Source organism: Patiria miniata, unplaced genomic scaffold, assembly GCF_015706575.1.
Source record: "Patiria miniata isolate m_02_andy unplaced genomic scaffold, ASM1570657v1 HiC_scaffold_28, whole genome shotgun sequence".
Lineage (NCBI taxonomy): Eukaryota > Metazoa > Echinodermata > Asteroidea > Valvatida > Asterinidae > Patiria > Patiria miniata.
In genome coordinates, this window is record NW_024037067.1 from 1919031 (window position 1) to 1991119 (window position 72089).

The 72089-nt window shown below is 40.5% G+C and overlaps 2 protein-coding genes across 6 annotated transcripts; both read right to left on the reverse strand.

The window, feature by feature from the left end:
• Window positions 1-1228: 1228 nt before the first annotated feature.
• LOC119734669 (protein unc-13 homolog D-like) lies at window positions 1229-43327 on the reverse strand. Of its 5 annotated transcripts, none has more exons than XM_038208190.1 (32): window positions 43129-43327; window positions 36778-36991; window positions 34164-34260; window positions 32739-32822; window positions 31968-32072; window positions 31412-31477; window positions 29911-29977; window positions 28864-29068; window positions 27970-28017; window positions 27765-27842; window positions 23897-23981; window positions 23316-23423; window positions 22683-22876; window positions 22288-22405; window positions 21801-21925; window positions 21226-21316; window positions 19416-19619; window positions 17853-18010; window positions 16830-16953; window positions 15716-15784; window positions 15269-15343; window positions 15032-15133; window positions 14582-14866; window positions 13690-13752; window positions 10594-10673; window positions 9360-9426; window positions 8581-8631; window positions 7213-7368; window positions 6290-6422; window positions 5318-5441; window positions 4710-4912; window positions 1229-4140 (listed from the first exon to the last, which is right to left on the reverse strand). In XM_038208190.1, exons 1-32 carry the CDS (start codon window positions 43157-43159, stop codon window positions 4028-4030), a joined length of 3723 nt encoding a protein of 1240 aa, XP_038064118.1. In that variant the 5' UTR covers window positions 43160-43327; the 3' UTR covers window positions 1229-4027. The 5 variants fall into 5 exon arrangements, with proteins under 5 accessions (XP_038064118.1, XP_038064120.1, XP_038064117.1 ...); XM_038208192.1 differs by having other exon boundaries at window positions 36778-36975; window positions 43129-43326; XM_038208189.1 differs by lacking the exon at window positions 43129-43327 and adding an exon at window positions 41813-41918 and having other exon boundaries at window positions 36778-36975.
• Window positions 43328-51655: 8328 nt separating this feature from the next.
• Window positions 51656-53618, reverse strand: LOC119734857 (GTP-binding protein Di-Ras2-like). The gene is made up of 2 exons (XM_038208454.1): window positions 53523-53618; window positions 51656-53247 (listed from the first exon to the last, which is right to left on the reverse strand). Exon 2 carries the CDS (start codon window positions 52971-52973, stop codon window positions 52260-52262), a length of 714 nt encoding a protein of 237 aa, XP_038064382.1. The 5' UTR covers window positions 52974-53247; window positions 53523-53618; the 3' UTR covers window positions 51656-52259.
• Window positions 53619-72089: the final 18471 nt, after the last annotated feature.

A 72089-nucleotide genomic window follows, 5' to 3' on the forward strand; every position in this document is an offset into this window, starting at 1 on the left:
ATAAAACCGTTATTATTTGAAGAACAACACGATCTCTCCAGTCAGAATTCTTGTCTAGTCTCTAGTCGTTTAGTACTTGAACTAGTAATTTCACGCCCGTTACAATATCATAAAATATCCAACTTAATGTAAGTAATAATAGGATCAAGTATCCTGTGAAATCATTGCGCCTGATGTGCTGACATTTTCGAGAGGAATTGTCCATCATTTCCTCGCGATGGTTAGAGCCAAATCTGGAGAACCCCCCCCCCCCCAATACTGCCCGAAATTGACCAAATTAAGTTCAGGCAATGGGTTACTTAGGCCTATCCGTGAATAAACGTATTCTCTAGAGTGACAAACTGGGGTTGAACCAAGAGGATGGAACGTTATGCAAAATTGCCGATTGAAGGAATTTATAATATAGGTTTTCCCGGCTATTTTAAAACATTTTCCATTCCGATTCACCAACTCTAACATTCAATTTCGTCCGAAAAAAAATCACATGCTTTTAACAAAACCAATTTAGTAATTTACCTTTCAATTTCAAAGTTTGGTCACCCTTTTTAGTCACCGGGTCGAGAATATTCGTCATTACAGATCAAATTCGTCTAAGCTGTTGCCGAAAGGCAGCATTCAGAGATCAATTTCGTCTAATATAAATCAATTAGACGAATTTGATTTCTGAATAACACGATTCGGCGTAGACGAGACGAAATCAAAATCACCGGGTCGAAAACGTGTGCTCATTGTTTGAACTAAATTTAATATCATCTGACAAAAGACGAAATTAAACATTGAAAATGCACTAAATCGGTGTTGCTGGACGAAATTGAATATAAGAATCGGTGAATTCGAAGGGAAAATGTTTTAAAATAGCCGGGAAAACCTATAAATCTGAAGCAGGTTATTAAAAAAGTAACCTGTCGCACTTTCAGCTCATACATTCGAATCTAATGTATGAGCTGAAAGTGCGACAGGTTACTTTTTTAATAACCTGCTTCAGATTTATTATAAATTCCTTCATTCGGCAATTTTGTTTTGCAAATGGTGTTCATTACCATATCTGGCTAATGTGAGGGCACTCAATGGACGTTCTTTATTATGGGGAGAACATTTTCAACAAGTCTTTTGAAACGTATGAAAGCGCTGTCAATATTGCCCTTTATTCACAAACACTAATTTTTTTGTAAAAGGGGATCTGACATTTCGTTCATTGAACGTAAGGAATGGACAGACTGAAAAACAATGAATTACAAACAATCAATGCTTTTATTGCTCCCAATCCACATTCAGTTAAATACAGTTTATTTGATAAAGAAAATGTATCCTTCTGATTAACTCTTGGCTTTGAGCATTTTACAGTCCTAAATAATCATATATACAGTCGTATAAATTGTTTCCCTTGGCTCATTTTATCCATTCTAATCAACGAAATGCACCAACACATTCGCTGTCCGTAAATACTTAACACTTTCTGAAGTGAATCCTCCAAACTTTTCTGGGAAGGTTCCAAATTCAGAAATTGCAGAAGGGTAACCCCACATCATTTGAACAAAATCAGGCAAACTGATAACGATTTTGTTTTATGTAGGACCCTGCCCACCAAATATTTAGAGGCCATACCTTTTGTTATAGGTATAAATCCTCCACAGTGCATCTTTACTAGTTTAACAAGAAAAATATATTAACGTTATGAATGGCTAGCCCAGAAATGCGGTAACCATTATTCCCGAAGTACTTTTGAAAATGCTGGAATATTGAAAGAAATAAAGGCTTTGTCTTTCCATTGTTATTACCGTCTGCTAAATTTTCCCTTCTTTAAACTAGACCACCATACCTTTACACTATACAGTGTTATCAATGTTAGGCTAGCTGAAATGGTGATCCGTTTTCAAACATCAGATCTCAAACAAGATGAAACTATACCAACTTAAAATCTTATCGTTAAATGACACACTCCACAGGGTACTACCAATTAAATATACCAGCTTCAGAAGTTTTGGGGAAATATACAAATTAGTTATAAATCCTTCTCTGTATGGAAACCTGTTTGCTCAAAGTATATGCTACATTAACTTTGCCGTAAATAGCTGCTTATATGATTATATACATTGGAAAATTCATACACTGTGAATTTGAAATGCTTCCATTAAAAATCTCGTTTTCTGCTTCACTTCGAAATTATGTGGTACAAATAAGAAAACAATATATGAAGTACAAGGTATGATTAAATAAAGGAAATATATTGGCCAGATACCATTCTGCTCACGTATCAGTTTAAACCCTGTCAGAAAGATAGTAGATAGGTACATTTGACCTCTTAAACAATACCTCTCCTTGGGAATCGGTGTACAAGCACTTCTCAATGGTTACGAAGAGAAAGTCAAGTGTAGTCTTCAATGCATCGCTGCCGTACACCTTGCGTTCAGGCGAGAATAACATAGGGTTGTGCATGTTCAGAATAAAATATAAGTGTGTACTTTGAGCCCTAGCCAGGAGAATCCGTGTGAGCGCAGTGGCTTCTGCTCATACATACCAAGGCCAGGCACCTGTTAATGCGTGGAGTCAATCATATGCCTAAACACCAAGATTGGACCATTCTAAACACTCCTCCATGTTCATGTAAAATAATTAAGTAGCAACAAAATTAAAGAAATCTTTCTTCTTAAATAACGGCGAAAAGTTTGAACGGCACAATGATATACTGTAATTTTGATGCTCCATTTTATGTGCAAATAAATAGCCATTTTCTTTTTTTTTTACTGCATAAAGAACTGCATACATGTATTCCGTTACCAAAATACCCCCTCCCCCCACCCCCACCCCAGTCTTGTGGACATTAAATCTACTGTGTTCATCCCAATGTGTAAACTGTCAAAGCTTGCAGTAGGAATGCCTAACTTGGCTATTTCTTTTTAAAAATTCTCTGACCTCCACCGCAGACAGGTTCATGTGTGATTTACCATAATGTCAATACTCGATTGGGCCTTTGGTCCAGAAGGCACTTGGTGTGTGCATGCATACTGCAGCCTTGGTTCAGTTTATTGCCACCTAAACTGTTTGAATTCATTGTGTGTATAACTTTGTATCAAAATGTAAATATAAACAGAGATGTGTGAAGTCAAACTGATTATGAAACTGATTATAGCATGAGGCTTCTGCCCCAGTAACAAAATGAGCACTGTAAATCCACATAAATGCAAGTTATATCACTATTTTGTACAAATTTAATGAATAGTTTTGTTATATTAATGGGCTGGTGGTTTGAGAACCCAAGCCCATGTTCTCTGAGGTTCATATTTGCAAGGACGCTGCCTTGCAATAGCAATGCACCTTGCAATAGCAATGCACCTTGCAATAGTAACAGGAAATGCCATCCCACCTTTCCAATGATATCAATGATCAGCTCAAAAGGTATAGAAGCTCTTACACTTATTTAGAGCAATTTATTATTTATTTTTCATTTGACCACAGAAGCCAACTTCATTCTCAAAGAACTGTTTTCCATTGGCACTCTGGAGTGCTTTTTTTATTTTTTATTTTTCTCTTAGAGTGTCTTAAATTAATTAAGAAGTATTCCGAAAGTGATTGATATTGTTTAAGCTCTGTTAGCTCCACATCTTAAGTCTTGACCAACACAATAGTTAAATAACTAATTCTGCAGGCACCTCTTTAACAAATCCCACGGCAATATCAGGGAATCATTTAAAAATATGGCAACTCTGAAAAGGCATGAACATAACAGCACACATCAATCTAGAGACTTTGTCCATAGCTCACAGGTTGGCGACTTTGAACACATAGAAGGATTGCTGACCCTCATGAATACCGTAGGTAGTCACGTCATAATAGCAAACAACATAATGTCATTGCTCTGTGGTCAGATGTAGACAGGGAGACTAAACTGTCAACCTGTCTTACATGTTGACTACAATAAGGACATATGGCAGGAGTAAACCAACAGCCACAGCTTGTCAATGTGACTACCAATGGACAGGTGGTCATTGCTTCCAATGTCCAAGCTGCAGATCTAGATGTGTCTACATCAAGGAGCTACCTTGGCTCTCTTGAGGAGCTGTGCTCGCTTCTTGGCAAATTCCTGGGCTACCCGGTCTGTTGGGCGCTGCTTCAATGTGCTCAGGAGGAATGGAGTGTTGTCTGTGGGGGGAAAATGCGACAGTAATGGAGATTTAGATAATCAATCTGAATCTGGAAACAATGGGTTCAAACAACTGAGCTACCTAGATGTATCTCTCTACATCAAAGGTTTCACAAAAGGGTTGATTCAATGATACATTTAAACTTAATTTCTTGTTTCTAAATTAGTCTTTTGCAATATTCACAAAATATTTTAAGATTAAACTTGTGTGAAACAGTTTTGCGTGTATACCTCTTGAATTCCACAAGGGATTATTTAGTGATACAACAACCTTTACCAAGTGACTTCTCTAACTCAATAATTGGCAAACTTCTAGGATGCTATTATTTTTGTAACCAATTCTTGCTGAGTGGCAACATTAATAATGCTGCAAACTCAGTCAATTTTCTTTAATCAACTGACAATTAAAATCACAAAAGTTCAGCATGTTTGGGGGGCTGACGATTAAAACCTTGCAGACTTCTGTAAAAGGCAAGATAGATATAAAATTTGATTTTTGACATACAAAACAAATCAAGTGTAACTTATTGCTAAAATAAAAACTTGGAAAACTGACTGTTGAACTTACTGTTCTTTTCTGGTAGCCTTAGTGGTAGTGGTACAGCTTTCACAGCAGCATAACTGCTTTCAAATGCCTGCTTGACTCCTGGAATGTCCTGCAGGGATAGAAATGTCTCTCCCTCCAAGTCATCTGAACCGATGACGTCATGGTCATACATGATCAAATGGAGGCAGGCACCTCGGTTCTTACACTGGTCTTTGGTGACAGGGCTGCGGATAATAAAGATTGAGACAATGCTCCAGATCATCATGAAAATGACACACACAAAAAGTGTATACAAATTGTGACTATTGGGTCTGTTGTTTTGATCCTTCATGTAGCAAAATGCTTTGATCCTAGCAAGACCTTTCTGAAGTCTTTCTAACAAGCCCATGCCATGGACCCATGCGTATGGCAGTTTTACACAAAGGATCATCCGTTGTTGAGCACAAAGTCAACACAAAATCCATAGGTGTTTCTACAAGGTCTATCAAGGCACAAATCAATCTGGCATCAAAAACTGTCCCATTTCAATTTCACAAATTTTGGCTTAGATTTCTTGAACACTGTATCACATTTTAGAATTTTCATAAAAAAGGGGAAAGAAAGATGTTAACATTAAACATTCAACTTACAATTCAAATGTTTCATCAAAGAGAGGATGGACTGTTTCCTTGACAATTTTGCTCTTTCTTGGTGAGCTTTTGGGGAACACAAATGATGGTTGCAGCTCTAGGATGACATATGGGTCACTCATGCCTGGAAAATGGAAGAAAAAAAAAATAGAAAACATAACTGAGGATTCATAATAAAAAGACATTAATTACCCAGAGACATTACATTTTACTGAGGTGTTTTTGTGATTTTACTTGGAAAAAAAAATTGAGTACAGTTTGAGCACTCTTGGCTGTGTTTGAGTATATCGCTCTAGACACCGCTAAGTGTTGGAAAATGTTGCATGTACATGAATGTTATGTTCATGACGCAACAGGCCTAGGTATGTGTACATGAAGTTGAAAATAGTCATGTGTGTTCAATGCCATATGCAAGTGAAACAGTGTCTACACATGGTAAATCTTGCACACTAGATCTCCTGTGCTTGGTCAGATAGAACTTCATGGCCGAATATTCTGCACAAAGAATTTCAACTTGTGCACATGGGTACATTCCGTACCTAAGGATTCTCTGCCAGCTGGCTCTGTCTATAAATGTTTGGGTCCACATTTTTCCCTTTCCCTGTTACATGTGACATCTATGATTTTATAATTCTGATGCACTCCTTCATGCATCCATCCTCCAAGAGATATTTTGAACAGCAAACTGCCTACCTAACAAATAAAACATCATTTGAAGTCATTCTTGATGATACTTGAATGGCAAATTACAAAGTACCAAGGTAACAGCGACAGGAAAAATGTTATGCTTTGGATCCTAAATTTATTGCATGACCCACTTGGCCAGCGTAGAATTTCTTTCAAATTCTGCAAGCACAGAATGATGATTGTAAACACAGCATTGTGTTAGCAGAGCCATGACAACGCCCTAGCTGCTCTGTTAATAGACAACACAGCTGTCCATGCACAGATCTCATATTGATGAGTTTGTACCTGATCTATCCTTAGGCGTGATATTCTTAGCATTGACTAGCATGATGCACAGATGGTTTGTGACATCGTTGTAGTAGCATTTAACGGTCAGTGTACCAAGTAGACTCTCTTTGTTACTCTCAATTATCTCTTCCTGCAGTGAAAACAAGGAAAGTGATCATGACAGACATTTCGATGCAATGACACTGTGCACCAACATGAAGATGGAAGGGGTTTGTGCACAGTCACATGAAAACAAGTAATATGTGGTTTGTAAACTACACTAACAAATAGGTGCATGTACACACGTGTCCCACATACTGCAGCTGTCAAAAATAGACCACACATGTACAGTACATCTACTGACAAAAAGGCCACAACTGTGAAGATGCTCTTGATTTTCATATATATTTTGGAGCTTTGAATGTTGGGCCTCTATCCTTTATGGGTAGTGTGACCTGGCCTAGTGCATGTAGTGCTGGGATTTGTGACTCATGGTCAGAGTTACAGGGGTTCACACCCAGCCACTGGATGTCTGTTCTCTCCTTTGGCAAGTCACTTCTCTACACTTACCCCTTTTCCACCCCATAAATGGGTACGGGTATTAGCTGGGGAGTAACCTGTGATGCACTGGCATCCCATTCAGGGACACTATACATATTCTCTGTCATTACACAACAAGCAAACTAACGCTAAACGCCAGCTTGATGAGCCAGATCAGACAGACGAATCTGTGATATATTTTTGGTCTACCTAAATAACATGTCACCATTCAATATAAATGTAAATGAATTTCTTATGCTAACATCACATTTGAGTGGCCTATTGGCATTTGGATGGGCAGAGTTCATATGAAAAGGTAATGGGTATTGGGAAGAGTTTAACAAAAAGCAAAAAAAGAGTACAAGTACTGCAAAGCTGACTATACAAACACAGCGACTCACAACTTCTTGAAGTTTCTGGCCGTAAAATGCCTCAATGAGCTCATGCGTGTCAGCCATATTGCTTTCTGTGTAACTCTTCATCTCCATGTACGTAGCATTGTGTAGTGTTGGCAGAGCTAAACCCTTCGTGTCAGCATAGAAGAAGTCACTCAAGATCTGGAGGGGAAAAAAGATAACAAAATGGCTGAATGTTGTTTTGTTTGCTATGCATTCATGCATGGACATAATATGAGGCAGTTTGGAATGTGAGCTTGTTGAGCAGACAGCAGGGTTTGCTTGTCAAACATGAGTTGCCAATCCAAACACCATGCAGGATTTACTGCATGTTTTTAATACTAGTATTAGTGTGACATCTTACATTGTAATTTGCTTTAGCAATCTAGACATCTTTAGGCCTTTTCATACTAGAGCATCAACCCCCGGGTGAACTCACTCCAGGACCACCCTGGGGTAGCTTTGGATTTTTTCAACCTTGAGTTCAACCTCACATTATTTCATACTTTTTTTCACACATACATTATTTATCTCGTTTAGCTTGTATGCAATGTACAAACAAACTGAGCTATAATTGCGAAATGCAGATTAATTTGAAAATATCAAACTCGCCTCAATATTTTTGCTTAAACAATATAAATGTGATTAAAACCCTTAGCATTGGACAAGTTATGTTTTTATATTTTAGCTTTATTGCAGTGTACTGCTTCAACTGATTAACCCTCACCACGTTGAAGCATATTCTCCCTACTTCTGGAAAGCATATCAATACATGTGCATTTTTTTTTTATCATAGGCATGGATTCTCCAATGCAGAGAAAAGGGGAATGAGGCAAGAGATATTTTACTATTATGGGTCCAAATAAAGAGAAAGTAGTAAAACCCTCCATACATTTTAAGATAATATAGGGACGACTGTTATGTTGGCTTAGATTTGCATCAGTCAAAAAGTCAGAAATAAAGGGCACATAGTGCACAATATACCACTTTTCATATTAATTGTTGCCATAATGACATCAAACTTCAGGCCTGGATGTATTTCAACACTCGGATGATGGACCCAGGGCAAGCTTGTTTCCTACTATATAACGTCCACCCCAGGACGAGTGTATCACCCAGGGGTTGAGAATCTCAACCTTAGTCCTGAGCAGGGTTGACCTCGCCCCGGGGAGAGGGCAATCTCTGGGGTTTCTTGGTGGTGAAGCGGGGATGATATTTCAAGTGTGAAATGTAACTTGTTTCACCCTGATATTCTGTCTAGTGGGAAAAGGCATTTCCTATGGCAGTCTCCTTGGTTCCAAATCAAAGTAAAAACAAAGAACAACAACTATTCCCAAAAATAAAACCAAAAGTACTTGTTGTCCCTATACTTACATCAAGGGTGTCATTTAATCTACAGAACAGAAGTGGTTTCCCGTGCAAAGCCTGCAAGAACAAGAATAATTCACTGATCAGAGATATCAGAATACTAATAGATAAACTGACTGCCTAAACGTACTCTACCAATAGACCTTGTGAGTTGACAATCACTGCTTGAATGCACCATTTACATCAGCAATTGACAGTCCAGTGAGCTGAGATTTGGGGGTCTGTGCAGATGTAATTCAGAAATCATTTGCCAAAGTATTGAGTTTTAAACCAGAAATTGAAGTCTTCGCCAAACCTTGTTATTCAAAAATCAAATTAGTCTAATTGGCGTATGAAACAAAATAATCCGAAAATAGGCAAGTGGTCTTTGTAAAACCAAATTTGACACATTCAGAAATAACATTATATGTAGATTTTACTGCAGTCGATCTCCATGTGCAACAACCTAGAAGCTACATAGTTTCACACATGACATAGGTAAATACTTAAAAAAATTCCCTACCATAAAAATACTCCAATCAGAGCTTGCATATGTGTTTCTATCAAACAAACTATGTACTGACAACTGGTACAAGGGATCAATATTGCACTCACCATATGCTGTTTTTAACAAACTTGATGAAATTTAACTTTAAAAATCAGATTTTGAGAAGAAAAATCAGACTTTTGGAAGAAAATTTGAAAAAGATGGAATTCCGCATAAATTGGAAAAAACTTTGATCTGTGAACATTAGTCTTCTTTCTAGGGACACATATTCAATGTTGAAAGTCACAAAAGGTCTGACCTTGTTCTTGTTGCTGATGATCTTACTTAACTCATCCACCAAGACAATCCAAATGTCTTGCAGTATTCTGAAATGACAATTGAGTTCAAACAATTTAACCTTCCACTTAAATTTGAAATTTACACTGGTTTTTCTTTTGAAAGTTTCTCACTTATCACTCTTTCTCTTTTTCTCACGGTTTCTCTTAAAAATGTTCTATTTGTGAAAATTAATAATTTAATTTAAATTGTAACTTAAATTTTCTTGAAATATAATTTGTAAATTACCAGTTAGGAATTAACATTGCTGAGTATAAAATTTTGCTCAAATATTCTTTAGAAAATGTAAAAATCTTAGTAATGTGCTGAAAAATATGTTTTGTTTTGTTTTAAATTGAATACCCTTTTCAAGTAACTACCTTCTATTATCTGAAAAAGTTGTGATTACAAGTCAAAATTGAACTATTATGGGACAGGAAAGGCAGAATTTCAACTAAGATTTCCCTATGGTACATAGCACTCTTGTTTTCAGCATACTGTATGCATTCATTAAATTCAGGAAAATTCATTAATTTTTAAACAATTTCATGCAAATGAGAAGTACCTTCTTTGAAACATTTTTCTTACAAATGATTCTTGGTAACTCAACAATGATTTAATAGAAGGGCGCAGGGCAAAATGTCATATTTACTTGGCTACTAATAGCAGGGTGACCGTTATGGCCGAATTTCGGCTAAATGTGACACAAATTTTTCGGAAAAAAACAAGTTTGACAAAAAATTCAGCAGAGTGAATTTTTTTTTCAGCAGATTTCTAGCAGAACTCTGTAAAATTGGTGATCTGACAGAAAAATATGGCAGATTTGAAAAATATACCAGATAGTTTTGAAAAAGCTTCAAATTCAGGTTCCCTGTCGTGCATTAGCACACAGTAAAGTACTTTAGACCATTGCAAACCAGGCTAGACACATGCATTTTTTTATAATTTTTTTTTTTTTTTAAAGGAAATTTTATGACTTTTGTTTTTGTTTAAGGAAATTTTATAACATCTGCATGTGAGTATAAGTGTTTATAATGTATTTTGTGTAATAATAGGTGATTTAGCAGATTTTTGAAGTGCATCTAGCAGAATTCTGCCATTACTTTACAATCACCCTGACTAATAGTAGCATAGCTGTGACAATTAGCAGTCAGGACTTTCAAACAAATTTGCCAACAATGTGAGGGAGGGGGAATTTAGATAACTATTGGATTTACCTGTCAAAGTTGGACTTGAGGAGGCAGTTATGCAAGGTGATCATGTTGGTATCCAGGTACTCCATCAGTGGATCTATAGCCTGCAGGTCACACAGATGAGTAAGGAGCAGTTACAAAGGTAATGCAAATGAGAGATCTTTGGTTTGTTGATAAAACACCATGTGATATACAACAAGGGGAAAAATGACTACGCTAACTTATTAAAACTTTGGGGTTGAACAACGTAAACTGACTTTCCAGCTGTATGGGTACCTTTCAATTCCATTCAATTTCAATAAGGGGCCATTCAAAATGTTTTTAAATTTTGATTTTTGGTCGAAAATGTGGGTGGGTGAGTCAAATTAATTTATTGAAATTATTGTTAATCGAAATTCACTTTTTTCAATTAAAAAGAAAAAAAATAGAAAATAAAAGCTCTTTCAACTTGCCAATGGGCCTTATTCATGAGTCGGCCATATTGAATGAAAAGTGAGGTAAAATCTTAATTTTTGGAACTTGCGAATTGAAATGAAAGCAAGTGAATTCCTAATTACTTCCAGTTTGCTGCAATAAATAATTTAAAATTTGTAATTTTAAATTCGTAAATAGTCTAGCGCCATCCCACTCAACAGCAAACAATTAATGAAATACATTCAGGGAACACGACAAAAATGGCCAGCTCGTGAATAAGGCCCATTCAACTCTCTGCGTTCCGATTCGTAAACCCTTTGCCCCAACCTCGTCCCCAGTGCTTACTTTATTTCCAACCTCGTTTCCAATAGTAAGCCCTGGATAGCAAACTTTCTTCTGTATCCTGATTCGATACCGCAATTTGCTAATAATGGATTTATATCGTGAAGTTGGTGTTGTTATTTCTAACGTGCATTACGTGTTTTCAAAATTATTGTAATTATAACCGTCCACGCCTTCTCAATAATACTCCTTTTCTTTCCAGTTTGCTCATATATAACTCACGGCGCGACGAATTGATGCTGTTTTTACCCCAGACACCGCATTCAAAAACAAACGCTAATGTAACGCACATGCAGGCACCAGACTATTCCTCATTTGCATACGTGTTCAAAAATCTTGCACATGCAAATGATCCAATACCTGGGTGAGAGAGCAGGTAGTGGTGGGCGCGTTCTGCTTGACACCCTGGGGACGAGGTTGCCTTTGCCCGTACCGTTCAGGTACAGTATGCATCCGGTACATGTACAATGTACCATGTATTGTGTATATGTCAATCGGAGCACCATATGCATGAGGACCAGTGAAGTTAGCCTTAAAGCATGCGTAAAATCAGTGCGCCGTGCAAATGGAGCAGGATACCACTACACAAGGTTCATTTTGTCTTAATACACGCCACAAGTGTCGGTTACGAATCGCGACAACAAAATAAACCTACTTGTGTTTAAGACTAATTAGGCAACCTGCATGCATGGTATCTGTGTGCAATGGCAGTGCCCACGCGTCTGGAAAGCGCAAGTTGAGAGTTCCATTTTTTTTTCTATCAAAAACGACTGAAATTTCGAATAAAAAAAGAAAAACGAATGAAAAATGGGAGTCATACACCCCTTTACGCCAAGGCAAAGTTATTTTTTGTTTTAGAGCGAGCTGATACTTATTATTACCGTTTAGAATGGACTAGTTTTGCATGTTTCCTGGTGGATTCCCTATGCACGAGAATGCCCTTGGGCCGTGTTGTTGGTAAGGTACCATATACGGACTGCAGCTGCATTCCGCCGTCACTGAACTGTACATTCGTTATGTTTTTTATTGAATGGAAAATCAATATTTTAAGATCAAAAATTGGGGTGGGTGGGTGGGTCAAAAAAATTTCGACCAATAATCTAAATTTAAAAACATCGAAAATTTTGAATGGCCGCCAACATTAATTTCCATCAAAAGCAAAGTAAAAGCACCATGAGAACAAAAAAGTAGTTATATTAAGATGGAGGCATGGTTTTAAAAAGCCGAAGCTTATTGGGGCATGCCTATGGATGCCGGTGGAGATCATTAACATATAAAAGAGTAATGGCCCCATTATGAAACCCTGAGGGACACCATGGTGAATTGAATGAAGTGAGGAGTCACAGTGTTTGACTGAAGTGAATTGTTTCCTGTTACTTGAGGTGATAGGCAAACCACTGAAGGGTGATGCCACAGATTCTATAATGCTCCAGCTTGGCAAGAAGAATGGTTTGATTTATGGTATCAAACGCTTTTGATAGATCAATAAATACACCAATAGAGGACATTCTGTCAGTAAGAGAAGCAGAAAGAGTATCGACAAGTTGGATGAAGGCCATATCTGTGGAATGATTACTTCTGAAGCCAAACTGATGATCATAAAGAATGTAAAAGTGTGCAGAAATTTAAAGACACGTTTATAAATGAGTTTTCCAGGATTTTGGAGAAGCAAGGAAGAACAGAGATGGGAGATGGTTCGAGATGACTTGACGATCACGCTTTTTGAATACTGGATCACTTTAGCTATTTTGAGTTGAGAAGGAACAGAACTGGTGAGAAAAGAAATATTGAAGATGTGTGCCAAAGGTTGAGAGATGAAAGCAATAGCAGACTTCACCACTGTAGAGTGACTGTCATCAAATCCGCAGCTAGCATTTTTAAATTCATGAGCAACCTGGGAGATTTCAGAACAGGTTTTGTAGGAACAAGGAAAAAAGAGGAAGCTTAGAATTATAGAGGTAATCAGTGAAAGTTCTAGTGGTAGATGGGATTTTGCTGGCAAGTGAAGAACCAATGTTTGAGAAATAAGAATTGAAAGCATCAGCAATTTCCGAGGGGTTGGTAACAACATGCTGACCGCAGACAAACGAGTCTGGAAGGTTGTTCTGCTTACTCTTACCAAGAATGTTCTTGATCTCTCGCCATGTATTTCTGATGTCATTACTTTTAGCGGCGAGTGTTCTCGATTATTAATTCATTTTAGCTACCTGTATAATTTGGGTAGGACAATTACGAAACACTCTACCAAGATAGTCCAACAGGGCGTTGTGTACAGTTTACAAGCAGAAGCAGAAGCAGAAGCATCTCTGTTCATTGGCCGATGTGGGGTTACGTATATAACATTCTTACAGCTTGTGTTTGTACCTGCAAGAATTGGAGATTCTTTGAGACATCCATAGCTGATGTTTCTTGCCCTTGCCTAGTGTTCTAGTGATAAGGGGAATGTGAAAATTATAAAGATCAGTACATTTTCTGAGAAAGGTGTTATAAGCAGTCTCAGCATTAGCACAACGATTGACTTCATTCCAGTCAGTGCTATTGATATCTGCATTGAAAGCAAGAAGATTAGCATTGTTAACATCCCTGGTGGTGTACAATGTAGGTGCTGGGTGGGCAATAGTGACGTTGAAGAAAATCAGGGGTAATCTGAAAGAGAGGAAGATGATCAGAGATATCAGCATTAAGTATTCCTGTGGTAATTGTAGCATTGTCATTATTAGTGAGAATATTATCAGTAAGGCTGGTGCTGTGAGGGGTGAGATGGGTAGGTTTGTTGACCAGTAGACACAGACCACAAGCACTGACTGTATTCACAAAATCCTCAGTGGGCTGATGGGAAAAACATTCGGTAAGATCAAGATTAAAGTCTCCCATTATGTAGCACAGTTTCTTCTCATTGGTAATGCACAGTTATTGAAGGAAGGCTAAACTGTCAAACTTGAGCCCCTGAATAGGTTATGATGTAAAGTCTTATCAACAACCACAGTAACAGAGAAAAAGAGTCTTTTTCTTTGTCAAAAATAGCTTCAATTTGGTTCCACAGTGGTGATTCCATGCAGTGTGGGAATGTGGGTTGTCTCCCAATTTTTCAGAGTCCTTCTTGGTGAAATGCTGGTCCTGTCTTCCAGAGGTTGCAGGTTCAAATCCTGTAGACAATTTTTGTTGTTCAGCTAAACTCTCATCTTTAAAAATAAACATTTTGAAATAATAAATGTTGTATGTAACAGAGATGCCATGGAAAGTTATCTTTACTTACATCATCAATGCAAGAGTGGATATGAGCAGCAAGCAACGCCCTCAAGAACCTCCTCAAGTCTGGTCGCATCCTCTCTCCAACTCGCTGGACAACATGCTCAATCACATTGACCATGTCTTCATCAGCACTGGCCATCATGGTCTGCAATGTATCCTGACACTGGCGACCTGCCATCTCACCATATTCCATCTCCATGGCAACCTGGATACGTTGCCAACCCAATGACTCAGGCATGATGGCCAGGGAGCGACGCACTTGCTCGATGTTGTTGATGGCAATACACAACTTCAAACACAGCAAAAGCAACAAGATAAGCAACTGGCAAAAACTGGTAGTTAGATGTTTGTTTATTGAACTAGCTTATTACCATACTTAGAAGCTCTTGAAAAATGAAGAGCTACAAAAATGAAGACTGCTTCAGCACAAAGACTGGGCGACTACCAAACTTACCTGGTCTGTCACATCAAATTGGCCTTCATCGTCATAGTAACCATTCTGTCTCAGCTTGTCATGAATAATGTTGGCATAGCTGACGGCACCATGGCAAATATCCTAGAAGAAAAAAAATCAGCGATAAAAAGTATGTAAATTGAAACAAAACACAATTAATTGTCATGACAACATAAACAAAAAACTGTACAGAATCTAATTATAAAATCTCATAACCTGTAAAACAATCAAACTTACATCGGTAACCTTTGCAACAAAGACATAGCTCCCAACGGTGTCTGGCCAATCCAGTCTCTGCCAAAACTCACGAATCTGTGGAAGAAAAACAATAAAAAATCATGAATATACTAAGCCAATACTAGCTGTACTGATGCATAAAGCCAGACAGAAACATTGATAATAGTCATCCATTACAGGTGAGTACCTCATAGGAAGAAAGACCAAATGCCATCCAAGGGGCCTCATTATTATGTCATAGAAAGGCCTGAATCCACATTCCAAATAGCCTTTTCTTGGGGATCTTACCACTGTATACAATTTGAGCACTTTGAACACTATTTCAAACTAGTAAGTAAGTAGTTTGGTGGAGTTGGGCCCGTCTTCCTCTGCAAGTACTCAGTTTCTAATGTCTTTTCCAACACCCTTCGTATATGTTAAATCAAATAACAACTTTGCACAAATTACCTGGGCAAAGCATGTTGCCACATCCACTGCTGATGTGCTGTGCTTGACCATCGTATCCACCAAGGCAACCTGGGGGGGGGGAGAATTCAAAATGCTACACTATCAAAGTCTAGAACTGGCTGGTAAATCAAAAGAAAACATTTTGATGAACTGCTGTGGATTCTGAGAAGGAAAAGTAGACACATTACTCCAGCTCATCCAGCCCAGAATACATACCTCAGACCATCTCAGTTCCCTGAGGGGTATACAGCTTGATGCTGACATTTCAGTGCTCATGGCTAATCCAACCAAATCTCTGTCCGCACACTTACTACAATACAGTAGTGCATTTAAGTTAGCCTTCATTGCAAGATTGAGCTGTATCATTGGGCAGGCATCGCTGGCCATACCTTCACACACATCGTGAAACTCTGATCCGTCATACGAAGCCTGTAGTGCATACTCAAACTATACCACTCACATACATGCACTGCAACTGTGTTAGAGTCACATGTGCAATCCGCGTATACACTGTACTGCACTGTACATGTTGGAGTCATATCGGAGCACAGCCTTGATTAAACTGTACCTTCTGGGTTTTATGTGTTTCTTTACTTTTCGACGGGAGTCCTCCAAAAATGGGGGGGGGGGTGGATGGATGCGTTAATTATCCACCTATGAATAATGTATATTTCTCAACACCAATCTCGTCAAAGTTCAAAGATTGTTGCATTGCTGCAACGCGACACACGCCATGTTTTTAAACAACACGGTGTGTCTAATCAAAGGTCTATCAGATCACGTTCGATTGTAAGTAGCTCATTCTCAAGAACACAACCGCAAAACTTGGAGGTTACAGTTTAATCAAGGCTGTGCTCCTTTGGGGAGTCCCACGTGGGGTACTGCATGTGCATGTACAGTATGCACTGCAGGCTTCGTACGGATGACGGATTGGGGTTTTGCCGTGTATGTGGAGCAGGGTATGCTATGGCCAGCGATATGCACACACTGATACAGCACATACATAGCCTTGAATTCAAGGCTACAGCAAGGAGGCCTACCTTGAGCTTACAGTGATTTTCACATTTCATTTATTATCTGTTATGTACACAGCCCATAATGATATTATCTCTACCTGATCCAATTCCACAGCCTTTTTTATCCTCTCTGCAGCTCTCTTCCTTGATACATTCAACCACTTCTCCACAGCTTTCTTGAAGAACTTGTGGTATCCTTTGATCTCTAGATCTGCCTGGTCCCTGCACGACACAAATAGGTTGTCTTGAGCTAACTGTCTTCTATTTATTTGTTTATTTATTTATTTATTTTTTACCTTTATTTATTTACCTTATTTACCTTATTCTATTTACTTATTCTATTTACCTTACATCATGGTCTAATGGTATGATGTGCTAAACCCAGGATATGTACATATACGATACAAATTCACTGGCAACATCAATATCATTGTTAAAATATGCAGAATTGGTTTTAAAAGTACCATCTTCATTCATATATAAATAAATACGCATTTTATTTTAACCCGGTGGTGAGGTAGTTTGGTGGTCAGCCAGACTCCTAAAGATTGCAGGTTCAAATGCAACTTAGATCAATACATCTTCTTCAATCATATAATAATTTTCAAAAGGACAACAATCCTGGTGAAAGAGAGCCACAATGTGCATAATGCATTGCTGTCTTGGACCCTTTAACAGAACTTGGGTTTGCCTGAAGCTTTAGTTTCATTTGCACCCCCTGGCCCCATTGCAGGTTGTTAATGTCTATGACTTTATACTGTGAGGTTTGATGTCCGTGTAGACAAAAGAAATCATTTCATACTGAGTTGGAATTTTCAAAGTCAGGGATGCAAAGCCGACATGATGCCAAGATTGGCCTTTATCTTTAAGCAAACTTGAATCCTCTACACAAATACCACATTACATATCACACTCGGAATATCATGCTATTCTAAGATGCGCGTGCTATTTGTACTGCAAACATCTAACAGGCTAAACCGTTGAATAGTTCCTCTACAGCATGAGTGTCCCACTCGCATTCGTGGAACACAGAAAATGAAGTGCGTCTGTGTCCCATATGCCTTCGGCCTCGGTGCGCACGGGACATGGACGAATCACTACTTAACTGAATCACTACTTACCCCTCAGTAAGGTTTTCAGAGAAGCCAACGAAGTCCCTTAGAGCAAGGTAGAGCTCAAATAGAGCAGTACTCCTCTGACTGTATTCCTCGCCTTCTACATCATCCAGGGTGTGATGAGACACGGTGCTGGTCAGGCAGCGAGTCACATCAGCCATCAACTACATGGTAACAATATTTGTATTCGGAATTGTAAACAAGTCAAACCACAAGTCAAACCACAAGCCAATTTACAAGTCAAATCACAAGTCAGGAAACAAGTCAGGTCATATGGCAATAATAATAATAATAATAATAAATAAAATGTGGAGTGCTGTGGCCTCGTGGTTAAGGGCATTGAATTTGTGGTCTGCAGGTAAAGCTGCAGGTTGTGGGTTCAAGTCCAGCCTGGGGTTATGGTGCATGTGCCCTTGGGCAAGGCATTTGTCACGACTTGCTTCTCTCCACCCAGGAGTACCGGTAAATGGGTACCTGCGAATGTACGGGCCATATGCGCTGATATTGAGCTGCTGCAGAAGTGGTTTTGTGGCCTGATGAACAGGGGTAATAATTGTTAAGCGCTTTGACACCTTTGGTATAATGCGCTATATACGCACCACATTTTTTATTATTATTATTATTATTATTATTATTATTATTATTACAAGTCGGGTAACAAGTCAGGTCACAAGTCAGGCAGCCTCGACTCCATGGGTGCATGCGCATTCCTTCACTAACCCCTAGCCATGAGGAATATGTAAATGACGTTAACCGGCTACTCAGAGCGTACTGCGCGTGTATTTGGAAAAATGCACGCCCTATATGCGCTCACGCATTATCTCCTGCGCGTCACGTCACATACATTTTTTTTTCAAAACTGCGCGATGACTGAACGATATGATTCTGGATGCATTGTTATCCCCAAAAACCTGTATCTTGTGTTGTAAAGGGACGACAGAGGTACGTACATTTAATATAAATCCTTGATAAATAACGCGTCATTGAAATGTCATGTTTGAAAGGATTGATTCTACCCAAAAAAATTCAAAATTTTAAGCACTGCGTTGCGCGTTAGATACGTCACTATTTGGCACATTTAAATTACACAATTCCAGGGGTTAAGATCGCGCAAGGCACGATAAGAAACAACATGGCGCAGCAAGATCGTACCCATGGAAACGAGGTTGCAAGTCAGGTCACAATTCGGGTCACAAGTCGGGTCACAGTATGACACAGCGGGGCTTTTAAAAAAAAAAATAGGAAAATAAAGTTTAACTGACTACATAAACCAGACAAGGTCTCATTGGACAGTATTCTCATTTGCTTATGAGTATTACAGAATAGGAAAAAAGTGAGAAAATAACCTTTAACAAATTCGTTCAGGTCATATTTCATGAAGACTGCAAAATGATTTATGAGGGCCATGACCAATGAAACCATAGTGTATAGTTATCATCATGAAATTTGCTTTAAGAATGTCCCCTATGTGGAGAGTCAGTGAAGCACGAAATGCTACAAAAGACACATCTATGCCTATTGGGAAGAAAATGCCACAAAGTTATGAAATCTGCAGTTCATTCAACGTACTCTCAGATCCATCTCCTTGTACACAATGGTGAAGTAGGGAATTTCAAAGACGGTCTGGTAGGTGTTGTGGACAAATTGAAGCAGTCGCTGGAATTGGCCATTGATGGTGTTAGTCAGACCAGCCAGTGAGGAGACTCTCTCAATCTCAGGTTTGGCATCTACCATCTCAGACTGCTTCTTAGAATACCAATTGTGGATATCCTCCTAGAGATGTAAAGGCATGGCAACCAAACTTTGAATACAGGTCCAAACACAAGAACACTTGGCTACTTTGTGCCAATGTTCATTGTGCAGTTAAGTGCTTAGCTGAACAGCTGTTTTTTACTACAATACCAAAAATATGTGCTAAACGTCAGCTATTTCACAAAATTGACACAGTAAAGTTTGTGCATTGTTTCATTATTTTAAGTAAAGTCTTCCTCTAAGGTTAGCATGCTCTTTGCTGTGCTTACTGCTTACGGTCTCCATGAAATGAACAGAGATCTTGTTAGCAGAAACATGTGCTTACCAGCGCCATGAAATAGCACCAAAGTTTTGAGCCAAAAATGTTTTGGTCTGAAGTAGTCTTTTTTTTTCTGAACAAATAGTTTGGATGATTTGTTCTGCAATGGTCTAGCTCATGCCATATGGCAATGCATACATTTACATACAGCCAAATGAATGAAAGTTTGCATTGTTTATAGATCAATCCAGGCATGCTATCACTTCTATCATGGAGGCCCCCTTCAATGGCGAAAGCATTGTGCTAGCTATTGTTCAGATAATCCATCATGGGGCAGTTGCTTTGTACAATAGCAAACACAATGGTTTCTCCATTGAAGGGGGCCTCATGAGTGTACAGTGATCGCGTTTCTGGAATGGTCTATACCTGTCTCTTCACATAATTCTTTACAAAAAATAATCTTGCAATACAGGATGGGAGGGGAAAACATTAACGCCCCAAAATGTCTGAAATCTTAGTTTGGGACAAAACATCTGAAATTCCCACATCAGTGTATATTTATTGGTGGGTCAACTATTCCATAAAACGTTGTGCAAACTTCAGACATATCAGCCCAAAGAGATTTCTGCCATTTTAGGTACACTGTGAATGTGCCTCCTTGTATCAATACTGATTGGGCTCATCTCACAACTCTGTTTTCTGGTCAGGGATTAACATCAGCAATTGGGGCTGGGTACAGCTCAGACAGTGGTCAGGGCGGGACAGGCTTTGGCAGAGTTGTAATTATGTCAATCACAGGTCAATCAAAAGTCATCCAGTTTCAAGTCAAGTTACAAACTTTTAACATGAACTTCGACAATGGTATTTCTATGTCCTTGCCATCCCTGTTAAACATGACCTGACTTGTGATTTCACTAGTGATTGACTTGCAATGATCTCAATAAGCCATTTGCGTGTTAAATTTGAATAAAATCTGGAACGCTGACTTAATACAATGCTTTGCACGTTTTAACCTAGCATTCTCCCGACCAAAGAGACTGTTACTATATCACGTGATTCGGGGCAAGCCTTATGCTAGCAACCCCCAGCTCCGGCATGGTCTGGTGTCTTTGTGCCATTCTCACCCATTGTGAACGATGTATTGGTGCTGAGTGTCTCTTACGTAACTATGCAAGAGCTTGCCCCGAATCATGTGATTAGCAACAGTGTCTTTGGTCTGGAGAATTCACAGTTAAAATGTGCCAAGCATTCTGAGCAAGTCATTGTACCAGACGTTTTTCAAATGTAAAACCCAAAGGGTATAGGTTACACGCAAGTGGCTTATTGTAATACTTGATTGGTGGTGGGCAGATGAAGACAATCACATACCTTGATTGCAGCCAGGATGACGGCCTGACAGTTAGGTTGAAACAACACGTTCCGCTCAGCAAACTCCATCTCATTGATCTGAGACAGACATCTGCATAGGACAAAACAATCGACAATGTTCGGGGGGAAAAAAATCAACAAATCTAACAAAATGGAAGTAACATTAACACTAGTGGAATTTCCAAAATCCACCAGGAGGTTTCACAGCGTATTGCAAAGAGTGACGATGGTAAAGCCAAGCAATCCTTACTTCATATGGCTAGGTCATCCTTGAAAGTACAAAGAATATGTATACTTCTGGTTTCCAACTCAGAGCAGGATTTGGGATGATATAGCTGGTTTCTACTTCAGGAATTTCAGTTAATCTTCCTCTCTTTTATTTTGGTTTATTTTGTTTGTTTTGTTGCATTTTTGTTTAGTTCCTTACTTCCAACCATGGCCTGCTATTTCAGACCAAGTTCATTCACTTAATGCTGGTAATTAAGGTGAGCTGCTTATAATTTATAACAACATTTTAGTTAAAAAATAATAGCAACTGCTAAATTAACACTTTTTTTTTAATCCGACAGACTTACAGAAGCAGATACTGTAGCCTTCGGAGTGCCAGTTTGTTTGTTGGTGGAAACATGTCCTGTTGTCTGTGCAGCATATCCACTGCATAGGTGATGAAACTGTGGAAAGATTTCTGAAGATACTGCTCCTGTTGATCACAAGGGGGTTGGAGACAGCTTGACAAACATTTGTGAGCTGTTGCAGTTCCAATTAAAAATGTTCTGTATGCTTTATTTTCTTCTACCGGAGTCGATGTGATATATGTGTATTGGCATTTTTGGGCTGAAAGTATCATAATAATGTTGGGGATAATGACTTTATGCACGGCTCATTACATTCTTTGCTTTGGCAGTGCAACCATGACTGATGTTAGACAAATTCAACACAATTGGCAATGTGGACACCCTCTGCTGCAAAGTCTGCACAAGCACCTGTCACCTGCCACTGTGTTCTTCCAACCAACACAGGGATATCTTGCTTTAAATATGGGTTGTCTGGTCTACAACTCACCTCATCTGCAGACAATGCAAACGGCTTCCATGATCTTTTAAGAGTCTCTCCGTATGTGTAAAATGACTTGAAGTCAATGACACACATGGTGCACTCTTGACTGTAGGCCAGCCAGCGACTGATATTAGAACAAAATAAAAGAAAAAAATTCCAGACACATAATATCAGGAAAAACCTTCATATGGTTTAAATATTTATTCTCAACAACTTCCATTTCAAAATTTGTTGGCTTTTGAAATGACTAAAATTTAATTACTTTTTCAAATAACTGAAACAAATATGAAATATCAGTAAACAAATTCTACACTTTAATTCCTGTCTTGCAGGGTAAGTCAATACTTTCACCTCACTGGGTAGTAGCAACTGGGAATCTATGATATATTGAGTGTACCTACCAGAGGGACTGATGCAAGTCAGAGATCTCATATTGCACAGCGTGTTGCTGTAGGATGGTCATAGCCCTAGATGGTAGCTCACCATCCCATGCTCCTAGCTGATCCAGCCTGGCTACCTCATAGTGTACAATGTGGAACCATAGGATACGATGGACAGCAGTTGGGCTTAGCACCTGGTACGACTGATCAGCTCGCTAAAACCAAGACACAAAAAGTGCACAGGAAATAATTTATTTCGCATTCTGAAAGTTGTGTTTTCACTGTGTTTATTTTGTATGCGACACAAAACACCATGCAGCACGCTGGCTGGAGCTGGAGTGAAACCACAAGGCAGTTTTTGTTTTCATCAATTGTTTCTCTGGTTCGCTGTTATAAATGGAAAACAAAAAATTAACTTCCATCCATTTTGGATTGAATAGGAAACTTTATAATGTAATAGCCTGCATGCTGAATCATATGTAAAACAGGTTTTCAGTGTACAATCAATGGCAAAATATTTGAATAAATATTTTCTGTTTCTTGTTTACTCAAAATTGTGCTCATAACCAAGATGGTATGGTTCAATGGCGTGGTCAGTTTTACAGCAATATCTTACATCAACCTTCAGGGACCCAGGTGAAGATGGCTGCCTACCTGTAGAGACATTTTGAGCTTGAGGAAGATTTCTCCACTTGATGCTTTGGAGCGACTTGACTTGCTCTTGAGCGGGTACCAACCACTCAAACCCCAGCTTGGAATAGCCTGGCCAAAATACATGAATCATACCAAAAGTAATCACTTGACAATAAACTAATACTTCATTTCAGTTATGGTTGGCTATTAAATCTAGTGACATTTGTAGTTTCATTTGCCACTTAAGGGTGAAATGGTGAGGTGGACATCACTGTAGCATGGCACGTCAGCATGTGTATTGTATGGCCTACTTTAGCAACCTGATACACTTGATCAGCTAAATTTTAACTTGGAAAGTAGTTTGCATTAGTTAGCAATGAAATGTTTTTAAAAACCTGAATTGCAGTTTGGGTGTTATTTACAATGTATTCTGTGTCTCTTATGTCGATGTGGACTAAGACTCGAGGCAAAGATTTGTGTACATTTTGGCCCCTCAAGATGGCAACCTTGTGACTTCAGCCTATGATCTCGATGCACTGGATATATCCAGTCAGTATATAAGAGTTCAATGAATACTAACTATAGATGTCATTGTGACTCACATCCAGTTTGATATTCACATATCCCAGGAAGTCATCCGGGTTACTGCCACCGAGTCTGGTTGACTGAATCACCTCCTTCAGCAATCTGTGGTCAATCAAATGTTGTTGTTTTTACCTTTAAGTAACCATTAAAGGGAATTTTGTCTTGTATTGTGACTAAATGGCAATCAGATTATTCTTTGCTTTAAAAATTATTTGTATGACATGTGCAGTCTTCATTGTAAATCACAGGAACAGATGTCTTGCTCTTATATTTCACCAGTCAACAAGATATGCAAATACATTCCACAGCGGAGCAACATTGGAGGCTGCAAACCCTGTTCAGCAAAGACTAAAATTGGAGAGATTTGGAAGGTGCCGAGTTTTTGCCTCTCAGATGATAAGCTTGACATTCCTTGGAATGTGTGGCAGCTCAACCATGTTGTTATTTCCATGCAGTAAACATTAGGTTATTTGATGAAAATTGATGTATTTTTATTGCAGTAGTAGAGAAAGGGTTTGGTGAAGGTATACTATTTATCTGAACATGGCTTGGACCTGACAGAGCCCTAATTATGAATGTGACTTTATTTAATTTACGGACTGTGTGCATGAACAGTACATGGCCCTCCATGACCATTGATGAGAGCTGTGTGTGCAAGACACACAGTGTGCGCCTACTGCTTCAACTCTGTATTATGTGAAATGTGCAACATTCATTTTCATCTGTTTGTGCATAAACCCATAGCATCTTAATGTGTGTACCAGACATATGGCAGCAATGCATTCAAGAGTTCCCCCACCACTCTCTTTGCGACCAAAATACTTGTGGATGGAACACATAATGTAAGTATAGAAAAGATCCAATGGGGGAGTATGGTTTAGTGGCTAGGGTTCGTGATTCACGATCAGAGGGTCAGGGGTTCAAATCCAGCTGCTGGCCACATGTTGTGTCCTTGGGATGTTACTTTGCGCCACTTGCCTCTCTCCACCCAGAGTACAAATGGGTACTGGCATTAGCTGGGAGTAACCTGCGATGGACTGACATCCCATCCAGGGGGAATAGAAATATTCTCAGTTGATTCATGCCATTGAAACTAGAGATAAATGCTGGCCTGATGGACCATATGTGATGCGATAAAGCTACATGAGTCGTTTGTCGGGAATTTTCATTTGGAGATACAGGCCAAAATAAGGCCACTTCATCACATCACTTCATCACATCTCTTGATGTTCCAAATTCCATAATTTTTGAACTAAAGATGGTATCAGCATGCGGTTTTCACAGCAATAATGCTGAGATTGTGCTCTTTTCAAATCTATAATAAAAAAAATTTGACCGGGGACGACAAACGACTGATTTAGCTTAATCGCATCACATATTGGCTCGTGACAGACACTCCTGATCAGCTATGAGGTGCTCCGGAGTTTCATTTGACCTGTGTGCAGCAGTCTCAGGCAGAAAATGACATTCGGCAAAACATGTGATAATAAATCAACCGAATAAAAAGTAAAATGCATAGCACCAACCTGATATCAATAAAGTACTGGAAAGTGAATTCAATTTCTGACCAAAAGTTTTCAAATCATGCTAACTGCTAAAAAACAATGCTGGAGTAAGATTCTGTTTATTGAAGAATGGGCAAAATACCCAAGCCCAGGGCCAAAATAAACCAGCAAGCCAAAACTTACATGCAAACATGAATAGATGAGTATGTACACCTCCGTATTAGGAAACAATAAAACCAATCGTCTGTTAATAATCCTTGATTCAGGTTCTTAGCCAGTCTATCAACAATATTGTTCCACTCTGCTGTTATCAAATGATGCAGCAAAACAATCTTGGATGTCCATGTGATCAATTTTTTTGTGCAAAAACTGGATCCAAACAAAAATATCTTACAAAACTGCTACGCAAACAGGTCCCAATCACACATACTATAATACACTGTACAATATGACTTCAGCAGCTACAAAAGTTAAAGAAAGTTCACAAAAATTAAATTGGTCTCACAAACACCAAACACCATGGTAACATAACATGCCTCACACCACCTTCAATCCAAATCATAAACCACAGAATTTGAACCCATATACACTTACCACCATACAGTCAGCTAGAGTTGCAACACAAATTCAAAAGATTGATTAAATCGGAAACAACTCAAACTGTGATTGATGTTTTTTCCCACAGACTAAATAAACATGAATCACTAAGTTTGATGTATTGAAGCAAGAACATCTAGGAAGGAAAGAGTGAAGGAGGGGGCGACAGGTCAAACAAGAATCCAATATCTTATTATAATAACACATACTCATTTAGATACAAGCTTTGGTTAGGCCCCCAAAAAAGGTTCTGCTTCTGATTACATCCCTTTCCAAGGGTCGGTAAGTAAGAAAATATTTATATTTTGCACTATTTTGTTTGTCATTGATTAAATGGAGTATTCAAACATATGCATATTTTTGGCCCCAAAAAAGCTATATTTACGCCACAAAAGCTATAAGTGGCCCCCAAAAGTGACCAAAAACTGCCTTAATTAAAGTCAAAACTATTTGATAAAATAATTGAGAATTTAAGTCGTGCACACCACAGAACACAACGATAGTCACACACGGATACTGGCCAACATGGTCCGTATACAGGCTTTATTCACGTGTTGGCCATATTAAATTGAAACAAGGTCAAATCTTCATTTTTGGAACTTGTGAAGAGAAATGAAAACAATGAAATAAAATTAATTACAAATTAATACCAGTCCACTTGGATGAATATTTAAAAATTTGTGATTAACCATACTCTAGCGTTTTAAGCTACATTTAAAAAAAAAAATGAAAATGAGGCTTCCATAAACATTCTGACACCATCTCATTCAACAGTTTACAACTTATGAAATACATTCAGGGAACACAATCAAAAATGACTTCCTTGTGAATAAGGTCTATCGTGTGGTATCAGCGTGTGTGACTGCACTGTGTAGCACCTAGCCCACAACAGCCCTTGCACCAGCTGCGCACAATTTTGGGGAACACGCTACGCTGTATTACCTCAAGTACGAGTGGTAAGACCTCAAAATAAATACATGAAAACAGAAAATACATACACATAAAAGAGAGATCAAGTTCTGTGAATTAACTTGCAGAAGTCTGCTTTCTCCCTCAATGTTTGCTTGCTATTTTACGATGTCAAGGTCACAGACTGTCCTTCCATCATCACTTTGGCTATTATCTTTGAGCGTGCAGCGGGAACAAATCTACCATTGATGCATGCATACCACATATGCTTTCACCATGAACGGAACTCGCTAGTCGCCTCGGGGAAAAAAGCCAGAGGTTTCCTTCCGTACATCACAATTGTACGTAAAGAATAAGCAAACCCATACCATTCCAAGATATTTATACGGTGTAAAAGGAATCTTGTAACCAAACCCCAAACTTCAGCAAATTTCTCATGTATGTTTAGTTCTCTGGATGTTGTATATACTGTAAATAAATTTATCAATAAGTTCAAAACAGAAGAAGTGGTAATTTCATTTGGATGTTTTAGTTTGAATAAATCCCGGGGTCACCACGATTAGTTCAAGTTGAAAGTTATAGTTTGCATATCAAGCCCAAATAAAGCTAGATGGTGACACACATGAACAAATACAGACAGCAGAAATGTTTCAAGCATTTTTGACGTAAAAAATGCTGTTGAGAAGTAATTTCGTAAAGACGGAAAAGACAAACGCATTTTCAATTATTTTTTAACTTAAAATGATAAAAGTTTTAGGGTCACGCCATAAAAATAGGGGCGGTCGGGTAACAAGAAGCAGAAGTATTTGCATATTAAAGGTCAGATGTCGGATTCAAGAATATGACCTTTGACATGTACAAAATGCACTTTTACCTTTTCACTCCTTTGACACTCTGAATGTCTCCAGACTTCTTCACCACCTCCATGACTGTAGTTTCTTCATCATGGTCCCTGTCAACAAATGGAATGGACCACTCTAACACATCTGATGTATGTACCTTGGTTGTTCTATTATGTTCAAAAAGGTTACATAAAAGTGCCATGCTGCAACTTTTGAGTGATTTTAATAAGGACTTACCAAACATCAATGTGAAACCAGCCAGTTTGTACAGCACAACCAAGAACACTGAAAAATACAAATAAAACATTTGGCTTAACCTGAATAAATTATTGGTTACTATCCTTAACCCCTTGACGCCGGCGGACGGCTCTAGACGCAGCTCGATAAAAGCCGATAAGCCGGGGGACTGCTATAGCTGCATTCCTGCTGCATAGCGCATTCATTCATAGACAACAGCAGAATGCCTGCACGTACACATTCCACTCAAAGTGCAGCTGTCGTGGCCAAACAATACCGACGTTAAGGGGTTAAGCAAACTACTGAATTATTATCGCAAAGTTGATATGCTTCAATGTTACCAATTGCTTTCATCTGCAAGAAATATGAATTGGCATACCAATTATACTTAAAATGTTGCCTAAATGCACTAACGAGGAGAATTTCTATCCTTTATGAATGTTCATGTTCTTCTTGGCTAGCACAAAACACTACATGCAGGATACATTTCTCGTAGAAATTTAAAGGCCAGTTTACCCCAAATCCTTCATTTTGGTACTAGCATGTTCATTCCTGCTTTTGACTTTAGATTTTTATCCTGAACAGTAAAAAGAATACAAAGATGACGTCCAGTCAACCACAAGTAAGGTTATGAGTAAGAAAAAAGTATTAACTGCTGGGAACACAGGAATGCCTTTGATCACAATTCACTTAAAAAGCTAGTCACTAGAAACTGGGACAGCATGACTGGATAACTTGTGATTGCTTTGTGAATGAGTTGGGAAGACTTTGAGGACTTGAATATCACTATGGAGATATGTTCCAAGACTTGCCCAATAAAATGAAGACAAAAATGCACCATACAAAAAACTGCTGTATCTGTGATTTAATTAGTCAAATTAACTGTTTACTTACAACCGGAAGTTCTCATTCCACTTTGGGTTCAGCTGCTCCTTGATGATGCTTGTTGATTGGAGATCTTGGTTGCCATGACTACCTTTCTCTTTGTGATGGAGATGAGGAGAGCATGTACCGTGTGGTACTCTTGAATTAGTGACAAATGGCTTCTTAGATTCCCCGGACGCTAGTATGCCCATCACACAGAAGGGATCACTCAGACCTACACATACAAGATTAGTCATTGATATTTCCTCTTTTGGATACATACATATATTTCTTTGGCCACAATGGTAACACGTCAAAACAAAAAACAAAACCAACTGTTGGTGTTGGTACAAAGAAATTACTTTTGCTATCTTACATCAAATATAGAATGCACTGCATATCTGTTATGTCTTGTACTCTAATGGCATTAGGTGTTTATACTCTCAAACTTTGTTTGCAATGATTTTAACGTCTTCATTCACACAAATTTGTCTGTGGACAATTATGTACTTTTTCCCTGACATAGTGAATGCCCAGTGTTTTCTAACAGCTGCCACCAGTGTACATGTATGCATGTGGTATGGCGGGTGAACATGCATTCCGTGCATATTTGATCATGTTTTGGCAAATTTTCTATACATGACCATCAATGTACTTGGCTTAGATTATCTTCAATTGATGTCAATTTATGAAAAGTAATGAAAGCCCATTATGAACTTTGATTAGAGGCATGCTGGTATTATTCAAAACCCCCCGGACCCCCGCCATGTAGCCTCAGATATTCCCATTACCGATAGTGCTTCTTTGTGGCAAAGCACCCGGCACCTCTTGCACACAAACACTGTTCTTGCCACCTGCAGGCTCCCAGTGATTCCCCTACATCTACAATCAATGGACCCATTTCATGCATGATGTGGTGCACTGAATGGAATTCGCATGTTCAAATTAGTGCATTTGACAATTTGATTGAAGTTAATTATAAACATTCAAACATGCAAAGTAACATTTTCCTGTGTCAGAAAAAAAAAGTGAGCCATGATTATCTTTCTGATGACTGTCTAATACAGTGCAACATACCACTGACATCTTTCCCAATCAGATCTTTAGCTTCTTGAACTGTAACCATTAGAACAGTATCTGGGGGCTGCAACACAAAAGCAAAACAATGAAAGTCTTGTCCTTCTATTCAATGAGAATTAGAATGAAATATATCTTGTTTATTACTAGGCAAGTAGACAGACATTCTTCACAAAAGACCTTCAAGCAATGTAACCAGATTTTTTGCCCCCCCCCCCCCACTTAGTCCTAAAAGTTTTCACGACCAAATCCAGGAGCAGTTGAGTCTTTAGTCTGTGGTTGACCATTTTCATTATGTTTGGCTGTGCTTGAATAATATCTCGTTTGGTCAAAACATCAATATACACAATAAAGATGGCACAAAAGGCAGAACAAATAAAAAATATGTGACGATCTGTCGGTTTATTATTGCAAGTTTGAGAATCTGGTCAGATTAAAGGTATTTGGCAAAGATCAATCAAGTTTGAACAACTTATCAGAAGTTGTCAAGTTTGGGCTTTTACTGGGCACAAATACAAACAACCATCATTCAACTCTTGGTGGCGTTTCACTTCAATCAATTTGTCTCAAATAATCAACAATCCTAAGCAAGTATATCAAATCTACTAATCTACTATAAGCTCAGTTGGTATATATGTAACACTGGTACAGTATTCCAGAGGTCGGAGGTTCAAACCTAGTCTGAGTATCACTTGTTATCAATGTATCCCATCTCCTGTCTAACGTCCGATAAATCTAAGCATGCGTGACGTCATTTCATTCCGAAATCAGGACTAAGATTGTCATTGGTCAATTTAGATTCCATGTTTCTGTAATACAACCATGCCTTGAATTTGAGAATTTTTAGGGCAAGGCCACTTTGGCCTTGAATGGAGCAAAATTATAGAGGGCACCAAGGCCAGTTGGGAGGGCACCAAGGCCAAACTAATATCTGCAGAAGGGGCACAGAGGCCGGCTAAAAAAAATGTGAATTTATATCAGCGATCATGTAGTTTAGGGCCCCTCTTTAGTTTCGATCAAATTTGAGTCAAAGGTGTTTTTATCATTCAAAAAATTACCTTTTCAACCTAAATCAGACTTCTCTCAGCTTATATGGCACCTGTTTTGTAATTCTGAACACTTCTGGGGGATAGAAATTACGTTTTTTGTAAGCGGTTTATAGTTGGTGACGTGCGATCGCCATCTCTATTTTCGAGTTGCGTTTTTTTCGTTGTTGTTTTCCCTCCAAATTCCCCTCAAAAATTCGAAACCCTTCTCTCTATCTATAACCTACCTGCATGTTCTTAATGTGGATTAAAAGTTGATTTTGTTCTCTTAGGGAATCGGGCTTATAATTAATACACAATCGCCATTTACAATGTCCGCTTTTGACAATCGGAATTCGGAACGCCATGTGCACGCGTGTTTTTACTATGCCTCGAGCTCGTTTGCCTCGTACACGAACATCAAAAAAAGGAATGTGGAATTTTATTACTAACTTCAAAAAGAATGGAATACTTACAGCTCCTTTGCTGATGGTTAAGACCATGCTGTTATGCTCATTTACAGACACATAGACCTTGAACATCTACAACAGACAGTACAACAAATATATCTCAGGAATAGTTACAGCAATTAAATTTTAGTCAACATGGTTCCAAGTGGAAATCCTGACTGCTGATACCGCCAACTAGGCCAGTCTCTTCTCACACATATTCAGACCCTTGATTATTCCCTCGGGGTTGCTATGATCCCATTTCTGTATGACAACCAAATGTTGAAGACCAATTTTTGAAAATCATAAAAATATATATGATATTTTGCAAGTAAATATAGTTGGGGTGAAATCTGTATTATAGTTTTCTATGATTATGATGACTGTTCATATTCTCTATTTTTGGAGAAAGAGAGGTTGGGGTCTTAGTTTTATTTGAGTTTTCATGTGTTTGAAATTTGACATCAAGAAGTATTCATGGTCAAATTGGCTGACAGTTAAAATGTGTTCAACTTTTTCCTATTTGCATCACAAATACTTGCCATGAGCTCATGAGTTTATTTAAGTTCTATTGTGAACTTACATCGTGCATGTATCCATACAGTTCCAGGTCAGGAGGGAAGGACTGGTTAGAGGCACAAAGGCGAAACTGGATGACTGACAAGATACTGCGATAGAGATCCACAATCTAGACAAGAAAACCATCAAGATATTAATGTAAAGAATTCAGGAACTAAAGTCTTCTATTCATTAGACCTATCGCCGTTTGCAAATTAGCCACGCCCCAAAGACAACCCTGTAGAATTTGTATGTAAAGTTTTGTTCCGCGTCCAATAGTATATCATGTAATTAGACAATATTTCATAAGCTGGGTCGATGCGATTCTACCGCGATAGGTTAATTATAAACTATGCATGTTATTATTAGAATGGGATTCTGTACAGCAAGTGTGGATAAATATGCTACGTAAAAATTATGTGGCCAACTTCAGAGAGCAAAGTACAAACACTTCCTTATCCTTGCATTGCTTTTAATCAAGCAGCTGTTTTTTTATGAGCTTGGCAACATCTGAAATAAATTTAACTGGCCGACTTTTAACAGAATTGTGACCCTGACGGTGTTTAAATGAAACTATTTTTGCTAGGTTAAAAAGCCACTACTTTGCAAGAACCAAATGGCACATACTTTGTGTTTAAATTTTCAAGGGGCCTCGGGCTCCATGTAGTTTAAAAGCACCTGTTCTCTACCTTCCTTTATCCAACAAACTCTTGTAAAATATCCTTGTGGATATTGAAGGCTATGAGAGGGTTGACATTTTTGCAGACTGAAATGATTTGCCCACGCATACATGTACCTCCTTTTTGCTGAGCTTGGGGACATCCTTGCAGGGGTGATCAATCTTACTGGCAAGGATATCATCTTCTGTCTGCTCAGGAACCTGGTCGTTAAAAAACAAACAACAATGGTGGAAATCACAAATAACCTAGAACTAGAAACTCAAGCACATTGTAGTTGAAAAGATGCTGGTTAGAGTACTAATATCACCGACAATGTTGCAACCAGTTCCTGTATTATGTGTAAGGCCACAAAAAAGTCTCGGGTTTCTGGTCTGTGCATGCATCGCTGTAGCCATGCGAGTCGGCAAAATTCAAAAGGTTTTTTTTTAAATGTAAGATGGTGTCTCAAAGCCGCCAAACTCACTAGTTTGACTCGAATTCTGCTGCTGCACAATTTTAACGTGTTTTTAGATGGGGTTACGATCGAGTATAAGCTTTATGTGGCCTCTCTGGGATCCCATATATTTTGCACTACATTTAGTCGGGCACCAAGTGTGCAAGTTCTCAATTTTTCAATGATTGTGCAATCCAGACAGAAATGATAAAAAATCCCACTATTGAAAGCAAACAATACCCACAAGAATGAAACAAGGAAGCACAGGAACCATTAATCAAATGATAGAATGCAATGACTACCGGTACTCAACATCACTGGTATTTACATGTATATAGCACTTTTAGCTAAGAACAAATCACTTTACAATATTCATAAATACTTTTCTCTATTGTTCCAGAGTAGAAATAATTCCATTATGAAAATGTATATTTTTACGGATTCTATACAAACATGATAAAATGCTAAGCCTAAAAACTTCAAATATGCAACTGGAACGGATATTTCATTTTGCTAGAGTGAAAGGAAAATCCAAATCCTAATTATTTCTTGGAAGAGGATTCTTAGAAATGTACTGTTGCTGCTCTTCAACAATTGTTTCTGTCAGCAAATCTTCAACATGTACGTTTTATTAAAACGAGTAAAATTCTTCTTTCAATTAAAACAATCACGTTGAAAAGTTGTTACATGTAGGAGAAAAAGCATTGAATTTGTTTATGAGCACTGCCAGTACAACTTTGAAATACCCTTTTTTTAACCCACAAAATAAGTATGAGCAGTTCTGTTGCTTTACCTCACCCCAAATGTTGCAATTGGACAATATAAATGAATACATGGATTGAATATTAATTGTCACATTTCCTGCCTTCATTAACGGTGGATGAACTAGAACACAACATCATGATTCCATGATTGTCATGAAGTACAATCTTACTAAATGCTAAGATTAGTTTGCTCAATGCTAACATCTCAGACAATTGAAGAAATTGTAAGAGTTTTTGTCAGTAATATATACTAGAAAATCAAGACTTTAACATGCCCAACTCCAAGTGGCTTGGAGCTTATATTTTACAACCGTACTAGCACAAGTTCTGTTTAAAAGGATTACCTCTGAACCGCCAGGATTTTGCCTAAAGTGGAAACTCTCTTGCTGGTCTGTCAATGCGGAGAAGTTCTCAAAAAAATGTCCATCGGACTCTGAGACCCTACATTTAAAAGACAAATCAAGAGAGTATGAACTTCAGAAAAAAATCATTTGTATCAAATTTAGCCTTGATTGACTCTGAACAAGAATAAAATAGATTCGTCAATTTGACATCTCATGTGAGCAATGAATGAGCAATGCAATTTTTGGAAAACCATGTGATGCTGTAAACTTGCTATCTATTGGTCAAGGACAATGTGACGTGTTTTGTTAAATTCAAAAATTGCATTGTTCAAGCGCGAGCGAAATGTCGAATTGGCTTATTGCAACTCAACTTTGCAAAGAGTATTCAACTTTCTGCAGCAGTCGATTCTAGTTCCATGAGAGTTGATTTCAAGCAGCATCCACTATATCAACGTATTAAAGGCAATTGTGGAAGAAACAGAGACTATAGGCCTAAATGGCATATAACAGTACTAGCTGATCTATTTCGTCCATGACAACTGTAATTTTGAAACTTTTTTAGGTGGTAAATGATCACGTTGTAGAGAGAAATTCCAATTCTTCATGATCTCATATTAGCACTCATTCATTATTGATTTATTACAGTTTATAAGTAGATTTTTTATGGAGATTTTTTGTGGAATTTTTAATTACCGTTTTTTGTTTGATGTTTAGTTTGCTGTTGTTTTGTTTTGTTTAATTTTGCAGTAGGATTTTTTTATTCCATGAATGGAATCATAATCATGGATAGAATTAGACTCAATTTCCAAAATGTTGGGTAGCCCAAGCCAATCAAATGGCCCATGCTCCAGTAAGAACAAATATGTTCACTGTTATTCAACAACTAATTTGTCTGTAATTATAATTACTCACTTATTAATGCTGACAAAGTGCCCACCAAGCTCCTGAGGTTTCTGACTCAGTTCTTCATGTTCTTTAAGAAGGCATGCCATGGCTGGCTTGCTCTGCCCACCTGTTGCGCTCCATTCTGCAAGACTCCCGGCCATACTAACAACTAAATACTGGCTAACACTAGCCATGGACTGGTATTTTCTAAAGTATTGTTTTCCTGTACTTTCAGTTCCAATTAAACCACAACTTCTGCACTTCCTCTTGGCAATGAATATTCCATCCACATTTGTACCACTTGAGGCCTCCTATTGATGCTCTAGATGTACTTATAAACTGAACCTCAACTCTTGAACTTGCCGTTACAGTATCTTTACCACCTGGACCCACAATGTAATAATCAACCCGTAATGTAATATGTACATGTATCCAATACGTAACTAAATAGGCCCCATAATGTAATATCAACTTGAAATTTTACATAACCAAAAAGCAAACTTTAAAAATAATTCCAAACTCATTTCAAAAACCAAATTTTTAAATACATTACCAAAAAGCAAACTTTAAAATAGTTTCAAACTAATTTCAAAAACTAAAGTATAAAATAAGAAAAACAAAGTATTTAGCACTCTATACAGAGCTCCTGGGCTTGAATTGCAAAAATTTGTTTTCATGACATCTGTAAAAAAAAAAAAAAATCATTCAGTATAATTTTTATGTACAAGTATGTGTAGATGGATGTTTATATTTTTCCATTTCAAAGGAAATTGTAGCATTAAAATTAAACATCAAAATGATGGGGATTCATATTAAGCAGCTACTATCACCATCAAGACTGTACATAGTTTACAAACAGGTCCAGTATAACTGGCACATTGACATAACACAATCATGCTAATGGTTCTTGTACAAATAAATGTCCATTGCATTGCAATCAGTTATTGGTGTAGCACATGTGATAATTGTACCAGTTCACCTGCTGGCAACAGTGTGCAATCCAACGTTGCCTTCTGCAGACATCCTGGCTATGATGGTCCCTTTCAGTTCCTAAAATGTTGGCAAATTCCCACCTATTACATTACGGGTATTTCATTTATTACATTGCAGGTTTTGACACAGCCTCCACAGAATGTAGCCTCGAGTCATCCAGGCAGTGGGCCTCTCCAACTGTGACTTTCTTTACTTTATGTCCACACTGACATGAATTCACAAACATGCGACAAAATGCACAAAATGCTATGTCATTCATGGACAGTGAGAAAAAAGCACAGGAGACCTGCAACCCTAAAGCCCATCAAGTGCTACACCAGCCTCCTATTTGAACATCGGATTGCATGCCCACTGAATCAACAGCTAGTGGTAAGCAGATGGTGTACAAACAAAGACTTTATCCCAGTCTACCCATGATGAAGGATTTCACTAAATTCAATGACAGTCATCCAATTTGTTGTACCCACGACTACCTTTTAAGAATATTGGAAGTGCAGACTATTTTTTTTTTTTTTTGTAAAAAGAAGCTCTTAATTCATCACTCAGCAGACATCAGCTAAAAAGATTATTACAAATTTTGTTTAAGACATTTGGAAGTCTGCACACAAAGAAGGACAAGGGTTTGAGTGCAAAGTAATCGTGTAAGAGATTAGTGCTACTACCAAATCATGTTTGTAAAAAGCCAAAAACACCAGTCAGGTGAACCCTCATTAATCCAAACATCTGTTTCACTTACTTTGTTTTCTTCAGCTTCTTGTTGGAGGCTGAGATTCTCAGGATTTCTTGAAGCTCTTTCTCTTCAGCCTCAGCAAGTGTTGCATCTTCTCCTTGGCTGAGTGTCGCGACAAGCTTGGAGTGGTGCCAACTGCCCCTGCGAGCTGTCAGCCTTTGCCCCAAGCTCCCAGCAACTGACATGCCTGATATCCCCTCACGACTGTTTGAAGATAATGCTAAACAGAGTTCATTTTGCACATATCTTCATTGTACACGCCCCATGATATACAGCTAAATCCTATGAATTTGTAGAAATGCTTGGCAGCTTCTAGACAAAAAAATAAGTGGCCAATTTCTCAAAATAGGTGATATCGTTGGATTTCGTATTGTGTGTGAATATGCAGAATAATACTAAGTTAAAAAGTGTGTGTTAAAGAATTCAGTAAGTGCAACTCTTTTGCACATGTGTCAAGAGTGACTGGTCAAGGCAGTCTAGTAGCCTGGTCCTAGACAGGGGATAAGGAAGAAGAAACTTTATATGTAGCTGTTTATTCAATTCAGTGTCACCAATAACTCTTTTCACAAAACCTGGGTAGAAAATGTAAATTTAAGTTTCAACAAAAAGTATGTAGTATTTGGAGTCTATGAGGAGAAGTGAAAATGTTCTTACTGTAGTTTCTTATATATTTGGAGACTTTCTCAGTTCTGAAGTAACATTTTTTCGAACATATTTGCAATTGCGTAACAATCATTGAGGTTGTGTGGGGAAAGTTGCACCAGGTCTCTGCATTCTACCTAATTTTCTCCACTGTCTGGCTTCAGACCAGTGAAACACATCCTATAACTTAAATACTTTTAATTTTACTTAGTAACATCCAAATTGGAGCAGTTTTACTTGCATTACAAAATGAGAGTTTAATTATAGAATCAAATGGCTGTTGTTTCAGCACATTTTTCAAAGGCTATTGTTAGGGAATTGCACCGTATATTGTTTGAAGGTTTGAATTCACGTCACGTGCTTGGCCTAAATCTGCTTGGTAGCTCCAATTAAAATCCTACTTTTTATTGAAGTACATTTCATCTTTTCTTTCTGACTCATTGGTCAAGAGCCAAGAGGACTTTTTTTAAAGAACCATTCAATTGATAATTGACATACATTGTATTTGCGCTGGTCAGCTGCACAATGTTTTTATGGGACCTCTAGATCAACTTATGTGTACGGCAGCTCAAAGTGTGGGAGACATGTATAGAGGCTCAAAGTGGAGGCATGTATGGAGGCGCAAAGTTTTAACATTTTTCTAAAATGCATGGTTCCATTTTTCCGATTTTCTGCAACCAGAAAACCAGGTTTTCCTCATGTTTGCACGTTTCGTCATGTAAGAAACCGGATGTCTGTGAGTTTAAACACTGAACTCTGATCTTTCCAAACAATTTTGGTCCATGGCCCTAAAAAGGGGTGGGGGAAACGAATGTCGGTTACTTCGGCACCTAGCCAACTCGGCACCTGCCATCTCGGCACCTTGCCAACTCGGCACCTTACCAACTCGTCACCTGGTCGGCACCTAGCCAACTTGGTACCCAAATTTTGCCTCTTTATCACGACTTCCAGGCACAATTGCAGAATACCCCGCCACTCGATCTATCCACCTCGTAGCCGGCTACGAGGTCACGGTTGGTTGACCTCAATAAACATTCTCAGCGCTACTTGTATGTACTATGCGTCATGCTCCATTGCACTCCCACTTCGTAACCACGTAGCCGTCAACAGGGTAGTTGGCTTGGACTTAGAATTTTTTCAGCAACTCCCATTCCTTTTGTGTTGCTTTGTTCTCAAGCATATTCAAGGGGACTCCCACTCTGTATCCGTGTACCACTCGGGGTATTCTGCAATTACTTTGTTTATATTAATAAGGGAATAAATGTGTGCTCCGGAGGTTTTTATCACTCGTTTAATACCGCTTAGAGTCTTGGTGCTGATAATTATCAGCACCCAGACTCTAAGCGGTATTAAACAGAGTGATAAATACCGACCGAGCACATATTTATTCCCATTCATAAATACCTTATCCGTAAAAAAATATCAAATAATTCGTTCAAAAAATCCTGATTTTGTTCAACAAGTTCACTTCATGCTTTTTTAAACATCCCTCTAGCAAAATAATGGAGTGTTCAGCTGGCGAGTAAGATGTAAACAACCCTTTTATGGAGATTGACGCGCGCGTAACATGTTCTGCGCGATGTCACACAGAACGCACCTGGGGCGTTGCGTTTTAAATTTAGAACTATAAAATTCTGACTCGCTTGTAGTGTTGCGCATGCCTACGTGAGGATTGTGAACGTTCAACCAATGAAACGGTAAGAGGCACTGGATTTTTAGGAGTCCACATTTTATTGTGACACTGGAAAAGTGTTTAAGACCAGCTAGCCATGTCTTTATCATCCGTTTAATACCGGCCACGTGACGGGCTCTCGACCAATAGGAATAGCTAAACTGTCTGAGGTATTTATGAATAACTCTTAGTTTTCAAAACCGAACAAAATGTTTGAACAATATTATTATTAATACTTATAATAGGAATCCTTATTATTTAAACAATTTGATTTTTGAATCAGAGTTTCATCTCTCATTTTAACAAAAAGTTATGATTTTCTTTGCCCGGTGGTTCATCACAAGAGGTCTCAGCCGTGTCGTCCTAGCGCGCCCACATGATCACAACCAGACAATGTTAGACAGCCCGCCGACATGGGCAAAATACAGTTCCAATCCCGCTTTGCACAACGCGACAACACGTACGGAACATGCATATGCGTAATCGGCTGTTTCCGCATTTTCTTTGTTAGAAAAAGAAGAGTAATTGACAAGTAATGAAGTATACATCTGTTATTAGGTGAACAATGATTTGAATTAGAAGCATTTCAAATTTTGTTTGAAAATACTTTATTTATGTGTGCAGTATCGATACGTTCTTTCCTACCGGAGGTGCCAAGTTGGTCAGGTGCCGAGTTGGCAGGTGCCGAGTTGGCAAGGTGCCGAAGTGGCTGGATACCGGGGAAACAACTGACAGGCGCATAACCATAGTTCTACTTCTAGAATTAGAAGGCTTCTCTCCGTCAGCCTTCTAATTTTAGAAGTAGGCCTAGGGCCTACCCATAGAGCTATATTAAATTACTAGAGCGCTAACCTACAAAGAGATGCCTGATGGGCGCATCCGTGTTTGTACACAAACCTATGGAAAACTCGAAATTTTGTACGGCTTTTGTACGGTTATTTGCATATCTGCGTGTGCATATTCGCTGCAGATGCATTTTGCCGTGATGTTAAGTTGAACCGTCTTGACGCGTTTAAGTTGTTGGCGTATGTTCTACTTGCGCATTGCATGTAGAGTACACTTTCAAAATTCAATCCATCTAATTTCATTATGTTTTTTCATTGGCTAGATCAGTCTAGTGGTTGCAGCTGCGACGCGTCCTGCGATCCATTTCACAAAACACGTCGTAAGTGCGACGCGTCGTATGTGTATTTATAGCACAATTCGGTGACTGTTTTATGTATTAAGTCAACATACAGTAAATAGTTGTCTGGTATTCAACAAAGAGTCGTCGGATCTCCGCTCGAAATTTGTTAAAACGTAGGACAAAATGGCGGCCGTGCAATGCAATTTTAAAGGAAAACGAGCTCTCAGTGGACCTGTGTAGCTACTTTGAAATTTCAACTGCAATATTTCAGGCTAATCCATAATTATTCAATGATTTTTCTATTTACAACTTTACACACATGCCTCGGTATTACAATCTCATTTACGTGATGTTTATGGCACAAAACTGGCTAAAAATGGACTCTTCTTATTTTGCGACGACCACTAGACACGTCGTAGCTTGCGACGTGTTTTAAGCCGTTGTCAAGCAGCCTCGACTCCATGGGCGCGTGCGCATTCCTTACACTAACCCCTGGCCGTGATAATAATTTAGGAGGCTAATCATCCTTACTCGCAGCTGGTATGCTGAATTGCGAAGGACGCGGCTACAACGTGGTCGGGCCACTGGCACATAAATGACGATGACGTAAATGACGATGATTGGCTATTCACAGCGTTCTGCGCGCGCATTTCGATGATTGCACGCCGGGCGCGCCCATAATGCACTCGCGTGCTTTGCACGTAAACGTCACGTACAAAAAAAAAAATTTATTCATAAGTCGCGATGCCTCTACAATATGGATTATCATATGGAGCAACTTTCGAGACATGGGGACTCCCACCACAAATCCTGTAGCAATGCTACATGCTAGTGCTACAGACTGGTAACCTGCCGTGCATTGCACATGTAAACCATGGAGGAAGGAATAGACTATTCCTTCCTCCATGTGTAAACAAAGGCGTATTACATTTACCAGTGTGTGAAGCTAGCTCTACTGAGTGGAGCGTTGAATTACGGGTTTGTATGGAGGGGTACCCATAATTCAACGCTCCACTCAGTAGAGCTAGTGTGAAGCATTTCATTTATGCACAAGTCAATGGTGTAGCACGTAAAACGGATAAACTGCAGCCTAATTATAATGTGCCATATTTTGACACATTTAAATTACACAATTCCAGGGGTTAAGATCGCGCAAGGCATGATGGGAAACAACATGGCACAGCAAGATCGTACCCATGGGGAACGAGGTTGGTTGTCCAGGAACTTACGAAGCGTTCAACACATGGCAACTTTCGTGAAATGGATGATATGACGCGTCACGAGTTGCGACGTATTACACGTCGTAACTCGAGTTGCGACGCGTCGCAGCGCTTCGTGAAATCGGGTGCAGGACGGCTTCAATGAGGAGTTAGCGCTATAGCTCTATGGGCCTAGGCCTACCTACACTAGCCCGACTGCGTCTGGCCGGACAGTACTATCGCAAGCTCTGTAGTACGGCCAGACGCTTAATGCTTCCACACAGACTGAATTTTTTTTCCCGCTGATGTAGCGATTTTGCTACAGATTTTGATCGAGATTATCCTCTCATCCAGGACAGAAATATCCAAAGTTAAGGTTCCTTGTCGTAGAGGAACTCATACCTTTTTGAAAAAACGTTCTTTGGTCCCAATATTTTGATCCATCTGGGCAAAAGACGACTTTTAGTCATCATCTTCCACAAATATCGTCCTGAAAATGTCCTCCATGCGATTTCAAAATGGCGGCCGCGTTGTAATGTATGCATTATGCGGGCGTACTTGGGCAAGATAATGAATATGCATCATAGTTTATGACGTTTGTCGGGCGCGCGGCGCGGCTGGCCATACAAACACGAAGTGATGAACTAAATAATGCATATTCATTATCTTGCCCAAGCGCGCCCGCATAATGCATACATTACAGCGCGGCCGCCATTTTGAAATAGCATGGGGGAGCATTTTCGGGACGATATTTGTGGAAGATGATGACTAAAAGTAATATTCAGACCAAAGAACGTTTTTTCGAAAAGGTATGAGTTGCTCTACGACTAAGAATCTTAACTTTGCCTTTGGAAATTTGTGTCCTGGATGAAAAGATAATCTCGATCAAAATCTGTAGCAAAATCGCTACATCTGCGGGGGAAAAAAATCAGTCTGTGTGGAAGCATATTGAGCGTCTGGCCGTACTACATACAGTCCAGAGCTTGCCTGTACGGCCAGACGCAGTCGGGCGGGCTAAGGCCTACCATAGGCATAGTTCTAGCAAACGAGCATGACGAGCAGTGGCGTCTGGATGTGGCGCACTTCGAAGCATACCCAAATTTCCTCGTGTAGTGTTGCCAAACCTCTTTGTTGACAAACCTCAAATTCATGCAGTGAAATACTGGTACTTTTACCTTATTAATGCTTGCTGTTTAACCTCTGTGAACAATTTCGGTTTCATAAAATTTAAGCCGAAATTAAAAAACGGTGGCGTCCGGAAATTGGGCACAATTTGGCGGAGTGTTCCCTAACGTGGCGCACTTAAATAAATCTCGGGAAATTCCAAATTAACATTTAAGAATTTCTGAAAACTTTATAAATTCTGATAAATCATTATTATCTCTACTTACATACCCAGCCAGATGTTTGTCACAAAATTATTTTCTTATTTTTCGGGGCATTTTCAAAGGGTTCACTTTGCACTTGAAAATAAAATCGGAAAATCACGCCAAAATAAGTTTTTCTTTTAACTTTGTAGCGGGTAAATAAATTCGCGATTTATGAACGGGAGTGTTTATAACTTGATGAAATTTCACTTTCTGTGAAATTTCAGTTAAAACTTTTGCTCTAGGTAGGCGCTACAGGCGAAAAATCAAAGTGCGCCACGTTAGGGGGCGCGCCACGTTAGGGTACATCAACAATACATGCTTTCCGACCGGAACACTTCAAGTTCTTACATTTCAACCCTGTCGTCTGCATGCACAGCATTCACTCATTGTTTTCAAACTGCACTGGACCATGTTCCTCCATGACTGGACTAAACATATATAGAGACAATTGGAAGTAAACTTCTAATTCTGTCGGTGTGCATTAGCCACTGCGTGATCACAGTTCACGCTATCAGTATCGGTCATACTAAAAAGCGTCAACACAGCGTCAACACACTCCAAAGCGTCAACACAGCGTCAACACAGCGTCAACACAGCGTCAACACATCCAAAATGCATTAAAATTGACACAAGCAGTATGTAACCCATAGAGTGTGGACAGAAACAAGATTTTGGCTTAAAATCAATAGGTTAAACGTCTGAAAATTGCGATTTTCAGTTCAAGAAAATTGGCTCTCCGTGCCGCTCTGAGATCGGCTGCCTCAGTGGCAGTGCAGACCATTCCATTATGCTAAAGGATGATAGCGTTGTACAATAAACCGCAGTCCCTCAGTCTCTCACAGATCAGAATGCACTGTTTATAGTTGTTTATGATAAGATAATGTCATTACCTACACACCCCTACTTAAAATGGTGTAGTCCAAGCTTTGTGCGAAGTCAAGATGGCGGACAACGGCCGAGCAAGTTAAAGGTCATTTTTTCGCGTGAAAATACTATATTTTTAACAACAAAATGGAAACTCAATCCAATGGAAATTCTCTTTTATTCTATGCTTTACAATTATATACCTTTTTTGTCAATTCAGAATGTGTTTTGGATATGTTTTGGATGTGTTGACGGTGTGTTGACGCTTCTGTCATGTGTTGACACTGTGTTGACGCTTTTTAGTGCGACCCATCAGTATCGCTAGTGTGACATGTGAAAGCGCAAAAAGTTATCGAAAAACTAGACTTAGAGTTATTTCTTTAGTGATTTCTCAACTCCTTAATGATTTTGATTTAAAGATATTGTACAAAATAAGCTGACAAGTGTAATCAATATTTCAGTGCTAGATGTTTTAATTGGCTCCTTAAACTAGGCAAAGCTGAGTGAGGGAGTAGTCATCTTCTTTTATAATGCACTAGACAAGTAAATGAATAATGTTTGACTTATACAAGTTTAAACTCCAAATGGGCCACTAGCGTGGTGGTAGACTTGGCCAAGTCTGGGTTAATGTTGCGCTCGGTCATCCACTCATAGTCTGGTTCCCAGACCAAAAGATTCCGACTATTCCTGATGAATCTTAGGTCCGGTAGCCTCCCAACCTCGTCCCCAGTGCTTACCTTATTTCCAACCGCGTTTCCAATAGTAAACCCTGGATAGGAAACTTTCTTCCTGTATCCTGATTGGATACCGCAATTGGCTAGTAATGGATTTTTATCGTGTACTTGGTGCTATTATTCACAACGTGCAGTACGTATTTTCGCGATCATTCGTCCACGCCTTCTCGAAAATACTAATTTCCTTTCCAATTTGCTCATATTAATATGAAATATGATACTGCATGTTGTCTCGATAAGATCGTAACAGTTTGATTTCAAAAAACGTTTTTTCGTAACTCACGCCGTGCTCGCGCTGCTACGAATTGACTCTGTTTTTACCCCAGACACCGCATACAAAAACAAACGCTAATGTGTAACGCATATCCAGGCACCAGACTGTTCCTCATTTGCATACGTGTGCAAAAATCTTGCACATGCAAATGATCCAATACCAGGGTGAGAGAGCAGGTAGTGGTGGGCGCGTACTGCTCGACACACTGGGTACGAGGTTGGGTAGCCTCCGGTAATACAATGTATTACAATTTACGTCACGTGACTAAAACGGGAGGAATTCCTCCTTTTTCCGAAAATTTCCGAAGTTTGCCGACGTTGTTTCGTCGACAATCGGATAGCGCCCGAGTATTTCCAAGTATATAATATAGGTTTAATTAACTGCTAATTGCTTATTAATTTTATTTTTAATGAGTTGATAATTAATATTCATTGTTTTCATTTAGAAAACTTGAAATTCAACGACGATTTTGTGCATCAAATATACTCGGATCGTACGGGCGAACTTTTTGCTGCGTCTGTACAATTTTGAATTTGACGACCGTTAGCGAGATTTTCCAAAACTCGGTCTTCATTCGGCTCCGCCTGCTAACAGTGCTATTTGGTTCCGTAATTTTGAAGATTCCAGATCAACATTACTCAATGTTATCTTACAAAAACATCAAACTGTATTATCATAACTGTATGATATTACGAAGCAAGTGATTTATTTAAAGATTTGATCAGAACATTAAAAGCTACAAGTGAAATCGGAAACGAAGCCGCGCTTTGAGAAAGGGCCATTAATGTCGTCATGTTTATTTTTAGCCACGGAGGCTGCCTGACCTACAATTTAAGACGTGAGCGTCGGGAATAATTGTCAGGTCTGGGAACCAGACTAATCCACTCACAGCGCATATCGCATACGTCAGCCTCGACTCCAGGGGCGCGTGCTCGTTCCTTACACTTAAGTCCGGTTCATACTCAACGCGAATGCGAATGCGAAGCGAATTTGACGTCACGAAGCATTCGCTGCGAAATTCGCCGGAGTTGAAAATGTGTTCAACTTTTGCGAATTCGCAGCGCGAATACTTGCCCTGACGTCACAAATTCGCGTTGGCGTTCGCTTTCGCACTGAGTGTGAACCGGGCTTAACCCCTGGCTGTGATGATGACGTAAATGACGCTGAATAGCTATTCACAGCGTACTGCGCGGGCATTTCGAAGATTGCACGCCGGGCGCGCCCATAATGCGCTTGCGCTCGCGTGCTTAGCTTTGCACGTAACGTCACGTACGAAAAAAAATTAGGATTCAAAAGTCGCGATGCCTGTACGATATAGATTATGTCAGCCGCGTTTTTTCGCTAAAAAAACAACCTGTATTTGTGGTTTTAAAGGCACGAAAGGGGTACGTACATTTAATACAAATCTTTGCTAATTAACACAACATCCAAATGTTCTGTTTGAAAGGATTGATTCTTCAAAATTTTTTTTAAAGATGGCGTCGGCACGTAAAACGGATAAACTGCAGCCCTAATTATAATGTACCGTATTTTGGTACATACACAATTCCAGGGGGTTACGATCGCGCAAGGCATGATGGGAAACAACATAGCGCTGCAAGATCGTATCCACGGGGCACGAGGTTGCGCATACGTCCTTACAGTACATAACGCGCGCCCTCATGCGTCGAATCCGGACCATACATGTACAAGTTATTTTCAAGTGATGCAGCAACCCTGCAGAGACTTGGTCAATCTGCCAAGCGTACGCGCTGGTTGTTCCACGTTTGTACACAGCCTATGGAAATTAATTTTCGCTGTGATTGGCTTCTACCGATTTCGGTAGAAGCCAATCATATCACAGTATTTCAGGTAATGCGCGTTAAACGCGCGCAGGTAGTTGTTTTGATATTATTCCTAACAGCGGCGGTCTAAAGGTACCTTAACATGAATGGATTTGGCCAAACTATAGCTTGTTGGAAAGCGGATGAATAGGCCAACACGCTGGCAAATCGGCAAGGCTTCAGACTTGAAACTTTTGGAGTGGGCCTCAGATGTAGGTACATGATGCCACTAGTTTCGTTTTTGTGAAGTAAGTCCCATAGCAAGGCCTGTCAGCGCCAGCCGACATGGCTCTCATGTATCGCGGTCTAAAGGTACCTTAACATGGATGGATTTGAACAAACTATAGCTTGTTGGAAAGCGGATGAATAGGCCAACAAGCTGGCAAATCGGCAAGGCTTCAGACTTGAAACTTTTGGAGTGAGCCTCAGATGTAGGTACATGATGCCACTAGTTTCGTTTTTGTGAAGTAAGTCCCATAGCAAGGCCTGTCAGCGCCAGCCGACATGGCTCTCATGTATCGCGGTCTAAAGGTACCTTAACATGAATGGATTTGGCCAAACTACTATAGCTTGTTGGAAAGCGGATGAATAGGCCAACAAGCTGGCAAATCGGCAAGGCTTCAGACTTGAAACTTTTGGAGTGAGCCTCAGATGTAGGTACATGATGCCACTAGTTTCGTTTTTGTGCAGTAAGTCCTATAGCAAGGCCTGTCAGCGCCAGCCGACATGGCTCTCATGTATCGCGGTCTAAAGGTACCTTAACATGGATGGATTTGAACAAACTATAGCTTGTTGGAAAGCGGATGAATAGGCCAACAAGCTGGCAAATCGGCAAGGATTCAGACTTGAAACTTTTGGAGTGAGCGTCAGATGTAGGTACATGATGCCACTAGTTTCGTTTTTGTGAAGTAAGTCCCATAACAAGGCCTGTCAGCGCCAGCCGACAAGGCTGTCATGTATCGCGGTCTAAAGGTACCTTAACATTAATGGATTTGGCCAAACTATAGCTTGTTGGATAGCGGATAAATAGGCCAACACGCTGGCAAATCGGCAAGGCTTCAGACTTAAACTTTTAGAGTGAGTACAGATGTAGGTACATGATGCCACTAGTTTTGTTTTTGTGCTGTAAGTCCCATAGCAAGGCCTGTCAGCGCCAGCCGACATGGCTCTCATGTATTGCGGTCTAAAGGTACCTTAATAACATGGATGGATTTAGACAAACTATAGTTTGTTGGAAAGCGGATGAAAAGGTCTGGAACCCTTGGACATACACAGAACCTCCTTTTGTAACCAATTTGCAATGAAATCTTTTAAATCGAGTCAATTAATGAATGGTTCGTCAAATGTGAAAGCACCGGTATGAATCTCCGGTCCAAACGCCTATTTTTTTAAACCGGTGTTGGAATTTCTAAAATCATAAATTCTAATAACAGAAAATGGGAAAATATTGTTGTCCACTTTTGGCGTTCCATAAAACTAGACGTATGTCAATACGGACGTATTGCACACAGGAAATACACTGTATCTATAAATAGCGCTTATTAATGTTGGAAGCGCGCATGCCATCAAAGTAAACATATCAAATTACATTTGGCGCAAGACGCGAGACGCAAGACAACAACCCCCCCTTACAACACCAACAAGATAGATTCGACTTGAATGACAACGCCCCTCTCTAAATCAACTTGAACAGCCTACCTAAAGACGATTATCACCCTCATCTCTACTTCAAATGTAGACGACCATTTACTTGGTTAGAATTTATGATTACATGTATGAGTCGGAAACAGAAAGAAACTAGAGGTTCGCGTTTGTTGTTACAAACGCAGAGTGGTCGGGTAGACAACCATTTCATTAGACATTGTCCAATTAAGTTATGAATATGTTTATGTCAGAAAAAAAGGACCAAGAACTTCAACATTTCCAGTACCAATAATTTTGTACAAAAAGAATGCGTCTTTTAAGGTGTAATAAATTTCAGTAAACAGTTGGGTACACGTACAAGTTATTTCCGGTTTAATGGCGTCATCAGTCAAACAGGGGAGGACACTTGTTTATCATTAAGTAAAAATAACGCATGAAAATATGGGAATTAAGTGTATGTAATAATAACAGCTAACTTCCAGTTTGATGATGTCACAGTATTTGGAAGCAAATGGTCAATATTAAGTGAAACAGATGTCATATTTGGGGGGCAAAAAACAAAGTCATGAGACAGGGATCAAATGATGGATTTAAATTAAAAATAAAATGGTTATTGTTGAATTCTCCCTACAGTAGCTTCCGGTCTGATGACGTAATGATTATGAAACCTTGCAAATTCATTTGCGGTTGCTCACGGGATATAGGCCTATAGGGGCAATATATCATAAAAATTTGATTGAGGGTTTTAACATTTTAAAAGATTAAACTGTTTTCTATGTACCGCTGGAGGGCGCCCTTTCGTGGCTGACGTCAAAATAATGTTTTTGTGATTGGCATTCCTCACTTAACACTTCCATAATGTATTTGTCTGTAGTAAAATGCTTCCGTTTTAGAGTTAGATTCAGTTTCTTTTGCACTTCCGGTAACACCGGAAGTAAAGGTCAAGCAGTTTTGTGCCCGGGAATAAGAAATGTTGCTCAAGGCATAGTCTACAACCTCACGAACAAACGAACACGATACTCTATTTAGTTCAAGAGATATAGGTCAAAGTATTTTGTCAAATCGTGCAATCAAATCGCTTGTAATTTGATACCTGATGACGTCATGATGACGTAACAACAGTTATAACATCTTCGTAACATGGTACAAGTTCACACAAGGTTTTATGATCATACCGTAAACCGTTTGGAAAAAATTGTGCTTTTTTTCGATTTCAGGCTAATGTCTTCATTTTGAATTCACCTAACTTTGACCTTCCGGTAGACCCGGAAGTAAAGGTCAAGTGAGTTCACGTACACGACAAAAAATGTTTATCAATTTATGGTCTATCTGTTTACAAGATTGGAGCATAATTGATCATTTTGTTGAAGAGTTATAGATGAAAGAAGATCGTCATTTTTTTCAACGAAAATCGCTTGTAATTTGACACCCGATGACGTCATTATGACGTCAGTGTAAAATGCACCACTCTGAGTGAGGGTCAATATATGTTTAAAGTTACAAGTTCATTTCATATACCGTTTAGGAGAAAACCCGCGGAAACGTGCTATGCAGAAAAAAAAAAGAAGAAAAAAAAGATTAATCGCAACAAATCCAAAGAGTGGTCGGGTTGTGCCCGACCACTCAATGAAGCCAACTGAGCTCAAATGAAATAAGTCGAAGACATGCTGCATCATACACCACAATTATTATGAAATAATGTTTCAGCCATTGTCTCACAACTTTTACATTTTTGTGTGCCAGTGCACAGCATTTATACTGAGCTTTATAGAACCAAACTGTTAGAAGAGTTTTAATCATAGTTAATTCTTTAATTAAACAGTTAATTAAATAAAATATATTTCGACAAGAACATTTCTAATTGGTGTTTCGTTACAACTGGATATCAGTCCATGTTCTATCATATGGAATTCAACAAGTTGCTCTCCCGTGCTATTTGTGAGTTTCACCCCGAAAAAAACCAGATTTTGTTTTGAAATGGCCATTTTTCTAGCAATACAAAAGTTATTCACTTTGGAATGAGACATCGAACAACCACGTTAAGTAATGGAATTTGTGCTTTACTACTTTCGAATTATATGCGGCCCGACAAGAATGTGCACATTATTGTGCATTATGTGCGAAGAGAAGCAACCAAAATAAGCCTATAGGGTGGAGGAATGAAAGCACCCAAAATAGCAAGAGTATAGCCTTCCTTGAAAATGCGGTAGTGGAAAAAAAAATCGAATATGTTGGATAGCACGGGTAGAGCAATTTCTGCTTTTTTTTTTTTTTTTGAAAAAGAGCAGTTGTATTATCGGAATGAATCCCTATACACGAAAAAGTGGGGGGGGGGTTCCTCCAGTGCCGAAACAAGATAAACCATCAATTCAAATCTGCAAGATTTATATGCCAACACATTTCTTCTTGTTGATGAATAAGTTTGATTGTCAGCCTACGGACGGACTGCTCACGTTACTCTAATGAATTGCGCTTAACATGTTAACGGTATTAACAATTTCACGGCGCTGCGCAATGGTTAGTGGAAAATAAATGCTAACTATTATGGAAGAAAAGTTGTGCAAACCTTTAGCGTATGTCACGGTATCGACGCACTATACAGGGTGGTCCAAAAGAAGAAAAAACCGGAACGGCATACTTCCACTACCTTGAGAGTCAAACCACCTGTACCAATTGATGAAGAGTCCTTTTAGAAGAATAATTATACCAAAATCTCCCGATTCGGTCTAGTAGTTTTTGCTGCAGAGCCTATTTTGTGAAGCACAATTCTTTCATGTGGGTATTATTACATAACAATCGCTATATCAATTACAAATCTAAGTCACATTCCGGGCGCGGTTTAAAAATTCATCGGGACAAAAATGACCCCACCTTGATTCACAAAATAGGCTCTAGAACAAAACTACTGGACCGAATCGGACGCTGTTGGTTTCATTTTTCTTCTAAAGAGATTCTCCATGCATTGGTATAATGATTGGAGTCTCAGGGTAGTGGAAGTATGCCATCATATACCCCTTTGCTGTGTATAGCAGACAATCGTGTCCTCAGCAGCGCCAAGTTAATGGGCCGTGGTTTCGAATTTGGGGGATCCAGGGGACTGGTGCCTTCTGATGCTTCTTCAATCTAAACCCTAAACCTCTGGCGTAAATGGAATACAATTTGCTAGAGGTGGGGCTCTTATCTCCTTTTCTGTAGAGGGGCACTCAAAGCGTCTTCTTTGCAATTTGTTGCAATCAAAAGTTCATTTTCGCCTCGATCCCAAATTTCTGAGCTGGGGGAGGAGGGCACAGACGTCAGGCGGAGGGGGGGGGGGGGCAATGCCCCCTTTACAACGCCACTGCCATAAACATATATATTCAGTTATTTTTCAACAGTTTATAACGTGACGTCATTTGGCTAACAAAAATAAAGACAGCGACCAATGAGTATTTGCATTGATGATGGCCACACGAACCAAATAAAAGATAAACTTAAAAGAGAGTCTTCATCGTAAATTATGTACACGACAAATAAATGTACACTAGTCTAAGTTGAACTGCTTTGAAACAAATTGGAATGTATCTTAAAACCCAAACTAATTGATAAATAGTTTACAGCTGAAGCATTAAAAACCCTGGAAAAAAGGCTTTCAATGTTATTTCAGTTATTTCAGAACGACATTTCTGTGCACTTCCAGTAGTTTACAAATCATAATGCTGGTTCGATGATTATCTGTTCCGGAATTGAATACAATTGATCAAGAGACAATGGTTTTTAAAATTCTTTTGACAAATTTCCAGCTCGCACTTAAAGTACAATAATCACACTCATCTAAAATTGCATTTCTATTTATACAAAAGCTTATGTTAATGGTAAACTGCGTAAAACTGCTGCAACACACTAACCTCCAAAATATTTGCAAATTCTATGCAGATTGGTAATAGGCTTCTTAATTAAAAGAGAAGGAAGGTCAGTCCTAAAGGTTAGCAAACCACGTTACATTTACAAACACCATTCAAATGAATATGAACACATGTTGATGACAGGATCGTAGAGCATAATTCAAATAATGTGTATACATTATGCCTAAACCTCAGGAAACTGCCAGACTGCGCCCTTGACTAACGGATTTGGAACTGAATAGTTTACAGGCAAAATCACCTATGAAATCACACAGTCACTTTTAGTAGGGTCTTGACTCTGCTTGACTTTCGGTCTTCCTGTGCGTCGCATAAGACTTCTACTGCGAGACATTTCTTTGTCACTCTCCTTAAATGACCCTCTTCCATCTTTACGGCGTTTGTATCCATACTCGCTCATGCGGCGTTTCAGAACTGGGCTAAGCTCTCTGGCGACGGGAATTTTCGCCATTTGAAGAAGCTTCTGAAAAATTTCCAGAATTCCTAGATTTTCCATCGCTGAGACCTCGAGGAAATTGCAGTGCCAGGCCTCTCTGACAATCAAATCATGCATTTCAATTTCTTCTACCTCACGGAATTCTGCTCGGTCTGTTTTGTTGCCAACAACCACAATGGGAAGTTCATCAAAGTTGACCCGTTGCTCGCGAATTTGTTCGTAAATCTGTCGCACAACCTGCATGGAATTGTGATCATCCACTGAGTAGACAAGAAGAAAGGCGTGAGCCGTCGAGATTGATAAGCGTCGCATTGCTGGGAATTGAAGGGTACCCGATGTGTCCAGGATGTCCACTTTAATACAATGTCCATTTACATTGTATTCCCTGCAGTGCAGATCTTCAACAGTCTCTTTATATTTCTCGTCAAATTTGTTGCTAAGAAACTGCGAGATGATGGAGGTTTTGCCCACTTTGCCGGCTCCTAGTACGACCAGTCGATATCTTTCCCAGTCATCCATGATGTTTGGCTGGGGGTCTAATGTAACTAATAACGACAAAGTATTAGGCCTATGTAGGGCTACTTGTTGAATGTTGACTGTATGGGGGATATTCACTCAACAAAGATGCGTTATCGCAGAAGTGTATGACTCAATGATGAGATAAAATCGAAATGACACATATTGGAGCTTGGGGCAATCCTACGTCTCCCAAATGAAAATGAGTTGCGTACGTCAAATATTCAGGCACAAGACATCACATCCGTTGAACACTCCCGCCCCAGCTACGGTGCACCTGAACAATAAATGACAAGGGACAATTACTGAAAATTTCAAACTATAAGACAATAGAACAAGTTAAAGTTTGAGTGTGTGGTTTGATTGAATCAGAAGAGGGACATATCATGAACTGAACTAGTCCGAAAATTTGGGATTCTCAATACTGTGTATGAGCGTCTCAAAACTTAAAGGGGCACTAGGTCCTGAAATCCCCGAAAATTTTATGTTTTGGATTGTTTACTTAGCCTATTTCAAACATCTGGTTGAAAGGAAACCAACCTAATGTCTTACCGTTCCCGAGAAAAGACGAAAAAAAAAACACGCTTGTTTACATCAGACATGACGGAGTACAAATACGTTTTTCATGTCGTTCTCATGTACATGTACGCTATATACACGTTGTGTGTCTCGGGAACAGCGCGCGGTGACCAATCACCAATGCAAAAAAAATGAGGTTTCTTCAACGTCCGCAAAAGGCGAACACTTTACGCGTACGAATGAAATCACAACTAGCATCCAAACAGCTCGAATTTATGGGGTCGCAAAAGTGGACCCCGAAATTCGTTCTCGCACGCATAATGCAGGAATAACACAAAAACGCCCAATTTTGAAAGGATAGTTGTGTGGATGTTTATATCCTACTTTGAAATGTTATTTCCGATTATCATCATCTCGTTCACAGCGCGTTTTGTAGCCCAATTGGGCTGTTCCAGGACCGAGTGTCCCTTTAAGGTACTGAAAACATGCAATACAAGAAAATAGACTGGCACCTGAAACAACCAGTCCAACAACTCTTCAGTACTGCATCAATCAAGTGTCAGCTGACTGTGCCAAAGGGAATATCTAGGATGTCGGGTACTCACTGAGGTCACTATTTCTACACATTTCTCCGTAGTCAGGCACAAGACTAATGACAATGAATGAAGAAGTCAGTCTTGCCAAACAGTTGGACCATAGATGGACATGTACAAGTCTAGTCTTTAGCCTCATTTTGAAATCACGGTCTCCTTTAAAAAATTGAATTGAGTCTTCAAACTTGGTTGGTGGAATACTGAGGAACTTTTCTTTGCCCATTGAAAGTTTTGGAGACATTTGCTGGCTAAAGAGTGAGTAAAGCTGGCCTGATCATCTTTTGCATCGTCTGGAACTGAACATGACCCAATTGGGAGACTGCGTTAAGTAATGCATGCATAAACAATTCTGAAATGCACATTGCATAATGATCTGTTCGTTTAACCTACATCCACTGAAAAGACGACGCATTATAGTACGTGACAACTGTTCTTAGCAAGCCGCCACCATGCAGCTATGATAAGCAGAGATTTTCTACATGTGTATGTGTGCAAATATAGAAATACTATATATCGTGAATGTAATTTGTTCATTGCTAAGGGAATAAATGTGTGCTCGAGAGGTTTTAATCACTCTGTTTAAGACTGCTTAGAATCTGGGCGAGGGTAATTATCAGCACCCAGGCTCTAAGCAGTCTTAAACAGAGTGATTAATACCGACCGAGCACATATTTATTCCCATTCATAAATACCTTTTCGGTAAAAAAAAAAAATCAAGTAATTCGTTTAAAAAATCCCGATTTTGATCAACAAGTTCACTCCAGCTTTTTGAAACATCCCTCTAGCAAAATAATGGAGTGTTCAGCTGGCGAGTAAGATGTAAACAACCCTTTTATGGAGATTGACGCGCGCGTAGCACGTTCTGCGCGATGTCGCGCAGAACGCACCTGGGGCTCTGCGTTTTGAATTTAGAACTATAAAATTCGGACTCACAAGTAGTGTTGCGCATGCCTACGTGAGGATTGTGAACGTTCAACCAATGAAACGGTAAGAGGCACTGGATTTTTAGGAGTCCACATTTTATGTGACACTGGAAAAGTGTTTAAGACCAGCTAGCCATGTCTTTATCATCCGTTTAAGACCGGCCACGTGACGGGCTCTCGACCAATAGGAATGGCTAAACTGTCTGAGGTATTTATGAATATTCGATTAACCATGCATTCCTTCAAAAAGCGGCAAATAATAAGTACTGTGAAACGTGTTTGTAAGCCGACACGTTTCGGTCACTTTATAGCGACGTAGAGTTTGTGTGTGCAAATATTATTGTGAACATCATACGTTGCTGATTATATTACCCGTGTAGATTTCACGCAAGGTTCTGTAGCAAGATCCAGACTTTGCTGTTAATGAAGTAGTTGGCTGAACTGGTAGTTTATCCAATTACTATATTTGCCCCCCCCCCCCCAAGGATTGATGTCATTTGTGTCTCTTCCTATTTTCATGCTCAGCCTGATTGTGCCAACGGGGAAAGCGGTTGGGGGAGAAGATGAGAAGATAACGCAATATTTGGAGTTGATAAAACGGACCTTCACTTATTTCTGCATAATAATAGGCATATAACGCCTCAAGTATTAAGTAGAGATAGCATGCAGTTAAGAACGTGGATGTTAAGACCAAAATCAGATGACATAATTTCACACCGATCAAGTGAGATATCTGTATGAAAAAGTTGTCTCACATGTCAGAATATCAAAGATTCAAAGCTTTGAATGTTTGCGTTTTAGAAGTTTCTAGGAAAATGCCTTCGGGCTGCGTGTTGTACGTGTAAAAACCCCGCACAAACGGCAATATAAGACATACAGGGCGAGATTACCCTCGGTCTGAGAGGCTGCAGCGTAACTAGGGTTGTGAGGGACACCTGGGGTGCACAAATGTTTCAATGGGGGCACTGAACGCACATTTCAATAGTGCAGTGTATACGTTTATTTTCATTTCAAGATTTTAAACGGGGGGGGGGGGGGGGTAATCGGGTCCACGAACATCCGCTGGGAGGCACGTATCCCCCCCCCCCCCCCCCCCACTGCTGAGAGGGGATTTATATATTCTCACATTGGACGGGTCATTCTTCAAATCACATGGTTAATTTCTGCAGGACCTAAAGTTGACGGAGCGATTCTAACCAACTGCACGTAAGATGTCAAGACTGCAGACTATCGGAGAAGAGATAGTATGTCGTCATTCGTCCAAAAAAGCTAAGTCGTCAAAAGGAGTCAGCTCAACTTATGCTTTACTTCAAACATTTCAATAAGATTGGCTTATAAAATCTGACATTTATAGTTTTTATTTGCCAATCAAGACGAGAAAAAGATCAAAATTCACGGTACATAACTGAGAGGACATCAATTTTTACGTGCGTTTGTATGGGTCTACTCCGGCGACTCGACGCGTGCCGGCGATCATTTGGCGAGGTAGAGTTTCCCAGGGTCGTCGGCGATTTTTATATATCCATGCATGTTGCTGTTTGGTTCTGGTTTGCAACGCTCCCTCGGTCTCTCATTACGTCAATAAATATTGAAGCATTATAAACTTTATGCGTTTTCCAACCTACCCTTTTCTCTAAATTTTCTGCACATCTTATGCCAATCTATCCTTAACTTCATTTAAATTTTATTGGCAAATTATTTATAGAAGTAATGTTTGAGAAAAAATTTGAACCGAAAATATTTTAGATTTAAAATACCTTGCAGTTTGAAAAATTTACTACATTTTTGCGAAATTGTTGCCAAGACTGTAGCGCAGGTGAATAAAATGCAACGTCTTTTCTCAATGGATAGATCGTTGGCTAGAAACACTAAGATTATCTCAAAGTGTAAAATAGTGGCCTTCGACCTCAGCCCTACCGAATTCTTGTAACTTATTTTTTTGGCATCCCATGTACAAAAGAAAAAAGGCCATGACTCCACGCAGACATGTGCTTTGGAAGCCCTTTCCTCCATCTTCAGGAAATGCTTGAGATGCAAATTGAGCAAAGAGAAGAGCGGCCTCGGGGATCTGTTTGCATATATTCACTGTGAGGTGCTCTCTTTGGCTATTTCAAAAGGTTGTGACAGGTTATGATGCATACAGCTGCATCACCGTCGAAACATGGACGATCGTGTGATATTGGAAATCAGGGTGACCGTTATAGTATACACTATAACCACATAAAATCACATGTACAGTGGTAGTATTGCCTTAATTTTAGATTCAAATTACATAATAAACAATCTACTAGTCACATAAAGATGTGAAATTAATGCTAAATTTCGGGCAAAACGCGGATCTGGCCATGACGAAGTCCGTTTCCCAGTGAACCTCAGCACCTAGACCAGCCAACCGTGTCCATTATGCAAGGGTTTTTTTGAAAGGATTGAAGCGTTTTTAAACAAATGTACACTTTTTTGTTCAAATTTCTGTTTTTCTGTCAACTAACCATTTTTGCAGAATTCTGCCAGAAATCTGCCCAAAAAATCCATTCTGTCAAATTTTCTGTCAACAAAAATTCTGTCAAAGTCAGCCGAAAATCAGCAAAAACGGTCACCCTGTTGGAAATGAAGGACAGGACGAGCTGTTTGTGATACATACACCTACAGATAAGTCTGTACATAACAGGATTGCTTCCTCGGAAATGTGTCTTTACATGGAATACAATTTCGAGGTTATGGTTTTTCGTTCGTAAAATGGATAACAGGGATTAGTTAGGAAGCCCGGGAAGGGACAGGGTGGATTTCTTTTTTTGTAATTTGCTAATTCGTTCCCACGAATTGCTAACTCGTTCCCACGAATTACTAATTCGTTCGCACGAATTGCTATTTCGTTCCCACGATTTCCTAATACGTGGGAATATGAAGCCCGGGAAGGGACAGGGTGGAATTTTTTTTTGGCATTTCGTTCGCACGAATTAGTCATTCGTTCGCACGAATTAGTAATTCGTGGGAACGAATTAGTAATTCGTTAGAACGAATTACTAATTCGTGCGAACGAATTACTGGAGTTTGCTAATTCGTTCGCACGAATTACTAATTCGTTCGCACGAATTAGAAATTCGTTCGCACGAAATACTAATTCGTGCGAACGAATTAGCAATTCGTGGGAACGAATTAGTAATTCGTGCGCACGAATTAGTAATTCGTGGGAACGAATTAGGCCTAGTAATTCGTGCGAACGAATTCGTTCCCACGAATTAGTAATTCGTTCCCACGAATTAGTAATTCGTGCGAACGAATTACTAATTCGTGCGAACGAATTACTAATTCGTGCGAACGAATTACTAATTCGTGCGAACGAATTAGTAATTCGTGCGAAAGAAATAGTAATTCGTGCGAACGAAATAGGAATTCGTGCGAACGAATTAGCTAACTCCAAAAAAAAAATTCCACCCTGTCCCTTCCCGGGCTTCATACTACTATATATAGAATTATGCTGGAGGGCCCTATATTATGCAATAGTATAATGTTTAAAACTACCACATCGATCGAGTCACTGCTGTAGTGTCATGGGTACTATAATAACAATAATAATAATATCGGAGTCTTATATAGAGCACGTATCTACCAACAATTAGGTACTCAAGGCGCTGGAGATATGTCTATTATTAAAGAAAGGTAAATAAAGTTTATGAGAAATATGAGACCCATTATGTAGCACCTTATAAGGGTTTACAAGGTGCTGCGGCGCATATTGCAGCCACTGCCAGAAACACCGGGGCAAACCCCTTCTCTTAGCGTAAGTGTTACTGGGTTCTTTAACGTGCATTACACAACACACGGGACCTACGGCTTTACGTCCCATCCGAAGGACGAAGCAATAATGGTAAAGTGCCTTGCTCAAGAGCACAAGCACCATGTTCCCACGGTCAGGATTCGAACCCATGTACCACGGCACACGAGTCGAACACCGTAACCATTGGACCACAGCACCCCACTACACTACAACACTACAGCACTACAGCAGGGGTCCGCTCATAAGTCCGACGCCTCATAGGTCCGACGCCTCATAAGTCCGACAAAATCGCATCCCCTAACCAAATAAAGGCCCATAAGTCCGATGCATCATAGGTCCGACGCCTCAGAAGTCCGACGCCTCATAGCTCCGACGCCTCGTAAGTCCGACAAATTAAACGCCTCGTTTTTCCGACGTCGGACTGATGAGGTGTCGGACCTATGAGCGTCGGACCTATGAGGCGGAAAAAATTAATTGTACGCCTCATAAGTCCAACGCCTCATAAGTCCGAAATTTCGGACTTACGAGGCGTCGGACCTATGAGGCGTCGGAGTTATGATACGGCCCCCTACAGCACCCCATTACATTGGATTACAAATCCGATGGTACGAGTTCGATTCCCATTGGATGTTTTTTTTATTTTCTACTTCTTTTTTTTCTCTTAAAAAAAGTTTTTAGTCATTTGGAAAATTTTTCTTTTACCATTTTGTGGTTTGGAGGATTTTTTTTCAAGGGGAAATAAAGTCCGAGAACCTGACTTGCAACTCAATGTACTTCGAAATACGCCCATGCGTACGGAAAAAATATCGCGCCCGGCCCGCGCAGATTGTCTTTTCCCTAAAACAGGATCCTACAATATCGAAAGAGGGCGCTCTCTCCACGTTATGCATATTCATAGTCTCCAGGGCTTTAAAAAATAGGCCTTTTCATTAATAAATGATTATATATGCATAACTGGGCCTTGTGGCAAGAAGCGAAAGCGGTCCAAAGAAAGTGAACAGGGGTACAAACATTCGGGTCATTTTCTCTCAATGGACCCTATTCACGAGGTAGCCATTTTTGTCGTGTTCCCTGAATTTATTTCATAAATTGTTTACTGTTGAATGGGATGGCGCCAGACTACTTATGCAGCCTTATTTTACTTTCATTTTTTTTTAATCTGGCTTAAAACACTAGGTAATGTTTAATAAAATATTTTAAATTATTCATTTAAGCAGACTTGAATTATTTAGTAATGTACTTGCTTTTATTTCTCTTCGCAAGTTCCAAAAAAGAACATTTACCTCACTTTCAATTCAACATGGCCAACTCGTGAATAAGGCCTATTGGCCCATTCCTCCAGGATTTCTAGGTTTTTTTTCTTTAGAAGTTAAGCCACGATGGCCTTGGCGAAAGGCTAGGGCTGCACCGGCCTCTGTGTTTCGTGGACTAGTGCTTGGAACTTGGAACTTGGAAGTAGTCCTGACTTCAGGTGATCCGAGTTCCAATCCTTGGTGTGTTTTTTTTGCTTCTTCGCATATTATCTTTTAAATAACATAAGCGAGGAAGGAATTTTTCTCACAAGACGTCAAGCCTACAAAGTTGGCTTTGTGTTGTCGAGAACAAGGCATTAGATAATGAACCATTGTATGTAATGGACCAATCAGAAGATGAGAAACAGAACCGGTTGGGAATAAAAAATCGCCAGCCGCCAAGGCGCTGTGTAAAAGCCTGTTTTAACGAGTATAGACCACGTGTCCTGTGACGTCCAACCGACGGTCAACCCAAACATTTAAGCCTCTTTTGCGTGTTATTTTGTCACCTTAAACATTAATGTCACCACTTTTACACCAATCACATTTTAAGAGATACATGCAGTGCAGAACAGAACAGTTTGCTGGAAGTTGGCATCACGTGACCACAACATCCAATTTGTAAACAAATGTAGTCTGTAGGTCTAGTTTAATTGTATGTGTATTCCAAACGCCGGTTTCATCTCTCGATTAGAAGTCAGAGACAGGCCAGGTTGTCAAGGCTAATTCTTTCTTTGTATGTGGGCCATGGGAGGTCAGATATTCATAAAGTATAGGCCAACCTCGTCCCCAGGATGTCGACCAGTACGCGCCTATCACTACCTGCTCTCCCACCCTGGTATTGGACATTTGCATGTGCAAGATTTTTGAACACGTATGCAAATGAGGAACAGTCTGGTGCCTGCATGTGCGTGACATTAGTGTTTGTTTTTGTATGTGGTGTCTGGGGTAAAAACATAGTCAATTCGTCGCAGCGCGGGCATGGCGTGAGTTACGAAAACACGATTTCATTTTAATTAAACTGTTACGATCTTAACGAGACAACATGCAGTATCAAATTTCATATTAATATTAACAAATTGGAGAGGAAATGAGTATTTTCGAGAAGGCGTGGACGAATGATCTCGAAAACACGTACTGCACGTTATGAATAACAACACCAAGTACACGATAAAAATCCATTACTAGCCAATTGCGGTATTGAATCAGGATACAGGAAGAAAGTTTCCTATCCAGGGTTTACTATTAGAAACGGGGTTGGAAATAAAGTAAGCACTGGGACGAGGTTGAGGTATAGGCATACTTCGAGTCATACATGTCTATACGCTTATCATTTTGTAAGCCCAGCTAATTGCAATCGATGGGCGTTTAGGATAATACATGTATGTCTAAAGAGGCGAGCATGCATGTACGTTCCTGTACAAGATGGTCGGTTGCATACACTGTTATAACATCATTACCCAAAAAATGGCAAAAGACATTGTGGGCTAAAGAATCATGTTAACTATTGCAAATGATTATCTATGAACACAAACATTTCGAAATTAAAGGCAATAATTAGTTCTTTCACGTAAAACAGCTGTAGATTCGATTCGAAGCCTATACTTAAATTGAATTCCTGTTTTGGCATCTTCTGTATTTTACTCCCACGGGCATCGCTAGCACTGATCATATCGGGTGTCATCACCACGAAATATGCCAACATCATGACCGCAGTTAGCCTAAAGCTACAAATATTTCATGAGCACACTGCATAATTGTGGTGAAATTTTTTTAACCATGGAAAAGCAGCGGGCGTTCATGATACAACTTTAATTCGTATGTATACAAATTGACGATATTATTCAGGTTTTGCGAGTCCCTTTCTAATTAAACTTGACGTACCATTCAAACCACAAAGAGTGGCTACGCTCTGTGTTTCCCCCGTACACGTTATGCGTATGGAAAACATTGACACGATTCAGGGGCGTAGCAAGGCCAATTTTATTGGGAGGGGGTAAACATTTGATGAAAAGGGCACTTGCACATCCGTGCTGAAATGTAGACACGTATTTTTCTCCGGACACTTGGCCTCCGTAAAATCAATTGGAAGGGGGGTGGGGGCCTTATATCATCTGTCGTTGGGGGCTGTTAAAAACCGACGATTATGCACACTAACGGACAATAAATAGCGCTTTTCAGGGCGATACATGCGCGAAATCCAACAAAAGGCACCTGGTTACGGCCGCTGGCACAAAAAAGGAACGACCTTTTCTTTTAAAGGGTACTTGTTCTGAGAAAAAAAAGCACTTGTTAACAAAAAAAAGGGCACTCTTGACAAATATTGGGAGGGGGGAAGCGCTGGTGAAAAAAAGGGCATTGGAATGGAAAAAGGCAGTCTTAACAAAAACAAATCGGGGGGGGGGGGAATATCCCCCTTACTCCCCGCTGATGGCTACACCTATGCCATTTTATGAGTTGAACCTTCGACGTGTTCCTGTGAGGGGGTTCCGGTGGGGGTGGGGTATACGTACGTTGAGGAGGTTGTTGTGAATACAGTGCGATCTCCATAAAACCTGAAAGTAAATGGTCAAGTGGCGAGCTTTCGGGACCCTCAGGCGACCCGCAATTTTTTTTTCTGCAACCAAGTATAGTCAATGACCATAATGCGCATGCTCCTTTTGGTTACGGAATGGTTCTCGGACTTACCTTCCATTTTTAGAAAATCCGGAAGAGCCATGTATCAGAAAAAAAGGTGATATATATTTTATCGATCAGTTAGACTTGATTAAACACAATTTAGTAAAGAAAATTCACTTCTTGGGAAGAAAGCAAATACACGGTCCAAGTTAGATATTTTTTCCTTAAATACTTAAAGTTAATTAACTTTATTCACACAATCTGAAAACCATCAGGGACATCTTGGTCTTCTATTTCACTTTCAGTCTTCACCATCGGTGGCACTACTCCGCATGTATTTTACATTTTTGGAAGTGAGATGTCATTTTTCTTGGCACGATATTTCTCTTTCAAGTCAGGCTTTTTATCAGTTTCCATAACTTGCTATGCTATTAACAATATTACATAGGGGTAATTTCCTTAACTGTGCAAGCTGTGCAAGCGTCTTTTCCATAGACTAAGGGGCACACGCAGATTCATTCATGTTTGTCAATTTTTGTCAACTGATTTACTTCTTTCACAGTTTATGACCAAAAAGGTATTTATGAATGTGAATTCATGTAATAGTGTAGATTGTAGAATAGCAGTGTTAAACGTCTGTTTACTACTGGTTATGTCGGCCTCGGGTCGACGTGCGATTTGCTAATACCGTCAGCATCAAGCACAAAAGTCATGCTCAGGTCACGAAACTGAGAAATCATGTGATAATATTGTGGAACAAGCGGCATCACGACACAGATTAATTGCAACCATGCTCATGCCATCCATCCACGACGCGATGATTCCTCGGCATAAACGTGTTCATGTGACTTGTTCAAAATGGCGGCGCACACGAAAGGAATCAAGACAAACTGTGTATTTTAACAGAGATTTTTCTATCAACAGGATTGTGAAATGTAAGTCTTGCTGTTGGCAATCAGATACATTTTCTGTTCGAAAAATCGTTTTCTTGTATGTATTGTACCAACAGGTTTTCTCCTCCATTAACACAGTCAAGCGATGTTCTTCCACGTCTGTCCATTCGGCCGCTATGAATGTAAAATAACACTAATTCCGCACGTTGATTGGCTTCACAATAAAATTATCTGATACGGATGCCCGCTTGCGCACGACGTAGTAACTTTCCAAAGGTCAACTTTTTTTCGTGTGGTCCGATGGGGGGGGGGGGGGGAGGGCTCAGGCTCAGGCTCAGGTTGTGAAGTTGGCAGAGCGAAGCCGCGGGTTCTCGCTTTCTTGTTGAGCTCCTTCAAGGAGTCCCATCCGCCTGTAAGTCGGTGGATGGGGCACCAAGCCGGCAGGAGGCAGTGGCGTCGCCAAGGGGGGGGGGGGCCAGGGGGGGGGGGCACGTGCCCCCCCTGGAAAACCTAGTGCCCCCCCCCCCCCGAGTGCCCCCCCCCATCTGAGATTTGGGTTGGTAAAAAAAAATTCTGCGCGTTGTTAAAATCATTACCTCGAAAATAGCAATTTCTGGAGATATCTTCAGATCGAATTTAGCATCAAATGTGGCACCATTTTGCATCTAGCCCATCCTCCGTATGCGAAAATTTTCCAAAGGGGAGGGGGGCACCCCCTCCCCTTAGACCCCTCCCCCAGGACGGCGATCCTTATCCACCTAAGTGCCCCCCCCCCATCAAATGCTGGTGCCCCCCCCCCCCCCCCCCCCCCCCAGATTGAAAAGTCTGGTGACGCCACTGGCAGGAGGTACTATACTACATCAAAGACTCTGTGCGTGGTGGATTCGCTCATAGACGATGAGTCACGAAGAGTCGCGTAGGACCGAAGCGTCACAACTCGTTAGTCAGCAGACACGTACGTTGCCAGGGTGGACTGCGTGGGGGTCAGGTGTTAATGCCACCCCTTCACACAGATCCAGTTCCATTCATTCCCGCCTGTCGGAAACACATTCCGTCTCGGCGCAGAAGTTGAATTTTTATTCTACTCCTGCGACTGCCGATTTTGTTGTGCGCGCCGAAAGATGATTAAATATCGTCGCAGTTGCACTCGTATTATCGGAAAATCGGCAACTGATTCGTTTCCGGTCATAGTCGTAGCTCAGGCGCAGCTTGATCTGGGAAAAACCAGGAGCAGACTGTACCATTTCGTCGCTGACGTCGCATGGCCAGCGGCGTAGCCAGCGTTCTCACAATTAGTCTGGTTCCCAGACCAAAAGATTCTGACTATTCCTGATGAATCTTAGGTCCGGTAGCCTCTAGCCTTTCGCCCGGGCCATCGTGGCTTAGCGCGGCGGAGTTGCGAAGATCCCCCAAGGGACTTTGCCGCTTTGAATGCGGGCAAGTTAAGCCACGATGGCCTTGGTGAAAGGCTAGGTGGTCTCCGGAATACGTTGCATAACAATTTACGTCACGTGACTAAAACGGGAGGAATTCCTCCTTTTTCCGAAAATGTCCGAAGTTTGCCGAATTCATTTCGTCGACAATCGGATAGAGCCCGAGTATTTCCGAGTATAATATAGGTTTTATTAACTGCTAATTGCTTATTAAAAACTTTTAAAAATAGTTGATAATTAATATCCATTGTTTTTTTTTAGAAAGCTTGAAATTCAACGACGATTTTGTTCTCGGATCGTATACGAGGGGCAAACTTTTTGCTGCGTCATGTACTACTTTGACTTTAACGACCGTTACCGGCATTTTCCAAAACTCGGCATGGTCTCCATTCGGCTCCGCCTGCTAACAGTGCTATTTGGGTGTCTAACTTTGAAGATTCCAGGTCAAAATTAGTCAATGTTTTCTTACATAAGTAGGCCTATAAAACTGTATATCATAACTGTATGATTTATGAAGCAAGTGATTAATTTTAAAAATTTGATCGGAGCATTAAAAGCTTTAAGTGATAAAGCGAATTCAGAAACGAAGCCGAGCTTTGAAAAAGGGCCGTCAATGTCGTCATGTTTATTTTTAGACACGGAGGCTGCCTGACCTACAATTTAGACGTGTGGACGTCGGGGGAAATTGTCAGGTCGAGGATCCAGGGGAGTGTGTGGGGGAGGGGGAGGGGGAGGGGGAGGGGGAGGGGGAGGGGTGGCTGGATGTCACAGTGGGGGGGGGGGGGTGCCCAATTTCTGTAGCATCCGTGCTGAAAAGTGTGTTTTTTTCCACCGGTCACCAGTGGGGGGCGGGGGCACGATTTTTTTTATTTACACACACACACACACAGTGGAAAAACTCATTTTTCTCAAACTGTGAAAACTCTTTCAACCCAATTTATTTTCTATGATTCCCTTTAGTGTTTCTCTTCATTCTGCTACAGATAAACCTAACCCAAAAATGCCTCTAAACCTGTTTTCCAGAAATGGGGAAACAGAGTGTGGACGTGGGCAAGTCACACTTCGTCGCTGCTACCTACATTATGTGGACGTGTTTTGTTCGGCAGTCCACACTGCGAATGTAAGACAAGCTCACGTGTGTAAATGCCGGCAATCGTGGACGCCCAATTGTCCCTAATCCTCTTTCCTTTGTTTGAACTTTTTAGCGACAGCTCTCATTGGTTTTGTACACGATTTGAGATCGTGGACGTTCGGTCAATCGTGGACGTATTGTTTGCGCCCCAATTCTGTTGTCCTATGTCCACGATTGCCGGTGTCTACATACTCACACAAACACCCAGTCGTGTTTTACTATACTCTCTAGGACAATGCTTGGTCTTTTCCTTTGTCCCTGTTATATAACACTCTCTCATAGACTAAGCACACAAACGCACGACCGAGGACCGATTTCAACAAAAGATGAACTCTCGAGGACAACAAAGAATCTGCTGTTCTCCCTTTGTCAGTGTGTCCTCGGGGTTTATATAGTTCACGTACACACCCATCGATGAATTGGGGACAGGAACCAAATTCAGGACGACCTCGATTAGAAAACGTGTGCTAAACTAATGAGAGCTGTTGCAAAAAGTTAAAAGTATAAACAAAGAAATAGGGAAGAGGAACAATAGAAAATCCTCCATTTACACCATAAACAAACCTGCATGGGTGGCGTATGTGTCTATTGACCTATCGCCACGCCCCTTGGACAATCCCTATGCAGTTTTTTTTACACTAAGTTTTGTTCGTCTCAGATTTTTTGCGTTCCAAGTCCATTTGTATATCATGTAATTGGACAATATTTCACAAGCTGCGTTGACGCGATTCTGCCGCGATAGGTCGATTGTGTGTGCAAGCATAACATTCACTGTGTGGACTTCCGAACAAAAGAGGTCCACGTAAACCAGGTAGCAGCGACGTTGTGTGGACTTGCCCACGTCCACAGTGTTTCCCCCTCTCTGGAAAACAGGTTTAGAGGCATTTTGGGGTTTATGGCAAAATGAAGAGAGACACTAAAGGGAATCATAGAGAAAAACAAATTGGGTTGAAAGAGTTTTCACAGTGTGAGTAAAATAAGTTTGTTTCACAGGTTTTTTTTTCACGAAAACAAAGGAATGTCCTCACAGCGTATGTAACGTAAACATGCACGTGTCGTGTGTGTGTGTGTCCTCGATTTACACCATAAACACGCACACCCCTCCTTGGCTACGCCGGTGCGCATGGCCCCTAACTGGTTTTAAACCAGACGATTAAAGGGGAATTACGGCCTGCCGCCTGAAATCCGTGAACATTTTAAGTTTTGGATGGATTGTTTATATTTATCTTATTTCAAAGGTCTGGTTGATCGAAAGGAAAATAACCTAACGTTCTAGCGATCCCGAGAAAAGACGAAAAACCCTGTTGTTTACATCGGACACGGCGGACATTTTGTAGCATACGCATACGTATTTCTAGCCGTGTCCATTTAATGTACGGTCACGTTGTTTGTGTGTCACATAATACCCACAGCACCAATCCACAATGTTGATTCCGCACATCCGCAGAATGCAATGTACTGTGCGGCAGGATTCACAACTAGCAAACAGCTTGCTTTTTGAGAGTCAAAACGTTGACCCCCGAAATTCGTTCTCACACGGTTCTCGCAAGACTGAAAACGCCCAGTTTTTACAGGATGGTTGTGTGGACGTTTATGTTGAGATAGCCAATGGAGGTGAAATAAAGGAGGCTTGTAAGACGGCGAGTGTGTGGACAGCACGGCCAGCATGGAAGGTTTATTCTAGAACTTGTCTGGGGTCAACTCCCCGGCGCGCATGCGCATACCTAGATACATGAATATGCATATCACTACATCCCCCCCTTTTTGAAATATATAAACAAAAATAAGGTAGTTTAATACTCAAGTTGTATTATCGTTCAGTCCTTTCACAGTCGACTATCTCCTGGTAAGGTAGATGTGAGAAAGGTAGATAAAGAATGCGGAGATGTATAATAATGTTCAAACGTGGTTTCCTTATTTCTAGTAGTCAAAACCTGTCTATTTTACATTGTATTGTGACTGTCCACTTAGACAACAAGAAAACTATAAACTTCTTTTCTTTCTTTTTTCTTTTTTGAAAACAACAACACCTGAAACACTTGTTATAAACACTAACTCTATGAAACCCTTGTTCGAGTCTGTTAACTTTCAACACTGGAGTAACTAAGAACTTGGTTTTAGAGGTATCTGGCTGGCATTTTGGTTACACGACCAGATCTTGTAGTCTGTGGGGTTTGGAGAAAGGTACCAGTAGCCTTAGGTTTGGCTTTGGTTTGGCGAGACTTTTCCCCGTCAGTGGGTTTTCCATCCCGCTGTGCTTCTCTGTTTTGCTTGTTCTGGTCAGAACCTTGTCTCGGTGGGAATAGAACTCGTGGGGATTGTTCATCAAAGTGAACGTGCTTAGCTTGCTTTGTTTGCCTGTGCGCCTCGCGCGGCTGAGGTTGCATTTCACGCAAATGTGATCGATTGCGCCTGAGAGTAGATCCATTTGGTGTTCTGACCTCATACGACCTAGGCTCTTTGCAAACTTTGGTTACTTCACCCGGAGTCCAAGACTTGTTCGGCTGGTCAAGAATACGGACTTTCTGTCCCACGTAGAGTGAAGGTAAGTCTGGGCCAGCATGTTTGTCATGATTGGCCTTCATTTCATCTCTGCGTGATGCCAGTCGGTCATTGACTTCCAGAGGTTTCTGGTAAGTCCCTGTAGGGTCCCTGCTGGGCAGTGTGGTGTGGGGCGGCCTTCCAAACAGTATTTCTGATGGAGAAGGTAAGTGAGCGTCGATTGGTGTTGCTCGGAGAAGAAGCATTGCCTTGTTGATGTCCTGTCCAGTTTCATGACACTTCTTCATCACGGACTTGACTGTCCTGACCGTTCGCTCTGCCATCCCATTCGATCGGGGGTACCTCGGTGATGAGGTAACATGGGTGACCGACCATTCCTCACACATATCTTGGTAAGCCTGCCCAACAAATTGTGGTCCGTTGTCGGAGACTATCTCCTTTGGTACACCGAAAAGGCTGAAGGTTGCTGCTGTTCGCTGAGCCACCGACGCACTGGATGTGTTGGACAGTTTGTGGATAACAGGGTATTTAGAGTGATAGTCCACAATGAGGAGATAGTTGTCTTTTCCCAACTCGAAGAGGTCTGTGCCCAGTTTCGTCCAAGGTGTGTTGGGTATCTCGTGAGGTTGGAGTGGTTCATTTCTTTGACGAGTCTGGTGTTCCTGGCATGCTTGACATGACTTGACGAGTTGAGTGATATTGTCATTGATGTTCGGCCAGTACACAGAATTACGGGCTAATCGTCTCGTCTTTTCGATGCCAAGATGACCAATGTGGAGTTGGGTGAGTATGTCCTGTCGCATAACCTCAGGAATCAGAACTTGACGGCCCTTGAATATCACACCGCAGGACAGTCCCAGCTCATCTCTGAATGACCAGTATGGACGTAAGTCACGAGGCAAATCCTTGATTGAGTCAGGCCAACCGGTGTAGATGACCTTCTGTAGCTCTCTGAGAACAGGGTCTCGAGTTGTCTCGTGCTGAAGAGCATCTTGCTTAGCCTTCCCAAAGTGAACCAAATCAAGTTGTTGAGTGGTTGTTTGCTGCCTCGCACTAAGGGAATCAACTGCAATGTCGAGGGGTATGTCATCATGATCAGACGGATTGGGGAGCCTGCTCAGGGCATCAGCAATTATCATGGTGCTGCCTGGTTTGTACTCCAAACTGAATTGATAGCCTTGAATCTTGATCAACAGCCTCTGTAGACGGGGTGGAGCACTGGTGAGGGGCTTCTTCCATATGGTCACTAGTGGTTTGTGGTCTGTGAGTACATGGAATCTGGAACCGAAAAGGTAAGTATGAAACTTGGTCACACCAAACACCAGGGCAAGAGTTTCCCGTTCAATGTTGGAGTAGTTTGACTGGGATGACGACAGACTTTTCGATGCATACGCAACAGGTTTGCCGTCTTGGATGAGGCACGCACCAAGGCCTTTTTGTGAAGCGTCAACCTCGAGGGTGGTTTCCATCTTGGGATCATAATACCGCAGACATGACTCGGCAGTGATAGAGTGCTGGAGTGCACGAAACGATGCCTGATGATCGTCCTGCCAGAGGAATGGAACATCCTTCCGGAGGAGGTCCCGCAAGGGGGCAGCCGTGTCTGCGCAGTTTGGAATGTGTGGAGACACAAAGTTGACGATCCCGAGGAATCTCTGAAGATCCTCTTTGTCTTGGGGAGTCGGCATGGCATGTATGTCTGCAACTCTGTCAGGATCAGGGCGAACTCCACTGTCCGAGTAGATGGAACCGAAGAATTTTATCTGGTTCGACTTGATACGACACTTGGCACTGTTGAAGACAAGCCCTTCTCGCTTGGCGGTCTCCATGAGGTTGAAGAGGTTGGCATCATGCTCACTCTCTGTACGCCCAAATACTGCAATGTCATCTGCAATACATACGCAGCCTGGTACCTGGCTGACAATGTCGTCCATACACTGTTGAAAAATGTCCTGGCTCACTGACAAACCAAACGGGAGTCGGCGAAAACAATATCGGCCAAATGGTGTCCGAAACGTTGTCAATTCCTGGGATGCATCATCTAAGTGGATCGACCAGTAACCCGCCTTCGCATCAAGTTTGGAAAAGAACTTCGCTTGCGAAAACGCAGGATTTAACTCCTCAAGCGTTGGAACCTTGTGAGGACATCGCTTCAAGTTGTCGTTAAGGCGCTTTGGATCTAGGCAAAGTCGGAGCGAACCGTCTTTCTTGACACTTGTCGTGAGGGAGCTACACCAATCGGTGTGGTGAGTGACTCTGCGGATGACACCATCGTGCTCCATCTTGTCTATTTCCACCTGGAGTTTTGGCTTGAGATGCACGCTGCATTTCCGAGGTGGATCGATACTGGGTTGAGCATCTTTCTTGAGATGAAGATGGGCACGTGTCTTGAAGTTGCCTAGGCTGTCAAATTGCGTAGGGTACGCCTGCTTCAGATCTTGTACTCCTTTTACAGGGGTGACGAATCCGACAGGTGGTATGGCTGGTGGGGCTGGTCGAGGTCGTGATGTTGGGAGTCCGCTGGTTGAAGAAGATACGGTGTGTATCGTCACCAGCTGGAGCTTCTGGCTCATGGGTAGGCCAGCCACAGCAGGACCTGGTACATCTACGACGTAGAACTTTTCGCGAGACCACTCACTCTCCTTGTATCTGCACATAAGATGCAGATAGCCATAGCATGTGATGTTTGACCCGTTATATGCGGTCAGTCTTGTGCCAGTGGGGGAGGCGAGCGATTTCCAACGGTCTCCGTATATCTGCTTCATGGTGCGAACTGGTAGGGTGTTAGCGCTCGCACCGGTGTCCACTTTGACCTTCAAGTGGTGCTTGCCAAGTCGATCTGGGCAGACAACATCAAGTGTTGTGAAGACTTCGGTATGTCCGTACTGATGTAGCGGAGTGACGCACATATCAGACACGGTGATAGAGTTGAATGTGTCCCCAGCTTGGCTTGAGACGTCATCGTCGTCGGTGAAGAAGTCATGTTGCCCCTGTTGGTCATTCTTGAGGTCGTTCACCTTGGAAGTACCCCGGCTCGGCGATCTATTGCGAGAGCTGCGCGGTTTTGAGTTGCTACGCGATTTTGAGTTGCTACGCGATTGTTGGCGGCGCCAGTTTGGCGATTTGCTGCGCTGTCGGCCTTGCCCAGTTCGCTTCGATTTTCTGCAAAGCTTGGCCCAGTGACCTTTGCTACCGCAGGCTTTGCACGTGTCATGGTATGCAGGACAGCTGCGGGGTTTGTGCGAAAGACCACAATTTTTGCAAGAGCGGCGTCCGCGTGCAGAATAGACAGTGTCTACAGATGCTGGTTCGTTCGCGGCTTTGCGTGCTGCAGTATCTGTAAGCGTTTCTAAATGTTGCTTGCCCGCTGCAACGGCTTCGTGCCTGCGTCCCTCTTCAAGCATCGCTGCAATTGGGTAGCCACGTGCTTTCTCG

Bases quoted from the DNA above. Each gene is read 5' to 3' on its own strand.
- LOC119734857 (XM_038208454.1), bottom strand. From the start codon at position 52,973: ATGGATGACTGGGAAAGATATCGACTGGTCGTACTAGGAGCCGGCAAA.
- LOC119734669 (XM_038208189.1), bottom strand. From the start codon at position 41,883: ATGATGACTAAAAGTCGTCTTTTGCCCAGATGGATCAAAATATTGGGA. The intron at 22,406-22,682 runs GTAGGTACACTC...TTCTAATATCAG, and splicing joins GACTTGCATCAGTCCCTCTG to TCGCTGGCTGGCCTACAGTC. The intron at 14,867-15,031 runs GTAAGTTTGGTA...CTGTGTTTGAAG, and splicing joins AATTTGATGTGACAGACCAG to TTGTGTATTGCCATCAACAA.